The sequence below is a fragment of the Amblyomma americanum genome, chromosome 2, assembly GCF_052857255.1.
Source record: "Amblyomma americanum isolate KBUSLIRL-KWMA chromosome 2, ASM5285725v1, whole genome shotgun sequence".
In the NCBI taxonomy this organism is placed as follows: Eukaryota; Metazoa; Arthropoda; class Arachnida; order Ixodida; family Ixodidae; genus Amblyomma; species Amblyomma americanum.
Genome location: NC_135498.1, coordinates 161,166,097 through 161,238,185, shown reverse-complemented (window position 1 = coordinate 161,238,185; position 72,089 = coordinate 161,166,097). Strand labels below are relative to the sequence as shown.

The 72,089-nt window shown below is 46.3% G+C and overlaps 2 protein-coding genes across 2 annotated transcripts; one reads left to right on the top strand and one right to left on the bottom strand.

Annotated features, from left to right (window-relative positions):
• The first annotated feature begins 19,227 nt into the window (after positions 1-19,227).
• Positions 19,228-24,996, top strand: LOC144121934 (uncharacterized). Its single transcript, XM_077655385.1, has 2 exons — positions 19,228-19,358; positions 21,448-24,996. Exons 1-2 carry the CDS (start codon positions 19,298-19,300, stop codon positions 22,671-22,673), a joined length of 1,287 nt encoding a protein of 428 aa, XP_077511511.1. The 5' UTR covers positions 19,228-19,297; the 3' UTR covers positions 22,674-24,996.
• A 19,911-nt stretch (positions 24,997-44,907) lies between these two features.
• On the bottom strand, positions 44,908-52,706 carry LOC144120180 (uncharacterized). The gene is made up of 2 exons (XM_077652603.1): positions 52,474-52,706; positions 44,908-45,369 (listed from the first exon to the last, which is right to left on the bottom strand). The coding sequence occupies exons 1-2, from the start codon at positions 52,704-52,706 to the stop codon at positions 45,168-45,170; spliced, it is 435 nt and encodes a 144-aa protein (XP_077508729.1). The 3' UTR covers positions 44,908-45,167.
• Between the last annotated feature and the right edge of the window lie 19,383 nt (positions 52,707-72,089).

The window sequence follows — 72,089 nt, the reverse complement described above, 5'->3', positions numbered from 1 at the left end:
ATCAGTTTGAAGTGATTGGCGGTCGGTTTCATTAGTAATATTACGATATATTACACAATCATCCGCGAATAACCTAATTTGAGACGATACACACTTGGGTAGATCGTTAATAAAAATTAAAAAGAGCAGAGGGCCAAGTACACTTCCCTGGGGGACTCCAGATGTTACGGGGACAGAAGACGAGTTAAAGCCGTTGACAGAGGTGAATTGTTTTCTGTTATCGAGGAATTGTTTTATCCATGAAATAACGCTGGGATGGAGATTTAAGTTTGTCAATTTGGTTAGGAGCCTGTGATGGGGAACGCGATCAAAAGCTTTAGAATAGTCTAAAAATACTGCGTCAACCTGTAAGCCAGCGTCTACTGCGGAAAATATGTCGTTAGTAAATCCAGTGAGTTGTGTGTCGCATGAATAACCCCTGCGAAAACCGTGCTGGTATTTGAAAATGATATCGTGCTCCTCTAGATAATTAATTACTTGAGTATGAATTATGTGTTCCAGGAGATTACAGATGTTGCTGGTTAATGAGATAGGGCGATAGTTAAGTGGAATGGTGCGGTCTCCGGATTTGAAAATGGGTATTACTTTCGCTGTACGCCAGTCGTCAGGAATTGTACCAGATGATAATGATTGTGAAAAAAGTGATGTCAATACTTGATAGAGGTTTAGAGAGGCATTCTTTAGTATTTTGTTATTAAATCCAAGGTGATCAGAGCTAGTAGTAACTTTGAGGTTATTCAAAAGGGCTAGAATTCCTGATTCGTTAATGATAATTTCTGGCATGGAAGTGACGGAAGATGACTGTAACATGGGCGAGGAAGTGGTATCTTCATGGGTGAACACTGAGACGAATGCGTCGTTAAGAAGCTGTGCACACTCAGTTTCAGTTACAGGATCACCGTCAGGATTAGTTAGTACGATTTCGGGGTGGGAACTCGGATTGATGACGCGCCAAAATCTATGACAGTTATTGGTTAACATGGTGGACAGGTCGTGACTGAAGAAATGATGACGAGTTGTATTAAGCAGTGACTGATATTCATGATCGCAATGCCTGTACTTTGTCCATGATGATGGAAGACCTGTTTTGACTGCTTGGCGGTACAAGCGTTTTTTCTTATTATTAAGACGACGAAGGCGATTTGTGAACCATGGTGCATTTTTATGATATCTGATGGTGATGACCGGCACAAACTTGTCAACAAGATTAGTTAATGTGTCTTTAAGTGATTTCCAATTTGTTTCGACAGAGCGAGATGAACAGTGAGCTAGGAAGTCCTCCGAAAATGATTGCAGTGCAGAGTTAATCCCATCGAAATTAGCGCGGTTGTAGCAATGAATTCGCTTAGTGGATGTTTTCTTTCTACCAAATGGACGAGTGATGTACCCGGTGATGATTTCATGATCGGATAGGCCTTGTAAATGCAAGATATCGAAACAAACCTCAGGGTTATTTGTTAGGACGAGATCAAGAATATTTGCCGTTGTGGCGGAGCGGCGGGTAGGATCAGTGATAAGTTGAACAAGCGAAAAATCTAAGCAAGTATGAAGGAACATGTGGGCTTCCTGGTCACTGGGGTTAACCGTAAGATTAGGCCAATCAATGTTTGGGAAGTTGAAATCACCAAATACAAGGAAAATGGAGTTAGGAAAACGCACGCATAAGTCACTCAATATTCTATGAAATTCACCTGAAAATGTGGCAGTCATATCTGGCGGTCGGTAGAAGGCAGCAATAACAACATCAGCAATACCAATTTTGCATCGTATCCAAACACATTCAAGAAAAGTAGTGACAGTGATCGGGACAGCAGATATTTGTTTCTTTGTAGCAATAAGGACGCCACCCCCTTTTCTATTTTTTCTATCACAACGAAAAAAGCAAAATTCGGATTCACTGAGAAGAATGTTAGCATCCGGAATAGTATCGTCCAACCAAGTTTCAGTTAATATCAGAAGTGAAGCGCACGTTGAATCGACGAGGGAAGAAAGGGCAACAGATTTTGAAAGTACACTTCGGATATAAGCGAAAAGGAAACTACTGCTATTCTCTGAATTAAGACGAGTGTTCAACGAGCATGAAGACGCTGGAAAAGATGAGGTGGCCGTTGGAACCGGTCAGTCGGTCGTGGAAAGACTAACTGGCACCGCTCGGCCACTGGCGACATCCCACAGATACGTGTCCTTATTGATATGCAGTTTATCGAAAGCCAAACGCACGCGGTCGCCATCTTTTTTAAATCGTTTTCGAGAACTGCAGCAGCTGTCGACGTTTGTTACGGACAGCAAGCGAATAATCACGTCCGATGCTAAAATTTGTTTCCTTTAGCTTGCGGCCGTTACTTAGAATGGCTTCAATTTCTTTATCGTTGATAAACTTCGCTATAATTGGCCGTGCCTTCTCGGTCGAGAAACGGCCCACACGATGCGCCCTAGCAACGGAAGTAACAGTGACTCCAAGCTTATCGAGGCAGAAGTCGTTGACAAGTTGCTCTGACGTCTCCCAACTTTCAGACGAGTCACTATCGGCGATACCATAAAACAGAACATTTGAACGGCGCGACCGGTTTTCTAAGTCATCAATTTTATTGACGATGTTAGATAACCCACTTTCGTGATTTGCAGAAATACTAACAGATGAAGCCAATTCAAGTTTTGTTTCAAGTTCTTGAACACGTTTGGTTAGATTTTCAAGGTCTGTTTTCAGTGTCGCATGAATGTTTAGCACTTTTGTTACCGCTTCAATAAGAGTGGCGTTGCTCGCTTCAAGTCGTAATACGGTTTCTGCCACGGTGTCTAATTTCTCTTCCTGCGCCTTTGTCATGGGCCCTGGGTTTACTTCTACGTCCCCACTGAGAAGCAACAAGCGCAGAACACAAACAATAGCAGAGCAAGCACGCTTGAAAGGGCTGGGCGGCCACGACACTGCCAAAAGGCAAACATCATTGCATCGGTAACACCGAGTTTGGAGATAACTAACCTGTAGAAATACAGATGATGAGCGACGAGACATTGTGGCAGCGTCGTGGCCCAGAGCGTCGTCCAAGCGTGCGCGCTTTTCAAGGGGCGGAGTAGGTAGCATCGTCCCACGTTGCCCGACGAGCAAAGTGAACGTGTCCAGAAACGGTGGCGGTCGGAGCAGCAGACTCGAAGATAAGTCGCAGCAGATTGGCGGTTCATCCAGGCCACGGAATTTGCGCACGCACGGTTCTTCGTCACGGGTATCAGCTAGCTGTACTGCGGGCAGCGACAACAGCTGTCCCAGGAGTGGCAGCAGCAAAACCTGTAGAAATACAGATGATGAGCGACGAGACATTGTGGCAGCGTCGTGGCCCAGAGCGTCGTCCAAGCGTGCGCGCTTTTCAAGGGGCGGAGTAGGTACGGCCTTCTGATGAAGGCCGTTCCACGGCCGAAACGTCAAATTACATTGTTTCAAACATTGGTCTGTTTATTCACTACTACTGACCGTGCCAAGAAGTCTTTTTATATATATATATATATATATATATATATATATATATATATAGGAACTGTAGGGCTACCATTGTCCTCCATAAAGTCAGCAATAGAATTCTAATAAGGAAGGTTGTCAAGCAAGGAGACACGATCTCGCCAATGCTATTCACCGCCTGTGTACAGGAGATATTCCGAGGCCTGAATTGAGAAGAGTTGGAGATAAGAGTTAATGGAAAACACCTAAATAATCTGCGATTCGCTGACAACAATGTTTGGCTAAGTTATTCAGGAGATAAACTGCATATCCTGATAAATGAGTTAGACAAAGTAGTATGGTAGGTCTAAATATTAAAATGCAGAAAACCAAAGTAATGTTCAAGAGTCTAGCAAGGGAACAGCAGTTCACAATTGGCAACGAGGTGCTCGAACTGGTAAAGAATACTTAGGGCAGGTAGTGACACCGGATCCGGATCATGAGAACGAATTAATTAGAAGGATAAAAATGGGGTGCAGCGCATATGGCAGGTTCTCTCAAATCATGAATAGCAGGTTGCCAGTATCTCTCAAGAGAAACATGTACAACAGCTGTATCTTACTGGTACCTACGGAGCAGAAACGTGGAGGCTAACGAAAAGGGTTCCGCTTAAGGACAACGCAGCGAGCCATGAAAAGGAAAATGATATCTACAACGTTAAGAGAGCGGAAGCGGGCAGAGTGGGTGAAAGAACAAACGCGTGTTAATGACACCCTAGTCGAAATCATGAGGAAGAAATGGGCTTGGGCAGGGAATGTACTGCAAAGGCAAGATAGCCGCTGGTCCTTAAGGGTAATGGAGTGGATTCCAAGACAAGGCAAGCGTAGCAGGGGGCGGCAGAAGGTTAGGTGGGCGGATGAGATGCGGAAGTTTGCAGGCATAGGGTGGGCGCCGCTTGCAAAAGACAGGGTTAATTGTAGAAACATGGGAGAAGCCTTTGCCCTGCAGTGGGTGTAGTCAAGCTGCTGCTGATGATGATGCTGATGATGATTATACTCTTTTTGGTCCTACAGCGCTAGTTCTGTAGACCGGTTCTTTCGAAAACCGCACTGTGGTTTCGTTATAGTACCGTGTTTATTGCAAAAAGAGTGCAATCGGTTATGTACTTATTTTTAAGGCCTTTAGAGAATACAGGGAGGATTGATATGGGTCTATAGTTATTTACTTGGTGCCTGGCACCTTTTTTATAAACAGATATGACACGTGCTACTGGAATTTAAAACGCAAGTATTTCTGACACTATGCACAGATTATAAACAAGAGCAAGCACTGCGCCTAATTTATCCACGACGCATTTAACAGGTCTGATCTGTAGACCGTTTGCATCACAGGCGCGAGAATTTTTTAGACTGAAAAATATTGACTGTACCGCGTCTGTATCTGTGGGTACAAAGAAGATCTTGCCCACATCAAGTTGGCGCCAGTTTTGCATCCCAAATCAAGAGGATGGAATCGGGAGGTTTTTCCATGACCTTGCTTAGGAATCTAGCAGAAGTGCTCCTGGCAGAATTCCGGAAAGGAAAAATGAAGGACGACCGTTCACAGTATTATAAAAAGAATATTGTCGCAGTTACATAGGTACATTCCGTATCACATCGGCTAAAGAAGGCTGGAAACTGCGCTGGCATCCAAGTTTTTTTTTTTTCAGCACCAAACAAGCTGGGCGGCCTTTGCAGAAAAGTAAACCAAAACGAAAGGAAAAGACGTCATGAGTCGAAACGCATGAACCCCGCTTCGTTGACTGCAAGAATGCAGTCGTTTAAGAAATTCCGCTAAGCTGTGGCAGCACGTACATCGGTTGATCGGCGGCGTGAACACACAAATTCAATGAGGACTGGAACAAGTAGCAATTTGCCATTACACTGCTAGAGCTGCAGACCAAAGCTGCACGAAACGCGCGTTTTACGCAGCTATAAAGAGAAAGCAGCGAGAGAAATCTTCGAGGCATTCATCATCGACGAAAAGGGCGAGACTTGCGACAGCAGACCATTGATCGCCCTCCTCAAGAAGGAACTGTCATATCTCAAATCTTGTGTTTCCATTCCCAGATTTGTACATGTCCCGACTTTTTTGGTTTCCCTTTTAGTTTTACATCCTCCTTGATCACGTGGTGTTTTCATTACTCCTTCTTCCGACGGTATTTATTTCACGTGCAAATAAAATCGTTTTCAGTTGGTAGTGTCAGCGCTTGTGTTTGTCTTTCTTCTGTCGTCCATGTGTGTTTTTTTTTTGCCCGGCATATTTAGAATTCCCCTGCTTGGCCGCCGATTTTGATACAGAGCACAGAGCACCGCTAATGGTACCGACTGGAATTTTGTCTCTCTCGGAGCTCTTCAGGCGAATGAAGCCAGGACGATGAGTCACGTGACAAGAGGAAAAAAAACACACAGGGCAGTTAATACTACAACTGCTTACGTGCTTTGAAGGCGAAAACATTTTTTTAATTTACATTTTCTCCTTCCTTTCTAATCGAACACCTATTAATTAGCATACAGCCATCAGGTAACGCATACAGGAAGTTCATTTTTATTCTTCAAGAAGCAAGTTTTTGTGCCCTATGGGTTGCGTGCTCGCCGAGCAATCTGCAGGCTCTTGGCTGAATTCCCCACAACAAATGAAGAAATTTTTTCTTCAGCGATGACATCACTGGGCGTTTTCTGGACCACTTCTCTTAGACGCCGACAACGACGCTGGGTTTCTTTGCTTAAGGGCAGTAGAGTAATTTAGCCTTAAAAAGACTGCGTTATACCGTGCACATATGACGGTGTTTGACCGCTAACAAAAGAATCAGTAGAGAAAAAAAACGATGACGTATGCCTCTGCTAACCGATTACACCAGTAAACAAAATTAATAACTTAATACTTTAATACCTAACTCTGCATAGCATGTCAAAGCTAATCCCTCCACTCTGAGGCTTAAGTTCTACTCTACTGGAGCAAGCAATTTATCTTCATCACAGTCTTAATGAACATTTTTTTCAGGGCTTAGCATGTGCATCATATTTCTGCTGCATTTTAGTAAAATAGATAAAATAACCAACGTTTTATTATTAGTTGTCCGTGGAAACTGATTGCGTGCGCAAACTTACTGGCCGCAACACCGGGCTTCGCAGCGAATGAAATACTGCCGGAATATCAAGTGTTAATTAAGGCTTTGCCAAACGCATCACCACGCGATCAGTTGGTTGCGAAGTTTGCAGAGTTGGCGGCGTGCGAGGCGTCATCACACCGGTCTACGAGACAATTCATGTCCGTTGATCCTTTAATGAACTATTAACACGGTGCCCAACATGCATGTAGCCCTGCACTTTTCACGCTGAGTCAATTTTACAAGCATGTTTTAATCACATTTCTTGAACCATTTCGTCGTAATCTTCTTTTCAATATACAATATACTCGGACATTGAAGAGGCATTCCAGATACCTAGAGCCTCATTCCATACAATGCCGACTACGAGAGGCCCCAGGGATAAAGCTACCTCTGTTTATCAGTACCTGTAAAGCGGCATTACGGTTACGTGTTTAGGGTCGGCCATTTCGAAGTCATCCTTCCACACAATTGAAAGCAGCTTTGAGAATCTAGTGGCGAGATTAATAAACGCTGGGCTTCTGCTCTCCGTCTTGATGTCGGTGAGCGAGCAGCACCAGAAAAGATCAGACAGGTGCCCCTGAACCTGAACCAAAAGAAAGACTAAAGTATGCAGTTGCACCCTACGTCCGTGGAATGACACATCACTTGAGCAAAGTAGGATGTAGATACACCGTACAAGTTTTCTTTTCCGTTCCATGGAAGCCTAGCCAGATCTGAGCGTGGGCCCACAGGACAGCTGAGTCACACGCCAATGCGGAATGCAGTATCCCGCACGAGTTTACATAAGTAATATGCTCTATAGGTGTAGTTTACAGCATTCCGCTGTCCTGCGGAGGAACATACATAGGCGAGAGAGGTCAGACCCTTAAAAAGCGATTACGGGAGCATTTCCGTTCACTCTCAAGTCAGCCTTTTCAGGAACCTAGCTGAGAATTGTAATTCATGCCAATGATGGTATTGACAATGGTGGAGATAGTATTCTGGTGTCATCCAGGCACCGAGATAAAACAACCCGAGAGCTCGTGGGAGCGTTCCAGGTGATAAAAGCAAAACATTTATGCCTTAGCAGCACAACCTTGACCTTGCATGATAAGGAATTCACATTTATTGAGAGCTTTTGCAAACTCTCCACTGACCACCGCCAAAAACAGTGTTTCACCGTTTCCACGTGTTGTGTAACTCCTTGACATGCAGAACAGCGAGCGATGTTTAGTTAAAAGCAGTTTTTCACGAATAAATTTCAGTTGAAAGTGAAGCGCATTGTTGTTTGTCCTCTCCTTCCTTCTGTGTCGTTGCTGCACGTTGCTCGGTAGCAGTAAGTGCTGACTGATCCCTCACCACTTTGCTCGGGTGCGGCAGCGCCCTATCGACAAGAAGCGGCTCGAACTTTCTGTAATCTATTCCCTCGCCTGACCAATGGCGGCGCGCACCCAGTGGGAAGACCAAACTTTCCTACTGGGGACGCTGTGTCTGTGCGCGCGACTACCTTGGCGCGAAGTGGCGAACAGACACGGAGCGATCTCTAAATGAAATATGTTTATCGCCGTCGGTTAGCCCGTGCTGTCTTTACAGCGGTTCTAGTTTCGAAGAAGCGCGCCCGTACGACTCCCGGGTGAACATGACTCGTTCACGCACGCACCCACGAGGAATTGCGCGCCAGATTTCGGGAAGGCACCATCCTATTCCTCTGGTCGCGGGACTAACGCAGTGTGCGGTCAACAAATTGTTGTTTATTTCAATGGCCTCTCTCGAGTATCGGTGCCCTGTTTTTGCGAGACATTCTTTGTACCGTAGCATCTGTCTAGTAATGCTTTGCATGTGTTGCATTGTTTTGTAGATTTCTATTAAGTCTGCTCATGAGTGAGTACAATTTCCTCTGTATCGTCTCTTTGCTATGTACAGCTTTTGTTCGTGAACCTTTGACTCCGATCCATTCTCCGGCTTGCGGGCAGCGAAAGCTGGGCACGAAACGCCCACACGCTTTGTCACTTTGTTGATTACCGGCTAGTAAACACCAGTGGCATAATTTAAAAACTGGGCGAGTAGTGCATTGAAATGTTGCAGCTCTTTTCGAAGATAGCACAGCGTGGCGTGTACGTTGGGCTTTGTCGGCGGCGGCGTGCACGAACACATAGTTTTCTAACTCTCTTTCGTCGCTTATTTCAAAACGATTAAGAATCCATGTCCGATCCGTATGCCTGGACCTAGAGCATAATGATTTTCGCCAGTTACAAAATTTGTCATGGCGGCCGCACTTATGGTTTTGGTTAATAGTAATTAAAACAGTACCAGCCAACGTTACTAGTAACGTTGCCTGGTACTAAGACGGCCATTTTGAACAAGGCGTTATTTCAACCACCGTGGGCTGATCGAGTTCTCCGTGCTCTACATAAAAAAAAAAACTCGCTTTAAGACGGCCCGTGCTGCTCCTCGCGCGCGAGCTGTCCCCATTTTTGCTGCAGTACAATTCTCAGCACTACACAATAGAGCCGCGTCGTCGTCTGGAAAGAACGATTAGTTAAGGGCAGTACATAATCCTTCGATCGTTAACCACCTCCTTCCATGTGAATTTGGACTGGCTGGTCCAGAGCGGCTTTTGCTGTCTGGTGCCAATGAGTTTTTTGCGTCCGCCTGTCATGCGTGCACAGATGACAACTATGCGCGCCGTACCCAATCCAGGCGGGCTAGAAGCACTCAAATCACATTTCCATCTTTAAATGCGATATGTTGTTGGTACCCACGTCAGTAGGAAATATAATCTCGATTCTGGAAGCTGCCTTCTGTGAAATAGCAGAACGCAAAAATTCTGAAGACGTCACCGGACTACGCGGAGGCCTGCGACCTTCCCCTAAAAGTCACCCACTACATCGTCTATCAGTCGCACGTGCAGTTTTGGACGATAAACAACACGTAGCATACAAAACTACAATGGCTTTATTCTGCGTCAAGCGAATGCGTGCACTGCCTTCTTATGCGCCTAAACACATTAGTGTATCTTCCGTCTCTGAAGGGGCATCTGCAACATGCAGGGAATGGTGAGTTTCGGCGCCCGAGTTTTTCGACGACATGTGTCAGCCCGCCCACGTCTAGCCATGTGTGGCGTTTGGCTGTGTCCGGGAAAAGGGTATCCTGGTGTTGCAGAAGACACCGAGGGTTTGGACCCTTAAGGCACCTCAGCGAAGACAGCACGCTATTTTGCCCCTCCCCCTCCCCACATTTCGTAAACGCCAACTCAACGCTCATCTGACCGGAGGAAATCGGCAGTCGCGTTTTCCAAGCCTCTCCTCTGTCTGCCAAATTCCTGTACCCTTCTCGAAACTCTCCTATCTTCTCTCCCTTTCTAGTTTTTCCCTTCTTCCTGGCGGCTAGGATAAACCTTACGTCGAGAGCTATCTTGTGTTACGCCATATTTGGTTACAGTTGCGGTGCACAGCTGGCGTGAGCACTACTTGCTTAGAAGTTCCTGCATTGCTTATGGTAACCCCTTCTTCAACAAATGATTGTCCTCATAGAAAAGGGCGGACCTAAGCCACATCCCAGTTAAAAAAAAAAGTTTTCCCAGGGTACCATCTGGCACACAGTGATGTCGCAAACAAGCAAGCAAATTTAAATAAGTCATCGCTTCTTTCAGTCTCTGCGAAGGTGACGGAGCGAGCCATCGGCGACATACTGCTACAAATCGTGACAAAGCACAATATTCGAAGCTCTAAAATATAGCACCTTTCGAAACGTCACTGCCTGCGGGAGTGCTCATCGGTCCGTAAACAAAGAGAAAGGCGTAATTTCTGAACGATGTCTTAACCCCCTCCGAACAAAAAATATTGTTACAAAGACGAAGAAGAGGGCAGTGGCCCGGGACAGAGCGCATCATGTCGCCCGTTCCTTGGCTTGCCTCCTCGTATTGTTTGGTGTGAGGTGTGGGTTCCTCGTCGTCATCTTGGTCCCTGGAGCATCGCCGCCGTCTGCTCGCCTTCGTCGTCTGCCGAGGGGACCTGGACTCCGCCGCCCGGTTCAACCCCAGGTCGACCCGACCAGAACCGACCAGCCGCTTTCACCCGCCCCGTCCTCATCCCCGACCACAAGACACGAACACCAGGATCAGACACAGTATGATTCGTCGGCGACCCTAGCCAAGACGGCACCCCCGCCCAAGCTGCCCGGCGAGCCCTTAAACCTTGACCTTCGGCTGTGAGCGACTGACCGCTGGACCAGAAGCTCCGGGGACAACCGTTCATCAGATCATCTCGTTCATCTTGGCGGTGAGCTTTTCATCTTCTTCTATCCTTTCTGATCATGCTCATCGTCACCTCACCATTCAAAATGCAAGCAATCGATTGGGACGATCGCTCGGAGCACCCGCGTAATGTTACGAAGACGAAGAAGAGGGCGCTCGCGCTAGGCCCGCAGCCATTAAATCTTATTTTCATCTGCCATCATGTCGCCCTTTCATTGGTTTGCCACATCGTATCAATATTAGAGGGCATCAAAGACCGAAACGTCACTGAGGTCCACCGAATTTCAATCCAAAAAAGATAAGGAAAACACCTACACAGCACTTATTCATAATTTTCAGTTCCAGTCAACTCCCTAAATACACGGAAGTAGGATATATGAAAGTAACTGACGGACCATACATACCAACTCCTCGACGGTGCTTCAAGAGCTGGAAATTAGGCTATGGCTACCAGAGCTGTAGCGCCTCAAAGCGTGTGCGAAATGTTCATTGATGATTACCGACCCGATAACTGCAACTCTGCACCAAGGTGCGCCAACTGTGAAGAGGACCACCAGAACCAAGAGTACCAGAACTCACGTCCATCCTGGAAGAAAGGAAAGGAGATAACTCTTAAGTCTAAGGAAAACACGAAATTCCAAATCAGTGCGGAAACGACTGCCCTCAACATTCCAGTTCGCCGAAAAACAAATTTCGCTAATGTGGCGTTTAACCACACGGGCTTCCTGCACCTGCTCAGGTCACACACAGTGAGCCTGAACCAGGCCAATCCGCGCCCACGGCAGACGCAGCAAATGCTGTCCTGCCAGCTCTGAAACAGAGCCCGCCGGCCCTTGAGTCGGCAGCCCGCAAGACTTCTCCCTATCGAGAGAGGTCTAAATCAGCGGACCTCCAGTGCCTACAGCGAGGCAGTGGAAGTAATACCCAGTACGCCTGTCCTGCACGGGTTGCACAGCTTACTCGAGCGTAGAAAAAAACGAAGCGCCCAAGTACTAGGTCCCCTAAACCCCGCAACCTGTAGTGTTTCACACATTAGGTGCAATGCTCTGAAAGGTATGGTAGTAGTCCGCATGAAAAAAATAAAGAGAGGCTTATTACTTCGTGCCTTTGTGGCCGATTGGTCTATGGCACGAGAAAGCGGAAGCGCATCGTCAGCAATAAGGCGACATTTATTCAGGTTCGTGACAAAGGTATCATGTAATAGACATATATTCAAAGAATTCGTACATTTCTCTGACCACGAAGAACACACTACTTGCTTTTTTATCGCGGATGTAGGCAGAAAAAACCGGAGCGCTAGCTTTTACAGCGTTTAACCTGATGTGTGAAACAGAGTATAGTTTTCTAGGGTTGCAATTTCTGCTTAATATGAGCGAATGTGGGCTTCTTTTTTCACCTAGTCGGTTATAAATTTTTACAGTCGCTTATTGCGTTTTTAGGGCTTACTAGCACTTTTACTGCAAATAATGATATTTTAATGCCCGTCACGCGCGTTTGTCGTTAAATATACGCGATAGTAGCAGGAGTCACAAGGAACGAAACTGTACCTATCCAATCATCAATGCTTTGACGCCTGGCCAGCACTCGTGGTCGTCAATGTCGTAGTGTGTTGCCGGTGTTCTTTGTGCAAAATGGCGTCGAAGTGGTCGAAATATGCCAAACGATATTGTGAAGAGCGGGAAAAGCAAACGCAGCTCAAGGACTAGTTACGCCCAGTCACTGGAGATGAAAAAAAAGCAGCATGCAAGTATCGTAAGTGTGAAATCCGCACTCATCATGCCGACCTCGTTCAGCACATAGCAACAGAAAAACACGCGAACTCCCGGCCACTTTTCAGCGCACGCATGGCAACCATGGGCTTCACCAAATCTTCGCCACCAAAGACAACACCAGAACTGGAGCTAAAGCTGGCATGTTACTCAGCGTGTCATGCCACTATCAACTCTGTGGATCATCTACGGGAGGTGTTACAGTCGTCCACGGCGTGCGTGGTAAGGCTGCTCAGAACAAGCTGTGCAGCCCTATTAAAAAATGTTCTTGCCCGTTTCCTGCTTGAGGATCTCGTGAAGGATATAGGCGCCTCGCAGTACTCATTATTGATTGACGAAAGCAATGACATAGCAAATAAAAAGCAGGTCGCTGTCGTGGTTCGCTATTTCAGCACCTCACTAAAAGTGGTGTCCACATTCCCGAGACTGTTCACGCACGAGGGTTCAAGAGCCCAACAGATTGCACAAGGCCTCCTAGACTTCTTGACCAGTGTTGGTCTGGATTTCATAAGGTGTATCGGAATTGGAACCAACGGCTGCAATGTTATGGTTGGGAGGAACAATTCTGTGTACACACACTTGCGTCGGAAAAATCGGAACCTCATGCTCCTCAAGTGCGTGTGTCACTCGATTCAACTATGTGCTAGCACGGCAGTAGAAGTACTGCCCCGGAGCCTAGAATTCCTGGTTGGCCGTTCGTACAGTTGGCTTTCACACAGTTCACTGCGGCTTCAAGAGTATTGCAAAATTTTCAGACTGATGAACAATGGCAAAGAACCATTAAAATTTGTTCAGCTGTCAAGAACGCGGTGGCTGTCCATCTCCGGCTGCTGTGAACGTATACTGAAACAATGGGAAGAACTCAAGATTCACTTCACCATCTGCAATGACAAGTACCGTTGCTATGACGCTGAGATTTTGTCAGAAATGTATCAGGATCCTGTCGGCAAGCTGTACCTAGTGTTGCTCAACCCATTGCTGCAAGAATTTTCAAGAATCAATAAGCTGTTCCAACTTGGAACCGGAAATCACCTGAAATTGGTTGAATGCCTTCAGAACCTTCTCCAGTCATTAATTTGCAGAGTGTTCCACCCGTTGTACATCCCAGATGCAGGAGAAAGACTTTTGGAAGTCAACCTGAAGGACAGTGCGACCCACCTTCCACTTTCTGCTGTGGACTTTGGAGTGCTTTTCAACATCGAGGTGACAGCTTCCAAACTTAACGCTCAGCAAGAAAGAGATGTTAAATTGAGATGCCGGGATTTTATTTTAGAGGCTGCAAAGCAACTGCAGCTTAGGCTTCCTCCAAACATTCAGCATTGGAATTCCATGAAATCATTCTCGCCCGAGAACGTACTGAGCCAGGTAAAACTGCCCCCTCAGGATGTGCCTCTCCTTAAACTGTTCAAGGGAGATGTAGGACTCCTGGACACTCAGTATAGACGCTGTGCCTCCTTCCTTAGAAAAATGTAAGCAACAAAGACGGCGCTTCTTTCTGGGTAGAAGTGCTAGGTTTCAAGGATTGAAGCGGTGAAATTTGTTTCAAGGAAATAGCAGTGTTCGCTCTGTCGTTGTTGGCCATGCCCCTTAGCAACGCCGATGTCGTGCGCGTGTTCTCGCACATGACCCTGGTGAAGTCGCGCCACCGAAACAGAATGAAGAATCCTATGTTGAGCGGCATCCTGAACGTACGTTGTGGCCCAAAGTTTCGAGGTGTTTGCTGCCGGGACTTTCAACCGACATTAAAAATGTTACAGCTTTTCAACTCTAAAAACATGTATGGTTCCGATGTGGACTCGGAGGATTTTCCTGATGAGTCGAAAACATCCGACGATGACTGTGTGTAGTTGAGCCGTGGAATCAATCATACATTGGAGGAGTCAACAAGTAACTTCATTCGTGTATACTGGCGGAAGAGCAATGAACAGGTTGCAGGCTACCCTGGGGGCAATGTTCAAAAGTACATTAGTGCTTTCGCTCATTCTTGTGGATATCATCGCTATTCAAAATAAAGTGGTTTGTTCGCATTCCCTTCGTATTTCTGCGATTTTTTTATGGTATAACTAAACGATTTTCAAGAATGAGAAAATTTGTTCGACAATACCATTTGGTGGGCGAGTTTGTTATCGTCCGCTTTTTTGGGGCTTCTTAGCAAAAGTCGCGTCGCTTTTCTTTGGAGGGGGAGGGGGGGCTGTTTTGGTATGGTGGTTTACTTATTTGCTCGACAGCATCTGGCAACTCTGGTTTCTACTCACCCCACCCCAAAAATTCACCAAAAAGGGCGTTTCTTATACAGTGGAATTGCCCTGGCTTTTAAAAAACTACAATGACTAAATGAGAAGATCACAAACGCTATCATTTACACAGACTCCCTAAGCGTACTAAGAGCTCTTCACCCGAGAAATGCAATTGCATCGTTACATGCGGACATCATACACAGTGCGACAACAACCGCAGCTTAACGCCATATGGTAAAAAGCTGTCGGGTCAAGTAATGTCGGAATAAAATAAAGAGAAAGCAGACGTGAGCGCTGCTCGAGCTCATGAAAAGCATGTAAAGAATGTAAACATGCCCTTTAAATATTCCATGAAGCTAGTGCACAGTGCATTTCGCAAAGTCCGTGTTCGGAGAATGGAAATCATGAACACACCAAGATCATTCCAAGAAAGTGATTCTATACAGCCTTCGCTTGGGACAGACACACCTTGCAACTTCTTCCTGACAAAACATGATAAGCCTATATATGTGAACTGGGCAGAGAACTGGTGAACATAAACCAAATTTTCTGCTCATGCACGAAGCAAGGAAGTCCAAGAAAAAAGCATTTTTCACACTTTTATGATGAGGGCATTCCGTTACACCCTACGTCACTACAGGAAGAAAAAGCACTAGCAATTTTCACCGTTTTTAACGTTTTTAAAGCAAGCAAAGGCCCTGAACAAGTTGTAAGATCTTAAAATCAATTTAGTTACTTCCCGCAATGCAAACACGGAAATGTAGCGTTTGGCGCATGAAGGCCTCACCTGCCTATGTGCCATTAAATCCAACAGAACACAACACACAACTTCAGCGAGATCAGTTCACATACTCCCGCTTTCCTAGCATGAAATAAAGGCATGCGTATTCAAAGTATTTGAACACTGAGTGCGTTTTCGGCAAAACTCATCTGTGAATAAATGCCGCTTGTAAGAGACGACGCGTGGTCGTCTCTGTGATTGCCTCCTGGTATCAGAAGCCAACACAGAGCGAGACCATAGTGAAAACTGAACTTTTTTTTTCCAGATTAAGTAAAATCATACTTGCGGCACACTTGACGTGTGATTGCTTTCACAACAGGCGAGAACACACAAGCCCGCTACTGTATCCTTTCCGCGCTGGGATAATGGCTTCAACATCCGACCTATTTTTGCACATTCAAGCCTCCTTAGTCGTACTGTGTCACATTATATTTTATGGCACAAAAGCAGCTAAGGCTGTCATGCGCCAGATGCCAAACTCCTTAGTAGTTCACTGATTGCTCGTTAGCCTTCGTTTGAATAAGCTAACAGAAGACATTGTTTGAGAGGAACACAGACAAAACTTGCTTCCTTGGTTAATGAATGTATGAGCTTTTTAACGCCAATTCGCACTTGATAGACTCCATTTGTGCATACACTTGCTTTTGTATTTTTGGTGCTGTATTTAACTTGAATTTCACTATGTGCATTCAAGTTATTTGTGCGATTTTACTTATCTGCCACTTATCTTTCGCGTTTTTTTATGTAACCGCACTCTATAAAGATTGTAAAGTACAATGAGGGTATGTGAATAATAAAAAGAAAACATGCGCGATACAGCACGATTGTCAGGAAACCTGTGGAGAGGTACGGAATATGCTGGAGTAGAAACGTCCACCGGCTCGCAAATATCACAAAGCAGACATTTCCTGATCGTGCCGGTCGCCTCTGAAAAAGGAAATCATGATATTGAGGCTCAATTTCTTGACACGTAACAATAAAAAAATATTTTCATCAAATTCTGGGGCGGGTTTCACTTTCTGTTCACCAATCAAAGCAAATAGAGGGCTTCCATTTCTCGTAGCACTGCAGCATAGTTTCTTAATCGCTACACATGTGCTATTCCGATGGTGACGCGAGGTCACCTCGGGTGCAGCACTCATTCAAAAAGAATAGCTTTTCATTGCGGGTTCTCAAGTTGCAGCGATGGCAAATGATACAAAGATAATGCGCAGCTTTGTCGATAAACATGAGCGTAACTTCACTTGGAGCTAATTGGTCCATGTTAATTTTAGAACGGTGTTAGCTTGAAAAAAAACGAAAAATGTACGTCGCCTTCTAAATTACTTCTCTTTTTTGTTCGCTAACATTAATTTAGAATTCTTGACCTGAGGCGCATTTGACGCCGATAAGATTCATTGTGCTTAATTTCGGTCTCGGTTTATGAGGTTTGACGTCCCAAAGTCACTCAGGCTGTGAGGGACGTTGTAGGGAAGGGCTCTGGACATTTCGACCACCTGGGGTTCTTTTACGTGCACTGACATCGCACAGCACACGGGCCTCTAGAATTTCGCCTCCATCGAAATTCGACCGCCGCCGCTGGGATCGAACCCGCGCCTTTCGGGTCAATAGCCGAGCGCCATGACAACTGAGCCACCCCGGCGATCTGCGGTTAATTTGGAGAGAACACCAGTACGATAGGCTGCTTACACAGAATTTGAACATTTATTAAGCGCAGAGATATATTTTTACTGAAGAGGCACATGTGCTCAATTTTGAAAGCTTTTAAGTTCTATTTAGAAATGCCACCCTCTTGCACTAATGTATATTTGGCTCTCTTTTACATGCGCAAAGTCGCCGTAGTAACGATCTTCCATTAGTGTCATTATCCCCATTAGAGTCTATTTTAACGCAATAGCGTTGAGAAGCTCGTGTAGCCGAAAAATCGACGTCGCTGAAAAAGCCACAAAAAATCCTCAGAGCAGCCGCTTAGGAGACAGGTGGCCTGCGCACCGGTTTGTGAGCAAACTGCTCGCCATGGCAGGTGGCAGTCAAATTAGTTAATTTTCCCGAAAGCCTGCTCACAGAGAGCACCCTGGGTCGCACAAGTCTCGGCGGGGGCAACACCTGCCATTGTAGGTCAGTGGCGCGTCGCTTAACCGCCGCATCAATGAGCCAGGAGTGGTATGAGGACACCCAGGGATATATTAATATTAAGAAGAGAATTGCAGAAGAATGGTCAGTTGGGCGGGTTGGATGTAGTTCATTTTGGCGGTAAATTCAGCGCGAAGGGACGAAGGACAGGATACCTTAATAAAACGTAGTTGCGAGACAGCGCTTGTTTTGTCCCCTTTCTGTGTCCTTCATCCCTTCGCGCTGAATTTACCGCCAAAAATAAGAAGAGAATTACCAATTCTGCATATATGGGCATTAACCCATTCGCTATAGCACCGTAGAAAGGCGCAGCTCAAGTGTCTCCTCCTATTTCTCTTGCAGCCTTGTCTAACGATGTCCACAACGAAACCACAATCTATGACATTTTTCTAAAACGGGCCTGAAAGCCAATGGTGTGCATGGCGAGAAAGCCACGTACGGATAAACACCCCATGAGGCGCTGTTTTTTTTCCCTGTAATCACCTGCACAAAAACCATTTGAATCTTACTCCAGCTCGCCATGCCGACGAAAAAAGTTGTTTTCTGTCTTTTCTAGTAAAGCGAACGACTTGCTAATGTCATCGCACAAGCATTTCTTATGTATAATAATTCCGTGTTCGTTCTATCTGAATGTTATCTTTTTTGTAAACACCTGCACGCGGTGGTATTTAAGTACTTTTCTTTTTCAACCCCCCCCCCCCCCCCCCCCCCACTGCAATGCCAGACAAATGCGCTGTGGGTGTGATGATAAATAAATAAATATCCTTATATAATTTGGGTCACGCATATGCCAACACGAATAAGTCCTTTAGAGGTTTTTGGTTTAGTGCCACAAGTCTACATCCGCATTAATAATTGTGTTATATCGACCACAACACTCAACATCAATGTGTGCATTTTCTTAGTGTTTGCCGACAAAAACTGCTCCGAGAGCATTTTAAACGCGCAGTCACAATAGGAAGCAGTGCCAGACGGAAAAATAGCCAGGCTGAAAAACCTCGCGTTGCCCTGTATGAATGTCGCGCATCACGTCTTGACCTTTCGCGCCCAATTTTAAAACGTCCTTAAAGTCATGCGTCTCTGTGCTATCAGTCCGAAAAGATTATAATGTTTTCTCGCCGCCAGATATGGTCCTACGGCGCTGCATGTTTTCATTCTTCGCATAAAATTGTCAAGCAATTCTCTTTGTGAATGACATTTGAGACCAGACGTGTTTCTAGGGCAGTATTTTATTCCTCGTTTGTTCAGAAAGACGGTCGCACGTGTTCTCCTGCGTTACATGCTAGCAGTGGCGTACAGCCTGTTTGCTTTTGTAAGTTCAAACATTGAGGAAACACCATGAAAAATATAAGTTGGGCATGAAGCAAAAGTACAACATCTGACCGCGAGCGAAGCATTGTTCCGGTTCCGTAATGTCAGTGGGGAGTCACGCTGACAGGTATTGTTCGAAATTCATTGCTCTGAAAGGTCGTTAAGCTGAGGTGCTGGGATTTATAAAAGTAGAAGCCACCCATCTCTACTCCCAGCCTCACTTGATCTAAACGTGTAGCTGAGGGTTAGCCATGAGTTCTGTAAGGCTGCTAATGCTAATATCTGGCATTCTACAATGCGATGCCTCCCAAGGTAAAGTAAAGCTTTGTTTCCTTCCGACGTGCAAATAATTGAAAATATTTAGCAGAAGGCTTATTGAACAAGTGTTAGTGGTGACCTTGATAACAGAATTCTTCTGTCCAAGTTGCAGAAATGTGGCATCCGTGGAGAAGCCTTAGAGCTACTCAAATTATATCTAGGCAATCAAATGCAGTACGTCAATATCGGCGGCACTAGGTCTTCAGAACTAGCTGTCGTCAGAGGTGTGTCACAAGGCAGCACTCTTGAGCCAGTCTTACTTCCAATTTGTGTAAAAAAAATGAACCGGTTGACTGCGTAAAGGTGTCCGGCATGATGCTTTCAATTAATTTAACTTGCAATGAACACATGTTGCACATCTTGCATCTAAAGTATCATCAGCTGTTCGCAATATATCCAGAATATATAGGACACATACTACAAGTAAAAGTTAAACTTTTACTTTTAGTATGTGCCTTTATATTCTCGGATATATTGCGAACAGCTGATGATACTTTAGATGCTTTCAATTAATTTAAGTTGCAATGAACACATGGACTATCTTGCATCTAAAGTATCATCAGCTGTTCGCAATATATCCAGAATATATAGGACATATACTACAAGAAAAAGTTAAACTTCTACTGTATAATGCGTTAGTAGTTTCGCTTCTCCCCGATTATTCAGCAAATTAATTAACCACACGGGGCACAAACTTCCCCAAACTACATGTATTCCAAAAGAAGGCGCGTTATGCTTAGTTGAGAAAACTTAACCTCATCCCACTAGTCCTCTCTTTTTCAAATATATTCGGGTGTTTCGTTGTCTAAAACAGGTTGTTATTTTTACAGTATAGAACGTTTTTGAAAACAAGCACCAACGTCACGATCGCTGCTTCAAAACTACAAGAAGCCTATGAGTCCCACTGCATGATTTAGAGAAGAATAGTATATCCCTGCACCTCTGTCGCACTGCAATAAACAGTCTTGACCACTTATTAGGTTGAAGACTGACAGTTTTAGCCCATTCAGACGATCAAGTTACAGTATTAGTCGTTTCTGCAGCGATAGTCTATTGCTGTGCTGAATGGTATATTTTCTTGCTGTTTATGGTTAGCGGATATAAAGTAAGTTGTTCTTCTTTTCACCTGCAAAATGGTTATATTCGTTTTTTGCTTTGTATAGTGCATTTCCATGCATAGATCTATTTGGAGACACTGCTGCCGCCCTTTTCAGTCTGTTTCTCTAGCTTTTATCCCAAGTTCTTTGCAAAAGCACAATAAAGTGAAAGAGAAAACGCAAGTTCTCGGATTCCGAAATTGTATACCGTATGGTTAAAAAGGTTGAGGCAGAGAATGCGCCCTTGACATCTAGGCGACTGTATACTAAGAAGAACGAAAGTATAGTAGCCGCATGTCTGCTCTATACACATGGTATCTTTCTGGCGTTTAGCTCTTGCATGGGAATAAGACCGGTTTCAGTGTGACAGTCGCACTCAGTGAGGACACTGCTCCAGTCCAAACAGCGAATGTTTGTTCTCTCGCAGAGGGGACTGCCGCTCGAGTGGAAACACAGAAGCAAGAGAAAGTAACCAATTACTTTGTGTTAACAAATTTTGTTAACAGCTTTCGCGATCTCGAATTAACGTTGTCAGCGTACCAGACCCTTGTCTGGCGCATGCACTAGTGCTGCAGCATTACAGTCACCAAGCCTGTCTTATTGTTATTTGTTTCTGTACTCTCGGTAGTTGCGCACTGGTAGAGTAAGAGCTCTGTATAGCCAAGCGCGCATACTGACTCATGCATGGTGCCGACGAATTTCATAGATGACACTCCTTTTCCTTTCATACAACAATAATACCATAAACATGTTTTGGCTTAAGCGGGAGTATGCCAAAGCTAGAAGCCTTATCAGAGTTCGGCGGTGCGGTGAATAGAATGAGTGCAATAAGAAATTCGTTACTTGAAGTAATTTGGGAGCAATTTTAAATAATTTGCATATCAGTGTTTCAAGATAAACATCTTATTTCGGGATAAACCTCAACCTCGTTTTTGTTGTGTCGAAGCTGCGCATACCAATATTTCTCTTCTTTTATTTTCTTTCAGGCATGAAAAAAGCTGGCGTCTACGTAACGGTGTCTTCCTACAGTGGCTTAGTCAGCTACGGATACTTTGAGATGAACTGGTTCGGCATTCAGGAAGAGCACATCGGAAAAACGTTCGCAGCGCTGTCGAGAAGAAACCCTCCCTTGACCTTTTCTGACATTTTGTCCCTGCAGCCCGTTACTCGTTCTACCGACAGGTTCTCAACAAATGTTGCGGCACCGAGCTATAACTTGAGCATTCTGATGAAAGGCGAATGCCTTGGCTACTGGGCCCTCATTCTGGGAGAGGATAGGGCTGCAAGCAAAGTGAATGTGCTCTATTCGTCGTGCTTCACGCCCAGGCCTCGCTGGATGCGAAAGTACCGCTGTACATTATCTGAGCTCACTCTGAAAAACATGCTTATTCCCGGAACACACAATTCTGGAATGTACTACTCTGGCTACCTGCATCCGCACGAGTTGTACACTTATAATCAATATCAAAGCATTAGTCATCAGCTCGCTTATGGAATACGCTGCCTCGATCTGAGAGTACAATATTACTATGGCGAGTTCTACGTCACACATGAGAAGCAACGAGGGCCGGCAAAGATACGGGAAATTCTTACTGAAGTGGTGCAATTTGTCCGGGAGACAAAAGAACTTGTATTGCTTGATTTTCATCGATTTACCAAAGGATTTGAGCAAGAGTATTATAATGTCCCTGCAAGGCATGAGCAGCTGGTTGCGCTCATTGTTGCATTGCTAGGTGATCTACTCCTTCATCGGAATACTTGGTGGAAGCACATAGATGATATTTTTCGTGAATGCGACCAAAATAATGTTGAAGTCGGCTGTGTTATGGTGTTTTACAATGCAGATTACACTGGCCCCCATAATGAATATCTGGGAACTCCTATTGGCCAAAAGTGGCCGAACGCACAGAGCAATGAAGCTCTATTGAAATACCTGGGAAAAGAAGCATGCCGTTACGAAAGCTGGCGGCTCACATCTATAATGGCAGAGCTCACTCCTTCTTTTCCTAGTCTCATTGCAGGCACTCGTCAGGCCTCACAGTGGATCAATCACATAATCACGGAATACTTCAGAGTAGCGTACAACAGTTGTCGGGCAATCATTTCTACTGATTACTTTCTTGGCAATGGGATCATTGATGTAGCTATCCAGGCTAATCTCGTAATTGGCCAGCGCCAGTTATTCGAGCCTTGCAACGATATCGAGAAGTAGTAATCAACTATTGTTTTACAGTGATTATGCACTGATTGTATGAATCTAGGTGGTTGGTTAGTTGGCTAGCTTTTTGGGAAAAGGAAATGGAGCAGTATCTGTCTCACATCTCAGTGGACACGTGAACCGCGCCGTAAGGTAAGAGATAAAAGAGGAAGTGAAAGAAGAAAGGAAGAAAGAGGCGCCGCAGTAGAGGGCGCCGGAACAATTTCGTCCATCTGGGGACCTTTTCTGCGCATTGACATCGCAAAGCACACGGGCGCCTTAGCGTTTCGCCTCCATCGAAACGCGGCCGCCGCCAAGTTTGTTTGTCAGCAGACAGATTCAGCGGGAGTGAATTCAACGCAATAGTTTCATTTCGTTCGGCTGAGCAAACCACTTTTGAGTATCCTGTATTTAGGTCGCCCATGTGGACACAAAAGGTACGGCCATGTAAAACAGCTGCATTCCATTTACACTTTGCTTTCTGTGACTGATATGCGCGCCACTTGCATGGAACGTAGCTGTGCGTTTTTTCTTTCATTTGATACCTTGTTGAGGACGTCCAGAGGATGCTTCATGGCGCGCCGGCACAGCCGTGGGTCGGACACGCGAGATGCCCCGCGGAATCGCGCCGCTCGTCGATAACTTGCGGTGCCTCACACCTGCACGGCGCGGCATTATCAAAACGTAGATACTGCGCCATTTACTTTCCCCAAAAAACAATAGTCGCTCTGATTTTCTCTCTCTCTCTCTCTCCTTGCCTCCGAGCTTTCCCTTCGAATTCTTGTTTGCTTGTCAAGAATAAATTTAGTCTTCTCGTAATCTCCATGCGGTCACCACGTCTTTTTATGGTCCAGCGAGAGCGAGGGCTATAAAACTGGTGACCCGGAAACATCGAGCAGCTATGCCCGACCACGAACAGAAGACCACACCGAGCTAGCCTTCCGTCAGAACCGCAGAGCTAAAGGTTCGGAATTTCTGGCGGAAGAACCCACAAGTGTGTTTCAACCAGGTCGAGGCTCGCTTCTAGCTCCATAGCATCACATCGCAGTCTACAAAATATCCGCACGTGGTCGCCGCGCTGCCTCCTGAGATCACCGAAGCCATAGACGACATACTATCGTCAACATTGCCTGAGAACCCATACGACATGCTGAACAGCATCGTTCTGCAGCGTCTCGAAACCCCTGAACAAAGCAGGCTCCAGCAGCTTCTTTCCAAGGAAGAACTTGGAGACCAACGTCCCACACAACTACTGCACTGCATGCGAGGTGAAAATTTATATCCTGGCATTCTTTCGAAACCAAGTATTTGGCCACCCATATTGTCGTCACGGAAGCAGTGTTTGATAGCCAAGACGATAATGTATACTGGGGATACATGCCGAGGTCAAGGAAATCACGTTTGTCTTTCTATTCGCAACACTCAAAGCTAATAAAGCGAGGTCTGGTGGCGTTTTGCTTGAAGTCAGCCTTCTCTAAGTCTTGTGAGCACATGACAGCTGTTTTTGCCACGCAGGTTAAGAATCAGGGCAAATCCGACTACCCGAAGGCTCTGGTGCAGGCTGTAGCATAAAGGCTTTTGAAGAAGACCAAGTGCCCTCATTTTGATCCATGCGAGCCGAACACCAATCCTAGAAGAACAAAAAGTATAAGTTTATGCCCTACCAACAAAAAGTGGCACATAATCAGAAGAAAACTGCCTCGAAGTATGGCGTACAGCTGGTGTTCTGTGTGCCGTGCAAGCTGTCACAGCTATGCGTACTTGTAGAAGAGCCACGTCGCCGTGCTGATTCCCAAAAGAAGCACCAACATGTGTATGTTACCTGCCGCACAGGTGTGGCCTACCAAATACAACTCAGCTGCGGTAGAGTCTATCGGCCAGTCTGGCCGGTGTAATAGTGAACGCCTCAGGGAGCACGCACGTACTTTGGGAATAGGCAGTGGTTCGAACCTAGCACTCCATTGCAAGAAATTTACAGGCTGCTCCCTGCACTGCACAAAACTGCTATCGAAGGAAGCGGCAAAAAACAGCTCGAACGAGATAGCGGAAGCCTCGCTCATTCACGGCTTGGGTAAAAAGTGCATCAGCGATACCTCAGTGACATTGCTACACAGAGAGTTGCCGTTTATGTACAAATAAGGTTAGTGGTTCGGCCACGCTCCTTGGTGTCCTGTCTAGTGGTATGCAAACGTGGCATCAATCATTTGATTATATGTTGGTTGTCAATAGTTTTTTTAATGTTATCTCTGGCGATTACGCTGCGCTAGTCGCTGTATGAGACTCCGGAGGCAGTCTGGTCACCGGAGAAAATGTTCAGAATAAACAGTTCCGAGCAGCATTTGTCCTGTCCAGTTCTCTTGTCTTTCCGAGTGATTTCAAAATTTAAAATTATGTTTGCTTTGACCTGCATGATTTTCGAAAGCGCATGTATTTTCGCACCATGTACCCAAATTTTTTCGGTTCAGAGCATCGAGGATAATCGCGTTTACGAAATTCTAAAAAGAGATATGGCTATTACTAACGACCGCCTACAAACCTCTATTTGCAGCCAGTTGCCTAGCTGTGGTAGTTAAAAAGTTAATGAAGAAAAATTAGTTAATCACCTTACTCAATACAAATCACCAGCTTTTCGGTGTCCGCCAAGACTGGTAATACCATGTCGCAAAAGCCATATTTTTACCCCGGATAGACTATTTATAAAAATTACTTATTCTTATATCAAACACCTGGTGTAAGGCTTTCCTTTCCTAACCTTGGCTGTTTGCTATGGGACCTAGCGTTAATCGCACTGGGTTCCGAATCCAAATGTCCTAATAAGGGAGCAGTTAATCATTGGCATCCACACAAGCACAGCAACACGGCTACAAAAGAAAAGGTTCACAGGTTCCCCAGAAACTTCGTAGTTAAAGATAAATTCGTCCTGGACCAGAGTGAGAACCCTGGACCACCACTACACCGGAGAGAGAAAGAGAGAAAAGAACTTTATTTTCCACCGATATAGAAGGCACCCCAACGTTCACAGCTTAGTTACACACACCCGGGAGGGAGTAGAGGCTCCGCGCCTAGAGAGGTCTGAAGGAAGGAGACCTAGCCAGAATAATGCAGGCTTTCATCACCAGCCAAATCTACTATGCAATCCCCTACCTGGGCCTAAACGCGAGGGAAAAAGAAAAGATCAAAACATCCGTAATAAAAAGGAGTATCACGAACGCACTCAGTCTCCCCCGATCAACCTCGACGACCAGATTACTGGCCATGGGCGTGCACAACACAGTAGACGAGTTGGCAGAAGCCACACGAACCACACAGATAGAGCGGCTGAGTCTGTCTGACACCGGGAAAGCAATACTGACATGGGTGGAGCTTCAACACGACAGGGGCTCCACCCCTAGGGTTAGTGTCGGCAAGGGGTACAGACACAACCTCTACATCCCGCCGATGTGAAAAAACATGAACCCAATTCACCACAAGGAAAGAAGGCAAAACAGCCAAGGCCATAGCTAAATATATGGACTCGAAACCACCGGAAACAGTGGAATAAACGAACGCAGCCACCGGAAAATCTGGGGCCGCGGTCGCCGCGGTCGCCAGCACCATAATTAGCGACAGCAAGACGGCCATCTGGAACCTCGCCAACAAAGGGTGGCGGCAGTAACGAAGAAAACTCGAATCCAGGGAGATTTCGCGCAAGATCAAAATTATTCGGACCCCTGACCGCGAATTGGCACCGAGGAATGAAGCCGCAAACGCGCTCGCTCGAGACGCCTCCTACCGGGCGAACGCAGAGCGGCTTGACGACCCGGTACCCAAGGAGCGACTGAACACCTTCAGAGATATTTGCGACTACTACGATCTCAGTATACAATCCTATGCCACACCGCACAAACAAGTGGACAACGAACAAGCCAGGAGCCTGAGAAGACTCCGGGCGGGCAACTATCCAAACCCACACTGGCTATACCTCCTTAGCATAGGCGGCAGACAACACGAAAGATATAACCAATTCGCCCAGAGAGGGACACTAAACAACATAATCTGGCAATGCCCCTACTCACCTGGGGCTACCGTAAACATTCGTAATGAGGAAGCTTGGGAGTCTGTCCTTCCAACCTCGAAACTCGAAGACCAACTCGAAGCCATCCGCCTGGCGACCGAGGCCTCGAAGAACCAAGCGGTTCGTCACTTCACCAGAGCAGTCACTCTACCGAGTGAGCTAACTGGGACGGCTAGCATATCGTAGGGCGAGAGCGAATTGATCGTTAACCCGAAGTGGAACAGTGTTGGGCAAATGTCTAGGGGACACCCGTCAAGGTGGAGTAGATTTGTGATGAGGCTGTAATTAATCATTGGTATCCAACAAAGCGGATCCATAAAAGGAAAGCTATATATCCTCCACAGGAACTTGGTACTCGAAGCCTCGTATCACTCCGTTAACTACGAAGCTTCTGTTGAAACTGTAAAGCTTTGTAGCCGTATGGCTGCACTTGGCTGTACTCCACTGAATCATCATCATCATCATCATCAGCCCTACTACACCCACTGCAGGGCAAAGGCCTCTCCCATGTCTCTCCAATTAACCCTATCCTTTGCCAGCTGCATCCACCCTTTGCCTGCAAACTTCTTAATCTCATCCGCCCACCTAACCTTCTGCCGCCCCCTGCTACGCTTACTTTCTCTTGGAACCCACTCCGTTACCCTTAAAGACCAGCGGTTATCTTGCCTTCGCATTACATGCCCTGCCCAAGCCCATTTCTTTCTCTTGATTTCGACTAGGATGTCATTAACCCGTGTTTGTTCCCTCACCCACTCTGCCCGCTTCCGATCTCTTAACGTTACACCTATCATTTTTCTTTCCATGGCTCGCTGCGTTGTCCTTAACTTAAGCTGAACTCTTTTCGTTAGCCTCCACGTTTCTGCCCCGTAGGTGAGTACCGGTAAGATTATGCTGTTGTACTCTTTCCTCTTGAGGGAAATTGGTAAACTGCCACTCATGATCTGCGAGAATTCGCCATATGCGCTCCACCCCATTCTTATCCTTCTAGTTATCTCCCTCTCATGATCCGGATCAGCTGTCACTACCTGCCCTAAGTAGACGTATTCCGGCACAATTTCTAGGCTCTCGCTGCCAATTGTGAACTGTTGTTCCCTTGCTAGGCTGTTGAACATTACCTTGGTTTTCTGCATGTTAATTTTTAGACCCATCGATCTGCTCTGCCTGTCTAACTCGTTGATCATGATTTGCAGTTCACCTCCTGAGTGACTCAGCAAGGCAATGTCATCAGCAAATCTCAGATTATTTAGGTATTCTCCATTTATTCTTATTCCCAACTGTTCCCAATTCAGGCCTCGAAATACCTCCTGCAAACATGCGGTGAACAGCATTGGCGAGATCGTGTCTCCTTGCCTGACGCCCTTCCTTATTGGAATTTTATTGCTGACTTTATGGAGGACTATAGTAGCTGCGCAGTTGCTATATATATATATCTTCCAGTATTTTGACATAAGGCTCTTCTACCCCCTGATTACGCAATGCCTGTATGACTGCTGAGGTTTCCACTGAGTCGAATGCTTTCTCGTAATCAATGAAAGCTATATATAGAGGTTGGTTATATTCTGCGCATTTCTCTATCACCTGATTGATGGTGTGAATATGATCTATTGTAGAATATCCTTTACGAAATCCTGCCTGATCATTTGGTTGATTAAAGTCTAACGTTGCCCTGACTCTATTAGCGATTACCTTAGTAAATACTTTGTAGGCAACGGATAGTAAGCTGATCGGCCTGTAATTTTTCAAGTCCTTGGCGTCTCCCTTCTTATGAATTAAGATAATGTTTGCATTCTTCCAAGCTTCTGGTACAGTCGAGGTCATAAGGCATTGCGTATACAGGGTGGCTAGTTTTTCTAGCACGATGTCCCCTCCATCCTTCAACAGATCTGCTGTTACCTGTTCCTCCCCAGCTGCTTTTCCCCTTTTCATTGCTTCTAAGGCTTTCTTTACTTCATCTTTCGTTACTGGCGGAATGACGCATTGCTGTGCACTGCTGTCTTTCTCATTAGCGTTCTGATTACATTGGCTACTGCACCCTTCCACTGAATAATTACTTCCTATTACAACTCTACTCGGCCTTGGAGATTTTCCTAAACATTTGACCAAATGCCATGAGTTCGAATCTTGGTTTATTCGTGTGTTTCTATTCCTCCTGCCTTGTTATAAGAGCCACCGGTCCTATCAGAAAATATGCCACGTAACGGCTTATCACGGTGGTTAGTACCCGAAAAGGACGAACGGTTTTGGCAATCCATTTTGTTCGAAACGGAAAAACTTCATACCCCTTTTCAAAAATCAAGGTTTTAATCAATGACATCATAGAAAAATTATTACACGTTCGTTTCTTTTTTTAAATTGCTTGTGTTATTTCAGCTAAGAGCTCTTCAAATCAGCTAGTGTATGTGCGTATCCAGCGGCGGTACCCTGCGCACCCATTTGAGCCAACTCAAGAGTAAATTTTTCGAAACAGTCTTGCTGAGCTGCTCTTCGCAGCCAGTCCATCGTCCATTCGGAGCGCAGTTTCTTCTGCGGTGGCTCGACGTCAGTCAGAATCGATGGCGGCAGGACTGACAGATGGCGCCACATGCGCGAGACGCCGGAACGCGCACGGGTCTAGATGGCTGACGCCGATACGGAGAAGTCGTGTGTACCGGTGGCTACGATGTAAACTCCAATAAACCCAGTTAGTTTAAGCCCGACTTGTCCTTTCTGCTCGGACACGACATGGTGGCAGCGGTGATGGTGCACGACTCCAAGTTGGTGAAGAACGGTGCGTAATACTGCAAAGAAGTGGTGTAAAGAAACTGCGTCGCAGCGGTCGCTGCGAAGCTAACCCTAAAGGCGCGCTCACACTAGCGGGAAAACGCGGAACGCCGAACGTTTTCCGCGCGCCGCTTCCCACACAAGCCGGTTTTTCTCCCGCAGACAGCCTGCTGTGCCGTCCCGCAGAGCGATGGGTCCGGTAGCTATTTTTCCCTTGCCGCTGTCGAGAACAGCCAACGGGCGCCGACCGTGAACCGTGACGTCGGTCCCAGTTTAGTGACCCCGCCGGCGGAGGCTGCGCGCGTCCGGCCGGCCGTCCGGCCACTCGGCGGTTGCTTTGCCAGCATGAAGATGCGACTTGAGACGGTGCAGAAGCGACGGTGCCGAAGCAGCGAACAGACAAGTATAAATACGTTTACCGTAGCCAACATCTCATCGTTCGAACCAGCCATCCTCGTGACAAAAAGGGCGACGGGAGGAGAGCTAACAGACGATAAAGACGACGACGCGAGAAGAGAGCGCACTTTCCAGTCATCTCTGGTGTCACGTGACTCCCCTTCTCTTTCTGCTCGTTCGGGTCCTCCCTCAACGCCTCCTCTCTCTACATTCCAAGACAACCGCAGCGAGAAAACGCGCGCAGTGTGAAGGGCGGTTCACATGCAAGCGAATTTGCGAACAGAGCGAACAGCGGCGTTGCGCTGCGAAGCGGTTCGCGAGCTTTCGTTTCACATGCATCGCCGCACCGCGTTTCCCACCGCTGCGAAAACCAATGTTGCTGGCAAAATATATGCGCCTGCAACCGGTTTTGGTGGCTTGCAAACACAAAAAATGCGTAATATAAAAGCATTGTTTTGTCATTTCTTTTCATAGTTTATTTCAATAAATATATTTATTGCGTTTTAAGCATTAAACAGCGATTTATGCAATTTCTTTCGTAAACAAAAGTTCTTACGTGCGGCGTACAAACTCGCATGGCAACGCCTGGCCGTCATTGGTTGAGATGCGGTGCTGCCGCGCCGCCGCCGCGAAAATTTCCAACTTGCCCGAACCTCGCCGCTCCAGCCGCCGGGGCTTCCTCCGCCGTTTGAGAGAGGGTGTATGCGCCGCGGCGGCGGAGTTCGCGAGTGGTTCGCTTGCATGTGAAACAGACTTGAGCGTCATTCCGAGGAGGTGCGACGCAGCGTCGACGTTGACGCTGTGCCGCTGCGGGAAGTTTCCCGCTAGTGTGAGCGCGCCTTAACGTGATGACGTTGACGGGAACGCTATGGCAACGCCGGGTCCTGCACATTCAACGATAGCCGTACCAGCGTCGGTGTCCCAGCAGCTTGCACTACTGAATCCGTTTGTGGTCGACCTACCAGGAAAACTTTATTTCCGACGACCTGAGGACTGGAAGTGTCGGTTCACAAGATAGGAGCGGTACCGCATCATCTCGGGTTTAAAGAATCAGGGTACCGAAACAAAGGTGAACACGCTAATTTACGCCATGGGTCGAGAAGCAGAAGACGTCTTGGCTTCACTGAGACTTACGGACACTCGGAAGCAAGACTACCACGCCGTCGCCAGCGCGTTCACGAAACACTTTTTGCCTAGCACGAATGTGATATATGAAAGGGCCAAGTTCAACAAACGAAAGCAGAAAGCTCACGGAACCGTCGACACATTTGTCACGGATTTGTACAAGCTAGCCGAATCATGTGAGTACGGCAGCTTGAAGGAAGAGCTCATTCGCGATCGTCTGGTGGTAGAACTGATCGACATAAACCTCAGCGATAAGTTGCAACTGAGTACACAACTGACCCTGGAGACGGCGATATTGACAGCGCGCAACTCTGCGACGGCCAAACTTCACCGGAAAGAATTGCGACCGCAAAGTCAGTTAGATATGAATGAATGATTGAATTAATTAAAAAAATAATTAATTAATAATGTTTATTTCAGGCAGACAAGGCACAAAAAAGAACACGTGTGTCTCAGAGGATGACAAAAAGGCCCGGATGCCTGACGAGTGTCAGTCTCTCAATGGACACACCTCAGCATAGGGTGAGAAAAAACAATTCGTTAAATTCACTGAAGAGCAAAAAACAAGGGTAAAAATATTACGAGCATTGACACAGAGCGTCACTGGAGGGTGAAAAAATATAATGCAGGCATTCAAAGCATCCGAGCGTGATTTAAGAAGTCAAATTTCTCCTAAAGTGACAAGTATGCATTGAACTTTTTTCTGAAGACTGCTAACGAAGATGATTGATTTACTAACGTCGTAATGGTAGGGTGGCAACTTAAAAAATCTGGTATAACAAATTATTCCTGTTGCATGCCATAATTAGTGCGTATTTGAGCGTTGTTGTAAGTTGTGTACATTGTGTTATATTAATGTTCGTTCGGGAGGTATTTTCGAAGAAATCCTCTTCCATTAAGCTTGATTGCGTGGCATATTGTAATTGCTGTTTCCTGTTAATGAGGTTTCCGACTATTTATATATTGTTCTTCTTGAAGAGCGGAGCGCGATGACTCGTTAAGAGTATGTTTTCAATAATGCGCAATATGAGTTTCTCTAAAACAAATAACTGATCTATATTGTTTTTTGTCGTTGTTCCCCAAACGGATAAGCAGTATTGAAGGCGTGAATGCACTAGACTATAATATAGCGGTTTTTTTAAACTGTGGAGGTAATAGATACCTTAGTTTCTTTATATTACCGGTGGATCTCGCAATCCTGGTTTTAATGTTGTCGATATGATTTGACCAGTTCAAAAGTTCTTCAAACACAACTTCAAGAAAGCTATGAAATGAGCAACGCTGGATGGCTTCATCATTGTACTTTAAATTTATTGTGTCATCGATATGCCTACCACGAGGTCGAAAATAATATATTTCGTTTTCTTAGTGTTTAATTCTAATTTGTTTATTCTTAGCCACTCATAAACTTTCGCGGCCGCAGAAGAAGTTCGCAGTTCGGAATACCGAGTAAAACCTAAGAGACGCCCGCTACGAGGCAGTCCAAATCAACGAGACGTAACCAGCATTTGTAAGTAGTGTGGCTCAGGTACGCGTCCATACTACCACGCGAACTGTCCAGCTGCTGATAAAACGTGCCGGAAGGGGGGGGGGGGGCAAAAAGGGACATTTTGCATCTGTGTGTTAGTTCACGAAGACTACTGGTGCGAAGAAGATCCACCAAGCCACTGTGATGACCCCCATAATGCGCAGGTCCACACGGGACGGAGAGGCAAAGAGACACCGTATGGCTCAGTTTAAACAAACAGGTATATTCAATAATTACACATGATTAAGGTTATACATCAGAGGCTGGGGCGTCCGAGCTTACGTGCCGACGACTTCATGGGGGCGATGGAGTGGCTCCGGAGTTGGGCTCGAGCGGTTGCTGGCGGAAGCTGCACGCCGTCGGGCTTCGGCGCTGAAGGCCCTCTTGGCGAACGATGTCGTCCTCAGCTCAGACTCCACTGCATCCGTTTACATGTGCTTTTAAGCACTTGATTAACAAAGGACTAAGGGCGGTCATTTCCAGTGGCCCGCCCAAAGCATCAATTCTCCAATCCAAAATAACATGCGAGATGGGGACCACCCCTTGGGTTGGGCTTAGCCTCGAACCCAGAGTCTGTTAACAATACAAACTAAATAAACAACAAAAACGCCACCACTCTCTCTCAAGTGAGAGTATACACAGGCTCTCTCTTCGGAGCTAATTCACTAGCGCCTGTCTTTCCACATTCTTGGCGAGTACTGCCTGTCCGCCATGACAGGTGTCCGTCACGGCCCTTCTGGGAATGCGCTTTTGTTCACGAGGCACGGCGGGAAGCTGTGGGTGCCTTCCCGGCGATAGCCCACGTCGAAAGGGGAAGGAGGGAAAGAATGTTGTCTTCGCGGTAGCGCATAGCGTCGGCTGTGGTACGGCGCGCTCTGGCCCGCTGACAGCTCCCTTGTCCTGGAATGTGCCCGGAAATTGGGGAGGATAAAGCCTGTTTCCCCGGGGCGGCGGCGGGTCCGGTTGTTCTGGTCGTCACTCAAAGAGCATGGCTGGGTAATTGATGATGCCGCTGTCACGGGTCTCCGTCTACGCCGCGCCGTCGAACGTGGATCCTCGTAGCACACACGGAATGTCACACTCGCTCACCCTCCAGAAGAATGTTCTCCGAACATTTGAGTCCACGCAGCTCCCCTTGTCTTTCTGAATCGCCTCGCACAGTGCGTCCGACAAAACACTTTTCGCTGCACTCAACACCACTGCACAACACCATATGCCTCCGCTGTCAATACTGGCGTCTCCAGGGGCAGCACTGATCTTCTTTTACAGATAAACATGAAACTCAGCACCCAAGCCTCTCCTTTCTAGTCCAAACTGGACGAAATAAATTTACCACAGTTACAAAGGAGCTCCCACTTCTAGCACGATGACGGCACAGACAAAAATATAGATAACGAAAGGAAGTAGGGCAGGTTCTGCATGCGCTCCGCATGCTCTCCTGTGAAGGTGTTACTTAATGACAGAAAGGTTTAACTACCAACTCCGATAACTTAACACATAAGCACATAGCAATGTTATGAGCTGCGGCATTACACAATTCTAACCAGTTCACAACTCCGCTCTGTTTACGCCATTAGTCCGACTTAGCTTTCCGATTTCGCAGCGGATATCGGCCTTCATGAGTCATACTAAGTAAGTCTGTGCCCCTTTGTCTGCTTTGGGACTCGCGAGGGCTCGTGGCAGGAGCCTCTCCTGGCGTTATCTGCGCGGCAACCTCGCGCGCTTCTTCTTCTAGCAATGCATGAAGTAAATCCGGTGGCATTCCGGCCGTCACCTCGGGCGCCTGCCGAACAAATGCAGGAGAGGGCGTTTCTTGCGAACTATCTGCGCGCTCCGCTTCACTTCTGTCCCCATCAAAATCCGCGCTTTCCCTTTCCTCATTTCGTGAATACTGAACCGGTGCCGACTTGAGGCGATTTGCGTGTATCCTTATCAAACGCCGGTTCACGTCTCGGACTCTGAAGTTTACCGGAGAAAGCTTCTCGACAACCTCGCACGGTCCTCTCCACTTCGTCTGGAACTTACGAGCTAGCCCAATCTGCCTTTGGCAGTTTTCAATGTACACGCTGTCCCCCACATCAAACGGCGCGTCTCTAGCACTGCGATCGTGCACCTCCTTCCTGCGCTTCGCCGCTTTCTTTAAGGACTCCTTTGCGATGTCCCTCGCCACTTGCAAGCGCGATTCTAGCTCAACCTTATAGTCGTCCAGTGAAGCGTATGGGACACGACGGGGGCCCTCTGGCACTTCACTAGGCTGGTCCGGGTCTCGGCCGTAGAGAAGAAAGAATGGCGATTCGCCCGTGCTCTCGTGTGCTGCGGAATTGTAGGCAAACATTGCATACGGGAGCCACAAGTCCCAGTCCCGCTGGTCGCGCGAAACAAAATGCGACAGGAACCCGGCCACGGTTTGGTTCAGTCGCTCCACCGCGCCGTTGCAAGCCGGATGGTACGGTGTTGTCTGCTTCTTAGCGATCTTAAGCAGCTCGCAAACTCTCCTCATTAGCTGCGACACGAAGTTCGTTCCCCGATCTGTCAAGAGTTGCCTCGGGGGTCCATGTCGGAGCACGATCTGTTCGACAAATGCTCTTGCAACCGTGTCTGCCTTCTGATCTGGGAGTGCTACCGCTTCCGCGTATTTTGAAAGGTGATCGACAAATACTAAAATGTACTTGTTTCCGGAAGTGGTCGTGGGCAATGGGCCCATTATGTCCATACCTGTCCGCTCGAAGGGAGCCGAAACCTCAGAGAACGGCTGAATTGGAGCTGGTCTTCGTCCCTTGGGTGTTTTTCTTTCGAGACAGGAATGACACTTCGCACAGTAGTCTCTAACATCCTGTCGCATGCCACTCCAAAAGTACAAACGCTCCACACGCCTGCGTGTCTTTGCTACGCCAAAATGACCGGCGCATGGCGCATCGTGAAACTCGCGAAGAACCCTTTCTGTCCACGACCGAGGTATGACGACTCTCTCCCAAGCGGTTTTCTCTGGTCTCCCTTTCCTGGTTGGCCTCGTGCGCCGACACAGGGTGCCGTCTTTGTCAATGAAATAACCTAGCTGTTCGGGGTGAGACGGTGCGCCCTCTAAGCTTTCGATTATTCGCTTCAGGTCAGGATCTTTGCACTGCTCTGTGCGTAATTCAGCGGGGTCGACTACGGGGACAAACTCATCTATAGCTGCCACGGCAGCTGTGCGGCTGAGTGCATCAGCATTCAGATGTGTCTTTCCTGACTTGTGCTCAACTTCAAAGCAGTATTCCTGCAGGTCTAGATTCCATCTAGCGAGTCGCGAGCTAGGGTCCCTGACACTCATCACCCATTTCAGAGGATGGCAGTCTGTGACTAGCTTGAATTTGCGGCCGTAAAGGTAGGATCTGAAGTGCTTTACTGCCCAGACAACGGCGAGGCACTCCCTTTCCGTAGCTCCGTACTTTTGCTCTGTGGGGCTCAGCTGTCGGCTAGCAAAAGCAACGGGATGTTCTTTGCCCTCGATAACCTGAGATAGCACGGCACCAACTGCGAACTTTGACGCATCTGTGGCCATAACGAAGGGCAAATTAAAATCCGGGTGGCGCAACAGCGGTGCACTCATTAGCTTCCTTTTCAGGGCCCCAAAAGAATTCTCCGCGTTTTCGTCCCAGCGAAAGGCGACATTTTTGACTGTTAAGGCGGTGAGCGGCTTAGCGAGCTTGGCGAACTCCTCTATGTGCCTTCGGTAGTAACCGATCAGGCCGAGAAACTGCCGGACCTGGCGGACGCTAGTCGGGGATGGAAAATCCGAGACACACCTTAGTTTCTCAGGGCCCGGTCGCACGCCGTCAGCTGAAACAACGTGCCCGAGGTACTTCACCTCGTTTTTGAGGAATTGGCACTTAGAGGGCTTCAGCTTGAGACCCGCTCCTCTTAGTCGCACCAAAACCTGCTCAATATCGCGCAAATGGTTCTCAAAACTGTCACTGTATATGATAATGTAATCCATATACACAAAGCACAGCCTCCCCAGAAGACCTGCCAGGATAACATCAGCGGTTCTCTGCCAGACAGCAGGGCTGTTGGCCAGACCCATCGGCATTCTTTTCCATTCATAGTGCCCTGAGGGCGTGTTGAATGCCGTTTTCTCGGCATCTGCCGGATCCATTGCTATCTGCCAGAATCCCGCCGCCATGTCCACTACCGTGAAGTACCTGGCAGAGCCCAGCTGAGAAAGCGTCTCCTGTATATTGGGTATGGGGTATGGATCGATGCGAGTTACGGCATTTAGTTTGCGGTAGTCCACTACCAATCGATACGAGCCATCTGGCTTTTCCACCAATAGTGCTGGTGCTCCCCAGGGTGACTTTGAGTGTTCGACAATGCCGCGATCAATCAGGTCCTGCACCTCCCGCTCCATCTCCTCACGTTGGGAGTAAGGAATCCTGTACGCACGCTGGTAAACGGGCGATGAAGTGCCGGTTTCTATCCTGTGCTTTATTACGCCACAGCAGCCCAAATCCAGGTTGGACGCGGCGAATACCTCCGAGTAGTCGTTCAGCAAACCAGCCAGAGCCTCCCTCTCCCTGGATTTTACGTGAGAAAGATCGAACGACACCCTTGGAGCAGCCGAAGGACTAGCATGCTCTACGGTTGCGAGTACCGTATCGGTGGGCTCACGTTGCTCTATCGCAGAGGTGAAGAAAGCCAATGTTTTGTTCTTGGGAAGGCTCAGTGGCTGCTGGCTACAGTTAACCACCCGTAGGGGCACTCTGTGGGCGTCATTAACTGTCACGAGGCACGCGGCTGCCTTCAGGCCATTGCTGAGAGAGTCGACCGGCTCAAGCACTCCCACGGCGCCGCTCTCTACATCTGAAGGCACAAATGCGTACAAAATGTGCTCCGACCAAGGAAGGACGACCGCCTCCTCGACCAGCCGGACGGCAACCCGCGAATATACCTTCTCCAATGATCCCACTGTTTCACGGGTGTCAATATCGGTAATGCGAATCTCAGCCCCTCTCCTGTTCAAAAACGGAACTTTTGAGCCGCCCGCATTAACCTCTTCCTCAGAGAATGAGACTACTACCTTCCCTTTTCTCAAAAAATCCTGCCCTAATATACCTGACACTCCGTTTGGCAGAGACACCGTGTCCGGGCATACGTAGCAGGGGTGCTCCAATGCAATTCCGCCGAGAGAGAAGTGTAACCGGTAGAGTCCACTTATGCCAAGAGGATCCCCCGTTATGCCTACAAATTTGGTTGCCATACCACCAGACGCTTCCAACACCTCGCGGTCCCCCTTCCTTCGAAGCGTGTTAAAACTGCTCTCCTTAAGCAATGTCACCTTTGACCCCGTATCTATCAACAATTCCATACAACAACCATTTAACTTGCAACGCACAACAGGGCATGCCTCGTCGGCCACACAAACTACCACCACCTCATCATCTACTGCTCCCTCCCCACGCTCCTCAGGCTGGGGAGGACTAACTAGTTTTTTGTCCCGGTATCTGGAGCCCCGCTGTAGGCTTGCTTAGGGCGTGTCTCGCCTGCTTCTCTTTGTGGCTCCCCACGGCGCACGTTTTGGCAGAACCTGGCGATGTGTCCGCGACCCTGGCAAGCGAAGCATACGATTTCTTCAAAATCTCGCATACCACGCCTGTAGCTTTGTGGCGGTCTCCGGTTTCCAGCGAATGGGCGCTGTTGAGCGCGCGCTTCAACCTGGCGTTCTACCTGCTGAGTTAGCAGCTGTTCCAAGCGATCTAACCGCTCTGTCAAGAGAGCAACCTCAGGGTTGAGCACCGCTCTCTCTATGACGCGTACTCTCGCTGCGGCTGTCGTTAACGCCTCATTTCGTTCCTCATCCAATGCGGCCTCCACGGCTTGGTCGAAATTGCTCGGCTTGCGCGAGAGCACGAACCGGCGCACGGGGTCTTGCAGACCAGCCACGAACAAAGCGGTCATTTCCTCTTTAAGTATATCCTCCGCGTATTTCTTCCTTAGCTGGTCTCCTTCCTCCTCCCTGCCTAACGTATCGCGTGCTAGGCGCTGAAGCCGCGACGCAAATGTTCGCACGTCCTCCCCTACCATCTGTCCGGCGTCACGGAACCTCTGTACCCGCACGTGACGTGGTTCAGTGTCGAAATGCTCAAACGCGAGCTTCTTAAATTCCGCAAATGATTTTGTGGATTTTACTTTTTCGTCTCGCCAGGCAAAATCATGAGCAGCTCCTGCCATCTTACACCTCGCCATTCCCAGCATTTGAGCATCGGACCATCCCCCCATTTTCCCAATCTCTTCTAGCATGGAAAAGAAATCGCAGATTGGAACCCCTGTCTTATCTCCCGTAAACGGCGGAATGACGCTTCCTAATGCCAGCATGCTTGCTCCGAGCGACGGCTGTGGAGTGGGAGCTCCCTCAGATACAGTCATTTTTTTTTCAAGCCCTCCAGTGCCTCAAGCCTCTCAAATGGGGGTAAAAGTCCCACAATCAGTCCCGTGATTCCCTTTTGATTACAATTTTGAAGTCATGAATGTCACAGCATTCAGAGGACATTTGCTTTTGAGACCCCACTTCTGACACCAGTGTGATGACCCCCATAATGCGCAGGTCCACACGGGACGGAGAGGCAAAGAGACACCGTATGGCTCAGTTTAAACAAACAGGTATATTCAATAATTACACATGATTAAGGTTATACATCAGAGGCTGGGGCGTCCGAGCTTACGTGCCGACGACTTCATGGGGGCGATGGAGTGGCTCCGGAGTTGGGCTCGAGCGGTTGCTGGCGGAAGCTGCACGCCGTCGGGCTTCGGCGCTGAAGGCCCTCTTGGCGAACGATGTCGTCCTCAGCTCAGACTCCACTGCATCCGTTTACATGTGCTTTTAAGCACTTGATTAACAAAGGACTAAGGGCGGTCATTTCCAGTGGCCCGCCCAAAGCATCAATTCTCCAATCCAAAATAACATGCGAGATGGGGACCACCCCTTGGGTTGGGCTTAGCCTCGAACCCAGAGTCTGTTAACAATACAAACTAAATAAACAACAAAAACGCCACCACTCTCTCTCAAGTGAGAGTATACACAGGCTCTCTCTTCGGAGCTAATTCACTAGCGCCTGTCTTTCCACATTCTTGGCGAGTACTGCCTGTCCGCCATGACAGGTGTCCGTCACGGCCCTTCTGGGAATGCGCTTTTGTTCACGAGGCACGGCGGGAAGCTGTGGGTGCCTTCCCGGCGATAGCCCACGTCGAAAGGGGAAGGAGGGAAAGAATGTTGTCTTCGCGGTAGCGCATAGCGTCGGCTGTGGTACGGCGCGCTCTGGCCCGCTGACAGCTCCCTTGTCCTGGAATGTGCCCGGAAATTGGGGAGGATAAAGCCTGTTTCCCCGGGGCGGCGGCGGGTCCGGTTGTTCTGGTCGTCACTCAAAGAGCATGGCTGGGTAATTGATGATGCCGCTGTCACGGGTCTCCGTCTACGCCGCGCCGTCGAACGTGGATCCTCGTAGCACACACGGAATGTCACACCACCCTCGAATAGGTACACTTGGGAGAAGTCACACACAGAGCCGGTTCCGAGCCAAGGATCATCACAGCGACAGTGAGCGGCCAACCTGTACTTTTCAAAGTGGATACAGGGGCCGACGTGACGGCTATTCCTCTTAATGCCTATAAGAAAGCGCATATGGTATCTCTGCAGCGACCAACCAAAAAACTTTTGGGACCTGGCCGAGTCAAAATTTCCACTGCAGGACAACTTGAGGCAACCATAGAGTGGAATAGACAGTCCACCCAAAAACAAGTGTTTGTGATAGACAACTTACACTGGGGACTTCTGGGGAGACCGGCAATCGAGTCCCTGAATGTTCTGCAAAAGCTTCCTGAAGTCACAGAGCCAAAAGACAGTAAGCCAGAAGACTTCCTGACTAAGTATGCAAAGCAAACCTCAGGCCTAGGACTTATCCGTACTGAGTACAAGATAACGCTGCAGCCTGGTGCAAAGCCTTACGCCATAACCTACCCGAGGAGAGTACCGCTCCCAATGCTGCCAAGTGTTAAACGAGAACTGGAACACATGGAGACCATCGGAGCGATTGAAAAGAGACCAAGGCACTGAATGGTGTGCACCGATGGTAGTAGCAAGAAAGAAGGGTGGACAGCAGATTATCTGTGTCCACTACAGTGGTCTCAACAGCTGCATCCTCGGGGAAAGAGTTTTGATGCCTACCGTCGACGAGTGCCTGAAAAAACTTGCTGGAGCCAAGTGGTTCATTCGCCGAGCACACTAACCGTGCACGTTAAAGATCCTCAGGTGGTAGAATTATTCCGGAGCCCTCCACTACGTCACCTCTTTCCTCCTTTCTTTCACTCCCTCCTTTATCCCTTCCCTTGCGGCGCGGTTCAGGTGTCCGCCGATATGAGACAGATACCGCGCCATTTCCTTTCCCCCAAAACCAATTATTATTATTATTATTATTATTATTATTATTATTATTATTATTATTATTATTATTATTATTATTACGAAGTGGTTCAGCAGGCTAGATGCAAAAGCAGGCTACTGGCAAGCTCCACTAGCACACGACTCGCAGAAGTGCACTACCTTCCTAACGCCATTCAGAAGACAAATTTCTGCGATTGCCTTTCGGCATATCGACGGCACCTGAATTATTTCAGAGAGAGATAGATGCTCAGAGGGCTAGAGGGTCAAACCTGTCTTCAGGATGATAGAACCATGTTTGGAAGAACGCAGGAACTGCACGACAAGCACTTACAGAAAGTATTCCAACGGCTTCAAGATGCTGGTATAACTCTGAACAAAGAGAAGCGCGAGTTCAGCAAAGAAACAATCAAGTTATTAGGACACGCCGTCACGGCTGATGGCATACGTGCTGGTCCTGAAAAAGTCAGAGCTCTTACTGAATTTCCACCACCCACTGATGTTATAGCAGTGAGGTCATATCTTGGAATGGTCAAACACCTTGTCAAGTTTCTTGCAAAGCTACCACAGCTGGCGAAACCGCTTCGGGATCTGCTTCAACATGACGTCTACTGGTATTGGGACAAGGCATATCAAGACAGCTTTGATGCTATTGAAACACCCCTTACGACAACACCAATACTGGCACACTACGATCCCCACAGCCCGCTTACGGCGTCAGCTGACGCTTCTTCTTACGGCCTAGGGGCGTTCCTCCTACAAGAGATGTCGGGACGACGCCTACCTTTCGCATATGCCTCCCGGTCCCTCTCCGAAACCGAACAGCGCTATGCGTAGACTGAAAAAGAGGCCCTGGCAACCACGTGGGCCTGTGAGAATTTCCGTCCATATCTCCTTGGATTACAATTTCATGTAGAAACGGACCATAAGCCCTTGGTGCCATTACTGTCGTCGAAACGATTAGATGAACTCTCTCCACGCTTGCAGCGCCTGCGAATGAGACTACTGGAGTATGACTACACAATCTCCCACACACCAGGCAAGAAGATCCACACAGCTGATGTCTTGTCACGCAGACCAATAGCAGAGAGGGTCGCCAACCATCCAAGAAGTCTCTATGCAGCAGTACTAGAGTATGAATTACTCACGATATAACTACTTCCGGCATCCGCCGACATGCTTGAAAGGATCAAGGCAGCGCAGGACCAGGACCCCACGATAGCTGAAGTCAAAAGCTACTGTTCGACGTCCTGGCCTAAAGTAGTGTCACTGCCATATCCAATACAGCAGTACGTCACTGTTTCTCACGATCTTGCATGTGTGCAGGACGTTCTTCTCAAGAGAAACTACATAGTTATGCAACCGAGTTTGCATAGTGAAGTGTTTGAACTCCTGTACAACTGGCCACCAATGCATAGGCATATGTCGTGCTTGTGTGTGCTTGTGTGAACTTGTGTGTGTGTGCTAGTATGTTGTGCTCGCAGCGCCTGCAAATTAGACATTCAAAACTATTTCTCCCGTTGCCCAGTGTGCCAAGAGTATCGAAAAATTGGTGTCGAACCATTACTCGACACTCCACTGCCCAATTATCGATGGGAGGTGGTTGGAATAGATCTTCGCAATGTAAACGGGGAGAACTACCTTGTAGTGACGGACTGCTTCTCAAGGTTCTTTGAGTTGAAAAAAGCTGAAAAGGACAACATCACGAAAGCAATTGAATAGACCTTTGTTAGATTTGGGGCATCTGCCGTCATCCGTTCAGATAATGGGCCCCAATTTACCTACGCTGAATTCAAGTTATTTACTTGAGAATGGGGAATACAGCACATCAAAAGCAGCCCGTACTATCCCCAAACCAACGGAGAGGCATAGAAAACTGTACTAACTGCAAAACGGCTGCTCAGGATAATCGCCAAACATTAACAAAGCGCTGTTAGCTGACCGTGACACGCAAGCTCGCGAAAGTTACTCTCCGGCTGAGCTACTCATGGAGCGCCGAGTGAGAACCGACGTGCCAACTGTGTCAACGGAGTTCCGACAGCGTTGGAACACTCGCCCTAACCACAACAGAAACCAGGTGTACAGGGCAAAACAACACATTGATTACGACCGCTGACAGAGTCTGTGAAAGAGAACGACTGCTGCCGAGCACAGCAGTTCGCATCCTCTACGGCGCGGACGCAAAAGGGGTAGTGATTGCCCCGGCTCCCTCTCCGCGTTCTTATGTGGTACAAACCACAAGCAGGATAACTCGTCGCACCAGCAGTCACCTCCAGCCTCTGCAACCAGGGATGGTCACGACAAGAAGTGGACGCGTCGTGAAGCCCCCGAATCGCCTGGACCTGTAGCCCAACAACTCTCGTAAAGAACGGAGGGTGTGGTGAGCGGCAGGACTGATAGATGGCGCCACATGCGTGAGCAGCCGGAACGCGCAAGGGACTTCACTTCACTTCACTTTATTACCTTAAAGACCCCACTTTGGGGGTGTTACATAAGGGGTGGGAGTACAAATATGGGTTGAATATGGTTGCTTACATGATATTTATGAAATGCATATTTAAATTGTTCACAAAACTTGATTGGCAGGTGATGGCATCAACGTCGTGGGGAAGGCCATTCCAGTCTTTAGCAGTGCGAAGAAAAAAGGATGCGGAAAAAGTGACGGTGCGGGAGCGTTGGCATGACACTTGCAGTGGATGGCCGGTGCGATGGCCAACGCCGATGCGCAGAAGACGTGTGTCCCTGTGGCTGCGATTTAAAGTTCAATAAACCCGGTTTGTTTAAGCCCGCCTTGTACTTACTGCTCGGACACAATAAGCAGCAAGGCAGCTTCAGGAGCCGTGCACGGTAATAGTTCGTCCGACATTAACGCACCAGTGGGTATACGCCAACGTAAGGTGTCCGGTTTACGCGGCTGTACACACGCACCAATCGAGTGCAGATGTGGACGCACTAGCAACCACGGCAGAGGGACGGCGGAAAGTGCTATCGCATGTTGTTTTTTTCTTCAGATGCGACAAAGGTTCTGAACAACTGGCGCCCACACGGCCGACGCATGCTGGCGGATCACAACGACACGTCTCCCAATAATTCGTGTTGATGCCGTGTGACAGGATCGCCAGCCCAAAGAAAAGACTGTTTTGGCGGACTAGTTTACCGTCTGTTCCCACACCGTGAGTCGGCCTTTACTGCAAACGCATGCGGAACAAGGAGCACAAGTCCGCGACAGTATATTTCTCACGACATAACGCATCATTGTATACCCCTGACAAAGGCAAAGCACATATGTCACCTATCCATCCACGGCAACAGTATTAAAGCAAATGTAAAAATTCAAGAACTACAACGCGCACCAGCTGGCGCTCATTATATGCATTACGGTGGTTATATACGCCAATAATTTTTGGCTTCCGCAATGACAGAAAGGCACACGTCGATGTTGTTTCATTTGTTCTCTATGCATATTTCTCGTCAATTGAGATGGTTTGCCCAACTGCCGCACTTATGACGTAAGTTCAGCATATTCTTTTTTCACCGTAGAAAATTCTACCACACAGCCCTCTGCCGGTCAGTAGCACGTACCCATTTGTGCCTCGTTATTTTTCGTTTATTGTTTTAGAGACGCTTCATGAAGACACCACCGCCGGTCATTAAGGTTATCACAAACCACACGAAATAGTCAGAAGCTGCAACTTCTCGCCTGCCCCCTCCACCGGCGTTTCCACACACGCCGAGTGCCTCCTGTATGCACCGCAAGCTTCTCACATCCGTTCGGCCTTGCTCGTTCTAGTCTTCTCCTATCCTAACTGGACCTTTTGCCGCAGTCCTCATGAACTTATATGGCCCCTAGCCATCAACGACAGGAGGCAACCGCTGCAAACTGATGAAGCATAATACTACGCACTGAAATTTCGCACATGGTTTTTATTATAATGAGCGTTGATTCCGACTTCTTCTGATGTGCTGTTTATGAAAATTGTCTTTAATTACAAGTGACACAGAAACGTTTCAGAGCAGCCTGGAGTGCAAGATATCACAGAGTCCATATGAGAATGACGTCTAAGTTGATTGCCAGGAGCAGTTAAATTTTTAGCAACTTTAGGCTATAACTTTAGACGATAACACGCCACCAGTGCGATAATGAGAAATTCCGATGCGCTAATTTTCACGAAACATGCGGTGCGAAGTGCCGGCTCCGAAGACACCGCCTTTCCATAGCGGTAGTTAGGTAGTATCTCAGAACGGTGTTTCAATCCTGCTGTTGCGTGACGCGGCTCGACGCCCCTTCCTCGGGAGAAGAGCCACAGCGGGACCCGCCAGCAACTTCTTGGCTTCTTCTTCCGCTGGGATCCAGTCGCTGTCGGGAGTGTCAGTCTCTGTTCCTTGCTCGGACTTGTCCTCGGTGGCGGCGTTCGTTGTAATGTTTGCCTCGTCATTTCTACGAACGAAGGGAAACGCTCTGTCACCCTGCCCCGCGGCTGATATGCGACGACGATAACGCTCTTGCATACAGCACCCCCAAACAGCACCCCCGCCGAGACCAGCTCAATGAAACGACCGCCCAGACCATATAAGGGACATATGCCGGAGCGCCCACCCAACGATTGACATCGCAACCCCAGGTTGTTTGTCCCCGGTGTCCTGGAGCGTTGAAAAATTAACTCCGTTACGAATACCTTCGTGTTCAACGGCCGAGAACGTAATGGAAAAGAACTTATTGGTTACTTTACTCACTACTTTGTTAAAGTTCCTGTCACTGCCCCGGAGATAATCCCTCGAAGAAACAGTATACCGAGCAGCATTGGGGATAGTATTTTCCTTCAGCCAACAGATTACTCTGAGCTTTTTGTTATAGTGATGGCTTTGCCGAACAGCAAGGCTTTAGACGCAAAAGACCGTCAAATAAAGCCAATAAAGTGCGTCTTAAGTTTAATTGCACCTATACTTGTTCATGTATTCAAATCAGTGATCGAATCGGGAATTTTCCAGGATGCAATGAAGATTCCTAAGATGTCAGCAATTTTTAATGCAGGAAACCACTACTTGCTTGCAAATTACCGACCAATATCCGTCCTCCCAGTTTTCAGCAAAGCACTAAAAAAATATGTTTCTTAAAGTAACAAAGCTTTTTAAATATATATGTTATCATCATCAACATCATCATCATCATCATCATCAGCCTTACTACACCCACTGCAGGGCACAGGCCTCTCCCATGTCTCTCCAATTAACCCTATCCTTTGCCAGCTGCATCCACCCTTTGCCTGCAAACTTCTTAATCTCATCCGCCCACCTAACCTTGTGCCGTCCCCTGCTACGCTTACTTTCTCTTGGAACCCACTCCGTTACCCTTAAAGACCAGCGATTATCTTGCCTTCGCATTACATGCCCTGCCCAAGCCCATTTCTTTCTCTTGATTTCGACCAGGATTTCATTAACCCGTGTTTGTTCCCTCACCCACTCTGCCCGCTTCCGATCTCTTAACGTTACACCTATCATTTTTCTTTCCATGGCTCGCGGCGTTGTCCTTAACTTAAGCTGAACTCTTTTCGTTAGCCTCCACGTTTCTGCCCCGTAGGTGAGTACCGGTAAGATTATGCTGTTGTACACTTTCCTCTTGAGGGAAATTGGTAAACTGCCACTCATGATCTGCGAGAATTTGCCATATGCGCTCCACCCCATTCTTATCCTTCTAGTTATCTCCCTCTCATGATCCGGATCAGCTGTCACTACCTGCCCTAAGTAGACGTATTCCGGCACAATTTCTAGGCTCTCGCTGCCAATTGTGAACTGTTGTTCCCTTGCTAGGCTGTTGAACATTACCTTGGTTTTCTGCATGTTAATTTTTAGACCCATCGATCTGCTCTGCCTGTCTAACTCGTTGATCATGATTTCCAGTTCACCTCCTGAGTGACTCAGCAAGGCAATGTCATCAGCAAATCGCAGATTATTTAGGTATTCTCCATTTAATCTTATTCCCAACTGTTCCCAATTCAGGCCTCGAAAAACCTCCTGCAAACATGCGGTGAACAGCATTGGCGAGATCGTGTCTCCTTGCCTGACGCCCTTCCTTATTGGAATTTTATTGCTGACTTTATGGAGGACTATAGTAGCTGTGCAGTTGCTATATATATCTTCCAGTATTTTGACATAAGGCTCTTCTACCCCCTGATTACGCAATGCCTGTATGACTGCTGAGGTTTCCACTGAGTCGAATGCTTTCTCGTAATCAATGAAAGCTATATAGAGAGGTTGGTTATATTCTGCGCATTTCTCTATCACCTGATTGATCGTGTGAATATGATCTATTGTGGAATATCCTTTACGAAAGCCTGCCTGATCTTTTGGTTGATTAAAGTCTAACGTTGCCCTGACTCTATTAGCGATTACCTTAGTAAATACTTTGTAGGCAACGGATAGTAAGCTGATCGGCCTGTAATTTTTCAAGTCCTTGGCGTCTCCCTTCTTATGAATTAAGATAATGTTTGCATTCTTCCAAGCTTCTGGTACAGTCGAGGTCATAAGGCATTGCGTATACAGGGTGGCTAGTTTTTCTAGCCCGATGTCCCCTCCATCCTTCAACAGATCTGCTGTTACCTGATCCTCCCCAGCTGTTTTTCCCCTTTTCATTGCTTCTAAGGCTTTCTTTACTTCATCTTTCGTTACTGGCGGGGTGACGCATTGCTGTGCACTGCTGTCTTTCTCATTAGCGCTCTGATTACATTGGCTACTGTACAGGTCTGTGTAGAACTCTTCGGCTACGTTAACTATCTTATCCATATTGCTAATGACATTGCCCAGCTTGTCTCTTAATGCATACATCTGGTTTTTACCTATGCCTATGCCTATGCACTGCAGCGATGGCGTAGAGGTAGAACATCCGCCTCGCGTGCAAGAGGACCGGGGTTCAAATCCTGGTGCCGCGCAATTCTCCACCGGGTTTAAAAAAGAAAAAAATCCGCGTGTCGATGGAATTGCACTACCAGGCCTGGAGTGCGGCCTGATCTCGGTGACCAAAACCGACAACGCACTCCCTCACCAGAGCAGGATTTGGCCACCCTGGTGTAGTACTTGGCCACAACCTTCTATGATCAAACCAATTAACCCTCGGCCCTCAGTCCCCAGCGGCTGCAGAGCAACTGACCACGGCGGCGGTCAGACCTGTGACGCAGCGGAGGGTGCTAAGAATCTCTGGCTCCGGACAGGCCGCCATTGGAATCTGAACCTGGCAACGTTTAACGCTAGAACTTTAGCTAGTGAGGCTAGCCTAGCAATGCTGTTTGAGGAAATAGCGGGAATTAAATGGGATGTGATAGGGCTTAGCGAAGTTAGGAGGACAGGTGAGGCGTATACAGTACTAAAGGACGGACACATACTGTGCTATCGCGGGTTAGAGGATAGACGAGAACTAGGTGTGGGTTTCCTCATTAATAAGGATATAGCTGGCAACGTAGTGGAGCTCTACAGTATTAACGAGAGGGTAGCAGCTATAGTAATTAGGCTGAATAGGAGGTACAAGCTGAAAGTGGTGCAGGCCTACGCACCCACATCCAGCCATGATGACCAGACCATTGAAAGCTTCTATGAGGACGTAGAACCAGCAATGAATAAAGTAAAATCGCAGTACACTGTCCTGATTGGCGACATCAATGCGAAGGTGGGGAAGAAGCAGGCTGACGACCACGCGGTAGGTGACTATGGGATAGGCTCTAGAAATAGCAGGGGATGGTTATTAGTCGAATTCGCGGATAGAAATAATTTACGGATCATGAATACCTTCTTCCGCAAACGAGAAAACAGGAAGTGGACCTGGAAGAGCCCCAATGGTGAGATTAAAAATGAAATCGACTTCATACTATGCGCTAAACCTGGCATCATTCAGGATGTGGCCGTCCTCGGAAGGGTGCGTTGCAGCGACCATAGAATGGTAAGGTCTAGAATTAGCTTAGACTTGAAGAGGGAACGGGAGAAGCTAGCGAAGAAGAAGCCATTAACGAGTTAGCCGTAAGAGGGAAAGCACAGGAGTTTAGGATAGCGCTGCAAAACAGATATTCGGCCTTAACTGAGGAAGATGATCTTGATGTTCATTCAATGCACGATAACCTGACATCAATAATTACGGAGTGCGCAGTAGAAGTAGGCGGTAGGACAGTTCGAAAAGATACCGGGAAGCTATCTCAGGTGACGAAAGATCTGATTAAGAAGCTCCAAAACATGAAGGCATCTAACACTACCGATAGAATAGAGCTAACGGAGCTATCAAAGTTAATAAATAAGCGCAAGGTAGCCGACATAAGGAAGTTTAATATGGAGAGAATCGAGCATGCTATAAAGAACGGAGGTAGCCTAAAAACAGTGAAGAGGAAATTAGGCATATATGTTAAAACTACTGCAAAGTTTGAGTTTGTGCAGGGTAAGTCTACGGAAACGGCGCTGTTAACAATAAAGGAACGAATTCTGCAAAATGCTGACAAAAACATGTCCACAGTAGCTCTTTTCGCGGACTTCAGTAAAGCATTTGAATGCCTCGACCACCAAATTCTAATCAAAAAGCCTCAGTTATATGGGATTTATGAGCGATGCTCAGACTTGCTAAAGCCCTGCCTTAAATATAGTGCGCAGTTCGTACACCTAAATAAACATAACTCATCACTTTTCAAAGTTAAATATGGTGTTTAGGCTTTTTATGCTTGTCTTTTAAGCTTTTTTAGTTAAATATGGTTTTCTAGGGCAGCATACTAGGTCAGCTCATATGTAATGTATTCATCAATGATACCGCAACTGTATATAGAGAATACAATTGATTTAGTACTGAAATGCAATGAGGATCAGCAAAAGTTGTCTAAGGCGGTCAAAACTAAATTGAATTAAAATTAATGCTGCGAATACAAAAGCAATAATTTGTTTGTGCTAGGAATAAGGAAGTTCCAGCTAACCCGTATTTTGAGTTTGATTACCAGGAAATAGAAGTCGTTCACGTCCATTAATTTCTTGGTGTATACTTTTCATTGAATTTAAGTTGGGGCACTAATATTAGTTATCCATGCAAGAGACTATCTTCTATTACGGAAATTTTGCCGCGCTCTCGCAGCATACTTCCCAGGAAGACAAAACTTAGATCTATCAAGCATTGTTTAATTTCAATTTATTTTATTGTACATTACTTTGACATACAACCACAAAAGAAAATATAAACATAATAAATCCTTTTAAGTTGTTTGAAATAATTCCTGCAAAACACGTTTATGCATTCCCCTTACTAAATTTTTTTTTATTTTTCGTACCCTGCAGTTACTAACCACAAAGCCTCACTGGCTGGTTTACAGCATCAAAGAACTAATATATCCACCAGAAATCTGGAAGTATGGGAAATTCCTAATTTCCATACGTTTTACAAAAGCCAGTCTTTGGCTCACAATCTTCCAGTATCACTTAAAAAATTCACATATATAGTAGGCTTGCATCGAAGAGAGCTCAGGTCTTTGTAGAACTGTAGAAAGCATTATGTTGTCTTGCGTGTGTCCACTGTTTAGTATGTCATAAGTAGCTTTCTATGCAATTATTTTTTATAATGTCCAATGATAATCAGGCCTTTGTTTTCTGAGCTCAAATAAGAACTCTGTTATATTGCGTGTTTACTGTTTTAGGGCGTAATTAATACATTTCTGATGCAGCTATTTTTTTTGTACTGCCCAATATTTATATCAGGTTTTCAATTGTTTCTCAACTAATTATTTGATGATTATTGGTGCTATAGCTGTGCCCTCTAATTTACTGCTACTGTAGACCAGATAATTCTCTACCATGCTCACTGATGATGTCTCTCACTATTCCCTGATTAGAATAGTCTGCAACAAACTTCCGTTTACATCATGCTCTTCATCCGTGATCCCGCCTTCTTCTTCCGACCGTCTTTTCATGCTCCCCCTTCTTGATACGCACGCAAGCCATTACGCAATTCATGGCAATATCGTTGAGCATACGAATCACCTTCTTCCGATAGTGTCGATGGCTACGCACTTGTTTCATTACGAATATACGCGGTTTGAGCAACGCATATTGGCGGCTTTTGCGGACCGTATCCTGCATGTGTTAGCCCGAATCTTTACAGCGTAAAGATGGGTTGAGCAGAAGGGACATTCACATTGCGCTTGTCCCGTTGTCTTTCATGTGAATGTCCCTTTCGCGCAGCTTATCTTTACGCTACAATCTACCAACTTGCCAAACAAAATTATCTTACTGAAGCTTTAGAGAGCTGCCGCTGGGTACGGTTGCACGCAGTTCTTCAAATGAGTTCTCGGGAGCGTTGAACCGTAATGGGCCTCGAGCTTTCTCTCTAAAAGGTCGGCGTCGAATGGGGAGGAGATTCGGTGTGGCCAATCTCTTTGTGGAAGCAGGCAGGAAAGCGAGGCCGAATGCCATCTAAGTGAGCTCAATTGTGTGGTGCATCGCAGGAACGCTGGGCTCAGAAATGAGTCGAAGTTGTCGTAGGTTCTTGGTGTTATGGGCTAGAATCCGAAAGATAGCGAAGGTTTTCAAGTACGCGACAAAAACTGTTGTACCCATGTCCTGCCGTTTACAAAACACGTCAGAAGCTATTGGCTTGCAATGGAGCGCACGGCCCTTTCAAAAGAACGTCTCTTCTTTCAAATAGGTAACCCGAAAATACGTCATTTTTCTTTTTCCCTTTGCACACCTCCGTCCTACATGTGCGCACGTTGTGTTACGTCGTGAACAATAATTAGAGTTTGGACGTTAAATAAACACACAGACTTCGTTTCCTTACATTCCATCTTACAGCGAAATGATGCCTGCAATTTCTTGTGAATACGGGATTGAGACATGCTGTGCGAGCAACAGAACAGACTAGCTTTAATAACTGCGTCACTTTAGGTACAAAATGAACTCAAATTTTCGTCGGCACAAGGAAACAACGTTGAAGGACGGGCGCTTTTCAACGTTAACCTTTTTCAAATTACGATCAACTGCCATAATGTTTATGTGCGGGCGGACAATGTTAGGAAATGGCTGCACATCAATCGTGCACTATTGATGGGTAGCCATCACCTAACATTGTCCGCCCGCACATAAACATCATGGCAGTTGGTCGTAATTCGAAAAAGCTCGACGTTGGAAAGCGTCTGTCCTTTAACGTTGTTTCCTTGTGCCGACGAATATTTTAGTTCATTTTGCACCTAGAGTGACGCATTTTTTATTGCTAATCTGTTCTGTTGCTCGAAAAATAGAGTGATTGAGTCGCATGATGGGCGAGAAGCAGAGATGCCATTCTGAATGTGCGGGGTTTAACGTTCTAAGGCTACACTTTGGCTATGTTGAGGGACACCGGTTTGGAGGATTTCAGATTAACGTCAACACTCGGGGCGCTATTATCGCACAGCACAAATTCTGGCATCGAGCTGTGATTTGCTAATATATTTAGAGTAAATGGGCCGCTGGACGGTTGAGCACCCCGCTGTTCCCAGAATAAGTCCTGATTCGGTAAGGAAACGAATCCCAGGTGTCTGTCCCCTTTTATGCTTACGCTTGTCTCCAAGGTGCGGCGTTGCCACGCGTCAGGCGCTCGTCTCGGCCCCTGTACTGGGCGATCACGAGGTATGCGACGCCTGCCAGTGCTGCGAGTGCCAGGGTTGCAGCCACTACTGATGTGCAGTGACTGCCGGTCTCCGACCCAACGCCCGTAGCGGTCGTCACTCTGGACTCCTGCAGATTCGTTGACTGCTGCCATGTCAGCACCGCTTTTTCAGGTTCAGTCATCTTCCTCTTCTTTCACTAGCACGACCTCTACTAACGCGCACCGTCAGTGCCACTGTGCAAACTCTGCAGAAGCATATTTGCTGTACTACGTTTAAGTCGCCAAATGTTAAGCACAAATAGGTGAAAATGAAATCATTTCATTCCTACTTCATCAACAATACAGCTTCTGCTTTCTTTTTTTGCTTCCATGTTCGATTTCAGAGTGAAGGTTTCAGTAAATGGCTGCTTCTCGACGCCGATGGATGGACGGCACACAGTAGTGGCATGAAAACTGGCGGCAACACTCAAGCGCCGCCTTAAGGGTATGACGTGATAGCGTGAATGGGTTAATGCTCACATAATCAGAATTGCTGTGTTGTATCCATTGGTTTTGGTTTCGAATTGATGGATTGGCTACTTGCTTGTTTGTGCTTATGTGTGCCTGTTGATCGGCTGCTTGTGTCACGTGCTTGTTGTCTATAAATACTTGTGCGTATCCAATAAATTGCGCCTTTGTTCCCAGTTTGTGTTGAGTCTTTTCTTTGCACGGCCCTCGTCTGATACTACATTGGCGACGAGGATGGGATATCAAATGCAGTTTGTGTGTTGTGTTTTGTTGGGCTTAATGGCGGATAAGCATCTAAGGATATCATGCGCCAAACTCAAGGTGTAGGAAAATTTCTTTTTGCTGGATTTTACAAATGTGAAAACCCATCCATGGTGTAGATGGCCTAAAACTTTAGTTCGTGTTTTTTAGTAATGCGAAAGTAAAGAAACTTTAAAATGGCTATTAGTGAAAGCTTTAAAGATAGTCGGGTAACCTTAGCAACCATCCTTGCCCCGGCAAGAATCTCGAGGCTCCGAACCCATCAACGTAAAAAGAAAAAAACCTCAGCCCTCTTTTCAGGAATGAGAAAGTGGTTGATGTGTACCACCATATGTAGGAAAGTGCAGGGTCGGATTTTAGAGTTTTTAAAGGAGACCTGCTTCCCTTATAAAGCTAAAAACATTTGGGATATCAATAAATGCATCTTAGCCTAAAATGAATACCGGGCGAAGGGGAATGTGTTCTTTGTAGAGTCGAGTAAAATACTTTTCCCTTAGTGGATCAAGTTCTGTGCATGAGAATAGAATGTGGTGTACTGTAATTCCATCTCCGCACTTTTTGCAAATAGGGTTGTCTTCTTTTGTGAGCAAGCAGTTGTGGGTAAGGTGTGCATGTCCAATACGAAGACCGCATAAAATTACTCCCACGAAACGTTCCTGGTGCCTACAGGTTTTCCATTCGCCCAATACAGGCTTTACCAAATGCATTTTGTTATTTACTCCTCTGTCCCAGCTTTCTTGGCATTTAGCCTTGAGATTACTGTGTAATAATTTTATGCAGTCTCTATGGGGCAAGCTGACTTTCTCGATTGCACGACTGCCAGCCAGTGCAGCGCATTTGTCGGCTCTTTCATTACGATGTATTCCAACATGGCTCCGTACCCTGCAGACCTTTATTATATGTCCCTGTGTTCTGACTTTTCCTGTGTTGTGTAATATACTTCCTGTGAATGGTTCGACTGCGTTTATGCATTGTAATGCCGTGAGCACGCTAAGTGAACCTGTGTAGAATATGCTGTTTTGAATGTTATTCTTTATTATACTTCCTACAGCTACAGAGACAGCATAACATTCCGCTGTACAAGGGCCAAGCACTCGCGTTCCGTGATGGAGTAATTGCGCTCTGATGTAGAGAGGAGGCGGCTGGCGTAGGCAATGACACTGTCAGACCTTTACTGCCACTGAGAAAGGACAGCACCGATTCCGTGACCGCTGGCGTCAGTACGGAGTTCAGTGGGAGTGGCTACATACAAGTGCGCCAAGACGGGCGAGGTAGTGAACTTCGAAATTAGAGCGGCAAAGGCGTTTTCTTGTATGCGCTCCCAGATGAAAGACATGTCATTTTTGAACAGCTCACTGACGGGGTGGGCGATGTCAGCAAAGCCGGGAACGAATCGGCGGAAGTAGGAGCACAACCCCATGAAGCTCCGTACTTCGTTGCAGGAACGCGGATCCGGGACATCCTTAAAGGCGCGGATCTTAGATGGATCAGGGTGAACACCCCTGGCATCGACGACATTGCCCAAGATTGTGATCTGACGACGTGCGAAACGGCATTTGGAGGAGTTTAGCTGCAGGCCGGTATGACGGAACACGGAAATAATATTGGAAAGGTCACCGAGGTGAGAGTAAAAGCTGGGGGAGAAGACAATGACGTCGTCTAGATAGCAGAGGCACGTGGACCATTTGAATCCGTGCAGAATGGCGTCCATCATACGCTCGAAGGTGGACGACACGTTGCATAAGTCAAAAGGCTTAACTATGAACTGATACAGCCCATCAGGCGTCACAAACGCGGTCTTCTGTGTTCTCTTGTGTTCTGTTTTATGGCACATAGGCGGCTAAGGCCATCATGCGCCAAACGCAAGGTATAGAAAATTGTCTTGAGCCGGATTTTATATGACAGAAATGAAACGGTGGTGGAAAAGACATAATATGTTATTGCATACCATCTAGTGAAGGTAAAAAGCAGAATTTTTTTTTTGAAATGGCTAAGGTAAACGCTTTAAAGAAGGTCAGGTAACCTCAGCGGCCATCCTTTGCAGAGGAAGGATGTCGAGGCTCCCAACCAATGAAATATACACATTAGCCTTCTTCTCAGGATTGAGAAAGTGACCGAGGTGTATCAAAGAAAAGTGAGGCATTCACAGTTCATTAAGACAATCAACTTCTCGCAAAAATTTAAAAACATAAAAAATGCAACAATTGCATTATCACTCAAGTGTAGTGCTGGGTGAAAGGGAATGCATTGATTATAAAATTCACTAAAATACTTCTTCCTTAGTTTTTCTAGGTTTAAACATGCAAATAAGATATAGTTTAGTGTGAGCTCATCTCCGCATTTTTCATAAACAGGTTTCGCTTCTTTTGTAAGTAAGTAGTTGTACGTCAGGTGTGTGAGTCCTATGCGAAGGAAACATAAGATTACTTAATAATAATAATTGGTTTTTGGTGGAAAGGAAATGGCGCAGTATCTGTCTCACATATCGTTGGACACCTGAACCGCGCCATAAGGGAAGGGATAAAGGAGGGAGTGAAAGAAGAGAGGAACAAATAGGTCCGTAGTGGAGGGCTCCGGAATAATTTCGACCACATGGGGATCTTTAACGTGCACTGACATCGCACAGCACACGGGCGCCTTAGCGTTTTTCCTCCATAAAAACGCAGCCGCCGCGGTCGGGTTCGAACCCGGGAACTCCGGATCAGTAGTCGAGCGCCCTAACCACTGAGCCATTACATCAGTGAAACGTTCCTGGTGTCTGCATTACTTCAAATCCCACAAGGTGGGCATTATGAAGTGTAGTTTGTTGTTCAGTTCATTATCCTACTCTTTCTGCCATTTGTTCTTTAATTGGTTATGTATCAACTTCATGCAGTCTTTAAAAGGTATGTTCACATTTTTGATTTCACCATTTTGAGCTCTTACTGCTGCTGAATCTGCTCTCTCATTACCCTTTATGCCGACGGGGCTCGGGATCAAGCAGAACCTTATCATATGTCCTTGTGTTGTGAATTTTTCTGTGTTGTGTATGACGTGGCCTGTTAAGTGTTCAACTGCATTTCTTGACTGCAGCGCTGTGATTAGGCTGACGGAATCGGTGTATATTATACTGTTTTCGATGCTCTCGTGTACTATTTTGTCCACAGTCATACACACTGCATAACATTCGGCAAGAAAGATTGATACATAACTTGGCAATCTTACTCTTTTTTCCCATTTCTTCTATACTACGGCACTTCCAACGTGTATCGCTGTTCTAGAGCCATCTGTGTAAAACTCCAAGTAGCTTGAATATTTCTCTTTCAAAGCCAAGTATTTTTGTAGTAGGTGTTCACGTGATGTTTGTTTTTTACGAAACCGTGTTAGCGCGAAGTCGCAAGCAGCGGGAAGGCAGTACCATGGGGGCAACGAATCGTGCCTCGGGGCAATTTTAGGTAGAGCATCTAGTATTCCCAGTTCATGACATGCATCTTAAAAGCGTAATAAAAAAGGTTTGATCGATTGTAGTTTATTATTGAACAATCTTCTAGATGTGCACTTGGTAACTATGGGGTAACAAAGGTGTCTTGGTAAGGATCTTATTTTGCAGTACACATGCACAGGTAAGTATTGCTCTTCTGTTTGCAAGAGATGGTTCATTTGTTTCTACATACAGACTGTTTATGGGGGATGTTCTGTATGCACCAGTTGATAGAAGAAGACCCAGGTTATGTACGGGATCCAGTTTTTTGAGGTAGGATGGCCTTTCAGACCCATACACAATGCATCCATTGTACTAAGTGGACCATACTATGGAGCGGTAGATCTGTAAAAGGCATAACCTGTCGGACCCCCAGTGTTTCCGTGAGAGCACCTTCAGTATATTTAGAGATCGAAAAGCTTTCTTTTTAAGGATGTTTATGTGAGGTAAGAATGTGAGCTTTCTATCAAAAGTTATGCCTAGGAATTTATGCTCTTGTTTTACTTGTAAAACAATTTCATTCAAGCGCAGGCCGGGATCAGTCTGTACGCCCCTTTTGAGTAAGAGAAGGGGGCAACTGTTTTTTGTGGAGAGAACTTAAATACATTTTGGTCCGCCCAAGTCGCTAATTCGTTCAGTGTAAGCTGTATCTGTCTTTCTCATGTTGGTAAGCTAGAAGATGTGCATGAAATTTGAAGGTCGTCAACATATACGGAATACATGATGGACTTTGGAATTATTTCTAATATTGAGTTCATTTTTACAATAAAGAGTGTGGAATTTAGAACAAACCCCTGTGGTGCGCCATTTTTTTGGTAGAATTTTTTTCTAAAGCGTGCAACCTAGACGCACACGAAAGGAACGGTCAGAAAGAAAGTCTTTTAAACAGTTCAGCATCCTGCCACGGATACCTAGACCCGCGAGGTCACGAAGAATCCCAAACCTCCAGGTGGTATCATAAGCTTTTGCCGAGTCAAAATATACTGCCAGACAGTGCTCTTTGTATATGAATGCTTCACGGACTGTGTTTTCAACACGGACGAGATCGTCATTTGTACAGCATGCTTTTTAAATCCACATTGGTGGATATCAAGAAGTTTTCGCGATTCAAGGATGAACATTAACCTAATATTTTGCACGCTTTCAAAACTTTCAGCAAAGCAAATCGTAAGTGCTATTGGCCTGTAACTACCAGACGAAGTTGGCCGTTTTCCAGATTTCAGGAATGTCACAACCACGGCCTCGTTCCACGCATATGGCATTTTTTCAGACTGCCATATTTTATTGCAGAATTTCACAAGAGCTTCTACAGCATCCTCGGATAGGAGAGCAAGCATTTCATACTGGATTTCGTCTGGGCCTGGTGCTGTCTGTTTGCCGGGCAAAAGTACTGCACGGATTTCTTGTGTAGTTAATTTATTGTAATGTCCATTTGCACTGCCGCTTGTCGGCAGTCGTTTGCATGGCAGTTCCAGCGGATAAGGATCGCCACGATGATTTTGGGGGCGGGAATGTATAGAGACCTTAGGTCCCTCCTTGCTGAGGGCCTGTTATTAAGGTTTTTTCGTTTTTGCGATCAAGAGAGTTCCGCCTCCGCAGCGGCGGAGGTGAGCTCTGAGTTGTGTTCTTCGCCTCACTGGAGGCGTTGGAGTTCCGCGGAGAGCCCACGGCCAGGGAGGTTGTGGGCTTCTCCCGAACGGGGGAAGCCTTGCGGACTGCCGGCTTGGTGGCCGGCGGGCCCTTTTTCAGAGGTGGCATAGCAGCTTTCGCTGCATCTGCCAGGGGCGCGGATGGCCCTGCCTCAGCTTCACTGGGTGTTAGCTGGGCAGGTGCCGAAGGCCGCTGTGGTGTGCCGCCCCCATGCACCACATCAGCAGCAAAGTGTGTAGGTGCAGTAAAATAGAATGTGCCCTTAGTCATTGCGAACGCTGTCTTGCCTCTTTAAATGTTATATTTTCTTTGCTCTTTATAGTATTTATTTCCTTTTCTTTTTTCCACGCAGGGCTCGACCTTGATTAAGCGGCGTGGTCGCCTTCGCAGTTTGCGCAGCGCGGCGCAGCATCGCAGTCGTTTGATTCATGATCATTGGAGGCACATTTGGCGCATGTATTCGGTCGTTCCAGCGACGGTGCCGGCGCCACGCGGCCTCCTCCTGAAGCGGCGAGCCGGTGATCACTCTGCGCGGCACGTGCAATTTCTGTGGTTTGCAGCGTAAGATACGCGTCAAAAATGAGCATATTCTGTTACTCTACGATGTGCGAACATTTCAAACAGCACACATGTTGTTTCTACACACACATAAAAAGTTCAAAAAGCGGTGATTAAGTGCATTCTGCAGGTTGGTAATGAGTTTCAGCCCAATGACCCGTCTCAGCGGCGTACTCTGTTGACGCCACTACATCCTGTCGTAATGTATTCCTATTCGGTGCCTTGTTCATCGAACCAACGTAGCGTATTACAGCTGCATAAAAGCAGTGCAGTGCTTATGCACCGAGCTGATAAGAAGTATGTTGGTTATGTTTTAAGGCGGACGTTTTCAGAAAACAGATTTTTCATCAAGCTTCAGTCCATTCTGGTCAAGATCAAACACGGCTTTCTGGCCACAACGTGATTGCTAAATAGCGATATGAATGGCAAGAACTTCACAATATACCATCATTCCTCGAATATGATGCGCAATGCGAATGAATAACCACATACGCTTCTCGGAAACTGTCCTCTGCTCACTAGATCACAGCGTTTTCTCTCGCTAGTCGAAAACACATTTTTAGCGTAAATTTCAACTGTATTACTCGAATGGCCCCTAGGCTGCCGCTTCAAACAACAGTTACATGGCCTTTTCTATTGCCGCATATATGTGACAAACGTATGCTGCAGATGGACTGTAGTAGGACACAATTAAGTCTGCAGTAAAGCTCCACTCACATTACGGAGCACCGAACAGAATTTCATCGGGAGAAAATGTAGATCACTGGAAAAACAATTCAGTTTACGTAAAGAAGCAGCCAATCACGAGTCGAATGTGTAGGCTCAAGGATTTTGATCTTTCTGTCTTGTTTGATGCAGCCCAACATTAAAAGGTTGATTCTGATCTCTGCCGTAATTAGTAAGTGCAGTTATATTACGCCGCGGACCGTGGCCAGTGTTAACAAATGCTGATTTTATTTTGAATTGGGTCCTTATAAGATCAGTGCGAAATCAATACACGTACCGTATTTATGCGGGTAAGGGCCGCACTCGTGTAGGCACCAGATATAGCGTCACACTGTCAGGGTTATTAAAGTAGTTTCTTTCCGCTGTCAGGTAAGTGCTGAGAAAACAAGAAAGTGAACACGAAAAAGATCATCGCACTTTACTAAGCTGAGCTCGCAAGTTTCAACGGAGTTTTTGCGGCACTTACCAACTAGCGATTCCATGCTCATATCGATAAAAATTTATTTCCAGCCTGTAATGCAGCCAAACTTCAGCAGAGGATTTTATTAATAACAAAGAATAATTTACTGCTGCTTAACTAGACTCTAAAAATCACAGCAAAAGTTGACGCAACGTTAAGAAGCCGTTTTGCTTCTATAGAGACGCACGCCATGGCAGCGGCGCCTTCACCGCCTCGTCCGCCATGTCCTACAGCCGTCGCGCGCCACCTATAGAAGCTGGAATGACAGAATCGCTGTCGCGGCAGCTTTGGGAGCCGTGGCCAAACCTCTGGCATTTGAAGCAGCGGCGAGGGTTATGTATATACGGACGGACGGCGATTTTTGCATATCCTACCTCGATTGACTCGGGCAGGGTGCCGGAGGCGAAGGTGAAAACCAGGTGTTTTGTCGGAATTTCGTTGTCTTCTTTACGGATATTGATTCTGTTTACATTAGTCACATTCTGATCTAGCAATCCTTTGAGAATTTCTTCTACGGTTAGTTGCAGAAAGTCATCGTCAGAAATGACACCGCGTACTGTGTTTAGAGATCTATGTGGGGTCACGGAGACAGGGATGTCACCAAAAGTTTCGATGCTTGCCAGCTTTGAGATCTGAATGATATCGATCAGTTCGAGCAAAAAGGGCAGCGATACCTAGTTTTCGCACTTTATATTTAGGGCCCACGGAATTTCTGAGAACTTTTGATGCTAGAAACGGGGATATTAGCCTGGCATGCTTCTCTTTTTGTTCGCTATGAACGATGTGATACTTTGGGAACGTAGTTTTCTTTTTGTTTAAAACTGAGAGGGGACGTCGGTCCGCCCTCTTTTCAGAGGGCGATCATTTGAAAGGAGAGAAGCAGCCATAAAAAAAAGTGTGTTCTTCGGCCATGGTGCCAGCCACCCACCATGGAGCCCAACAACGGGATGGGACCGGAACTAGAAAGTAAGTCCTGCCTCCACCGGCTGTACACCACTGCTATAACCAAATATGTGCAACTCAGGGTAGTTACGCCCCAAAAGGTTAACCCTAGCTGCCTATGAAAACTGTAAGAAAAAAACGAGAAGAGAGGAGGAGACAGGAGAGTGGTGAGAAAGAAAATAGGAAAGTAAAAGATGGAGAGGAAGACAGAAAAAGGCGACTGCCGATTTCCCCCGGTCGGGTCAGGCCGGAGGTGCCTTGTACAGGAAGCTGGTGCCAAAGTGGTGTGTTGCCTCCGCCGAGGGGTCTTAAAGGTTCAAACGGTCGGCATCGGCTCAACCACCAGGACCCCCTTTTCCCCGGACACGGCGACACCACGCACGGCGAGGCGCTGGTGCTCGGGTCTGTGGTGATGCACTGTTCACCATCATCCCCCTGCGGGAATGTCCCTGCAGACACTTTTCCGCACTTTTCCACTTTACACTTTTTCGTGACGTTAAATTTGTGGTATACATGGGCACAAAGTTTCACTTCTGAGGGATACTGAGGATAACTAGACTCTACAGCATTTTCCTCCTATGCTAAGTTTTGTGTGGCAGCAAAAATTACGTATAACTACTGAGAAAATGTGTTCTGTACAATAGAACATTTTGTTTTCCTGCTAATTGTGTTGTTATGTGTTTCTTTCGCTCATGTAGGTTGTAAATTTTATAAGAACTAGTTTTAGGGGCTGCTTTTCTGTGCTGCTGCTTCAGTAACAGATATTAGTTAATTCTTTTGACCCTTCAAGTAAGATGGCCTTATAAAACATTTCGCAGTGACCTTCTTCAGGCGTGCTGCTACACAAGGAAAATCTCCTGGATGCTCGACAGCCGCAAGACTGTTTCAATCTGACAGGCTGCACACACTGTACCGAGCACTTGGGATTTGCAGAGATAGAAGCGACTTAAAATGTGCACTCTGAAGCAGTGTTCACATGACGAGACTGGTACTTCTACTGAGCGGCAGAAGGCTATAAAATTTGGAGTTGGACAATAAAGGCCTGCCTTTACACTACTCTGTACCAACAAGAGCCACTAAAAATAATATTTCATGTTAATAGTACTGGAAAATTATAGGGATATTGATGTAATTGTGCCCGACGATCTCTAGAGCAAGCCAGAACTGTTAAGTGTTGCAGTCTCTAGCATGCATGCGACTTTGAAAGGCAACTTCGGACACTGGTGAAGAAGCACAACAGTGATGGGCTGCTGTGAAATTTAGTGTTGTATTTTAGTGCACTCTTTTGAGAGCTGTTGGCTTTGTGTTAGTCTACTATCGTACTGTTGGAAAATCCTGATCCAGTTAAGCTTTCTGAAGATTTAGATATGCATGTCAGGTCGATGCTGTTTATAGTGGTCCTGAAGGAGCATGCTTGTCCAACTGCATTGAAAGAAGCACTTGCTTCACACACGCGCGTTTAAGTACGGAACTGTTTTATTTGACGCCTTTCAAAAGAGCTCGCTTTCAGACGGCTAGAAGGACCAGGTGCTGGACCGCTGTCGTGTGTACCTTATAGCATGTATCAAACCACTGCTCAAAAGGCTGTCTGACAACCTAGAGTTCAAACGGTTGAAACCCCGATGCATTTTTACACGCCGTTTTGCACATTTCACACAGTCATTTCCATTGTTGCAGCACCGAGTATCACATCAATCCTTGAAAGAGAGTACGGAACTTTGGAGTTGATGCTGCCGTCTTATTTATTTATTTATTTACAGAATACCTGCGTCGCCTAGAAGGCATTATCGCAGGGGAGACAGTTTGAAAGCAACGTGTTCATTTTCACAGAAAAAGCAACAAGAACACTAAATCTTTCGCAATTTGTGACAGTGTGAATGAATTCTGACGAGTGGTCACAAAACTCACTAGCAATGTAGCTGAACCTCTCTTTCCTAAATTGTCAGTAGTTGCCTTAGCACTTCTGTGCTTGACAGTGTCAAACGCTGCTATAGAGATAATTTTCAGTCTGGCCACAGTAAGTAAAACAGACCACCGCAGTAAACTAAGTATGCGCACTTTGGAAATGATGCTCTATGAACGATGTCGCTTAAAGAAGTATAGGTGCTGCAACAATTTTGAACCAAGAAACACGTTTCTTGGAGACGTTTTACTGTGCTGTCATATACGAGTAGTGATGTGAATGAATGAAGGGCATAAACTGGTGTGCAGTAATACTGAAATATGTTCCTTGAGTCACCGTGTGTCTAGGTGGGTAAGATTTTATAGCCTAGTCAGCTCGCTTTTTTACAAATGTGATATGCTTCGCTTTCTGCTGTGTGACTTGGTCTGGTCAAACATGTATTTTTAGTCACGCGTTTACTGTTTTCTGCTCGAATTTTTAGTTATAATCGAAAAAACTTCCGATCAATTTTCGATGGCTCATGTTGGCTACATTTTGGCTATTAACTGTCTCGGCCCGGTTGTATAATTGGGTATTTTTTGCGCTACAATTTTTCTATACTTTGGCTACGGCACTTTGAGCCATCGGGCAACACTGCGTTGGTTCCATCAGCCGCCATACATCAGCGTTGTCAGTGCCTCTGGTTCATTTTGTGGGTGTTTCGAACACTCAATCGCAAGCACCTTCTGTTGTGCGGTGAGTGTAAATGAAAATATACTCTTTTCTGTCTACCTAAAGTAGGTATCCAACAACGCACGCTTATACGAAATGAACTAAGCCGGTAATTATGGAAATGTGAGCTGCGGGTCACGTGCTGCTTCTGAAACCATGCGTGGCGCGAAATGAAACATACAGCAGGCACTACGAAGGCTCCCAGGTCTTCTCCGAGCATCTCTTTACACGTTTGTGAAAGTAAACAGGATCACCGTGGTGAGGGTATCCAAGATGATTACACGTGCTTCCCTACATGCGCATCGTAAGCCGTCGGTGGCGAGTCTTGGTAAGCCGGATATGGTTTTCCGTAGGAAGACATTTGTTTTTCAGGCACGTTGCAGTAGAAGGCTCCTCGATTGAAAGCATCAGTAGATGGGAGCCTTCTTTTTAGTTTTCATTTCGCCTAACAGCAAACAGATGCGCCCGCCACAGCCACAATGGAGTTAACCCACAACTCAGTGCTCAGCAGCCGAACGATATGGCCAGAGCAACCGCAGCGCGTGAAACTTCTTGCCTGCCTGGAGTGAACTTAAAATTGATTTTTAAGTGATGCAAGAGGTCGCGACGGCTCGGTGGTTGTGGTGCTCGGCTACTAAACCGAAAGACACGGGTTTGATCTTGGCCGCGGCAGTCGCATTTCGATGGAGGCGAAATGATAGAGGGGTGTTTCCACAAGAGGTCCAACTGCCCAAGTAAGTATTTCAAAGTTTTGATATTTTTAATTATTTTATGTATGGTGCACATATTATTCAGTAGGCCAAGAGAGAATTTTGTTTTGTAAAAACGCTAATAATTCAGGATAAAATAATTGTAAACGATGTTGTAGCAGAGGGAGTGTTTTCACACACAGCTCAATTTCTCAAATTTGCAATGACATCGGAGTCAAGATAAAAAAGCCGTAATGGGTGTATTTTGCATGCCACAAGTAAAGGTGAGAAGGACAACGTCAGACTTTTATTTCCACCATTCTCAAGAAGTTTTCGCTTGCTAAAAAATTTCAGAAATGATAAAACTCTCAAGTGAGGCTATTTTCAAGAAAAGTTTTCTCCGCAAATAAAAAGCACATATCCTTCAAATTTGCACGATATATAGCATCAAAGCGCTAAAAAATATGTACTGACTTTCATTGTTATATATTAAAAGTAATACCAACAATGATTGCCCTAAATCTAGCATTCTTGAATATAGTAGTGTTTTTAAAAACAAAAAGAAAAAACCCATCCTCGTCTTTTCTTAATACTCCTGAAACAAGTCTCCAGAAGAAGCAGAAAAAAAAATACGGAAGAACATATTGCATTATTTTGTTCCCGAGAACGATATCAAAGCTCAAACTTGTACTTCTTAAGTATCGGCAGGAGCGCCTAAATGAAGCAGCGGAGGCAGCAAAGACACCCTCCGCTGCTCTAAATTTTGCACAGATCTCAAGACAGGGACCCTTCCCTTCAAAGAGAGCATACCTAATTACTATTTACGGAAGAACCCTGATTTGTGACGTAAGCAGGATTCGGTGGCGCTGCTATCACCAGGTGCGGGTAAAAACTAGGATTGTGACTCATAGGAATGCATGTAAAGAAAAGAATAATTTTCTTACTGCACATTTAATCTACGAAGCCATATGTGTCAAGGCCCTCGGTTGGTCGTTCCACTCCAGGCATACCGTGGCTAACTTTCTTTCCTAATTCATGCTTGCTTTCAAAATATTTTTAGGTGCTGTTCATTTATTTTGATTGGTTATGCTGGTTATATGCTGGATTGGTTATAGCTATTTTGTAGTTGGTATCACCTCAACTTGTGACAATTTTGCATATTATAGAACTCCAGAGTAGACGAGGTTCTCCTTCATTAATAAAAGACGATAAGAGCCTATAGTACAGAATGTGAAGTTGTAAAACATCTTTGGCAAACACGTATTGTGATGTTGTAAAAAAAACATTGGCTTTGAAATAACGCTGTGCACTTGCACGTTCCTTGCTAGCATGTAGTTGGCTATCTGCATGAAAAACAACCTCATGGGACCACTGTGCAGTCAGAAAATTACATAGGGAGCTTTTGTTTGCATACATTCCTATGGGCTGCACTCTCAGTTGTTACCCGCGCTGCTTCCACCCCAAATTTAGGGCGCTCCTGTTATCAAAAAAGAAGCTACAAATTTGTGCTTTAGTAGCATTGTTGGCAACAAAATAATGCAAAATGTTCTTTAGTATTCTTTTTCGCCTCCTTCAAGATACTTTTTTTCTAAAGTTTAGAAAGAAATTGGGATGGGGTTTTTTTTCCTTTCATTTTTGGAAAACACTCTATGTTCAAAAGTGCCAGATTTAGGCCAGAACTTTTTGTAATTCTCCATTTTACAAAACAACGAAAGCCGGTAATTTCTTTTAGCATCTCTATGCTTATCCATTGTACAAATTTGAAGGAGATGTCTTTTATACCTGCGGAGAAAAAACATTGTTGAAAAAAGCCTCATTTGAGACTTCTGGCGATTTTGAAATTTTTTCCAGCAAACAACAACTTCCTCACAATGGCGGAAATAAGCTTGGCATATTAATTGTCACCTGTACTTTTAGTTTGCAGAATATATTGATCATGGATTTTATATCTTGATTGTTACGTCATTGTAAATTTACAAAATTGCGCTTTGCTTGAAAACTCTGCCTCTGCTACGACATCGTTCATAATTTTTTCACTTGAAATATTAGCATTTTCACAAAACGAAATGCACTCCTGGCCTACTGAGTAGTGTGTGCATAATATATAAAACAATCTAGAAAATTAAAAATATTTCGCCAGTTTGATCTCTCATGGACTCACCCAGAGGCCCTTGTATTGTGAAATGCCAGTGCACTTTAAAGAGCCCCAGGTGGCCGAATTATCCGGTCTTCCACCACAACGCCCCTCATATCCCGAGTCGCATTGGACGTTAAACACTATAACCCATTTTTAAGTAATGGAAGAACAGCTGCACGCATATGTGTTTGTATTAAGTACTTCCTGTTCTGATTTATTCATTTAGAGCATACTGCAGGCACAGTGAAGGGCCCCGGCAGGATGTGCATCATAAGAACAATGACAAAACAAAAAGTACAAAGCAAGATCTGAACAAAAATAGGAATTCAATGAACAGCCTGTTCTAAGGCATCAGTGTCAAAGAATGATTGTAATGGTAGCTGATTCTATTTGGTTAAAATTTCAAGATGTTTGTTCTGGCAAAGTAAGATGTTATTCATTCAGTGTGCGTGTACCTTTTTCACCTGAATAGTATCGATTTAAGATACAAATTGGGAACCATTGACTATTCGTTGTTTTAGTAGAAAGAGAAATTTTAACCTTTGTATTCTGCACCAAGCTTCAAGGAACTCTATATTGTGTTGAAGCATTAGGATAGAAGGTGAGTCAGTGGTTCGATATTTAGAAATATAAACCAAACAGCTTTGCGCTGAATTCTTTCTAGCACATTAATATTAGTCACAGTGTGAGCTAGGATCCCAAACAGTGCTGTATACTCAAATTTTATCTAGTCATGGTGTTATGTGCTAAATGTTTTACATTAGTAGTAGCTTGCTTTAACTTATGTCTAAGCAAACGGATTACAAAAGGAAGAATGTAATGTAATTGTAATTGGTTTTGGGGGGAAAGGAAATGGCGCAGTATCTGTCTCATATATCGTTGGACACCTGAACCGCGCCGCAAGGGAAGGGATAAAGGAGGGAGTGAAAGAAGAAAGGAAGGAAGAGGTGCCGCAGTGGAGGGCTCCGGAATAATTTCGACCACCTGGGGATCTTTAACGTGCGCTGACATCTCACAGCACACGGGCGCCTTAGCGTTTTTCCTCCATAAAAACGCAGCCGCCGCGGTCGGGTTCGAACCCGGGAGCTCCGGATCAGTAGTCGAGCGCCCTAACCACTGAGCCACCGCGGCGGGGCCAAAAGGAAGAAGAGCATTCGGTATAAGTGCGTTTATTTTAGGTAAGGTTATTCGTTGGTGTTAGTATAAGCGTATTGTTTGACTTCTGAAGTGTGCCGGGTGGGAAGAATATTTGAAAAGGAATGACTTTCTTTTCTTATTGATCACATAAATACTGCCTTGTCAGCATTTAGTTTCATCTGCCATTCAACACGCCATACACTAATAGTATGTTGGGTAGGCCTACCGATTTTTACCGTGTTCATTTCTCTCAATAACTTTTTCTGCTTTGTCATATGCTCATGGATAATTTATTTCAATCAGAATGTGCATTGTGCATCATAGGGCATGGTCATACTAGCCAACTAAAGGATTTGGGGTGTGAAAATAAAAATTTATTATTATTATTATTATTTTTATATTATTATTATTATTATTATTATTATTATTATTATTATTATTATTATTAATATTATTATTATTATTATTATTATTATTATTATTATTATAAAATGAGCGCGTTTCCTATTGTTAGACAGTGCAGCTGGGTGTTAATAATCTATAACATTTCTCGGTTCATTTAGGACGCGAATGTCCGTGTCCCTGGCATGGCTGCTCTCGAAATCAGCCTATAAAATACTTAGGCAAAACCAGATGCTATAGTGTCGTGGCGAGGGGCTGTTCTTCGACTTGCATTTCCTAAATTTTTATTTTCCAGCTTCGGTTTTGCTGACTATTATGCTGATTGCCCTCTCCTGTGACATAATTTTCCCGGTGATTTATGATCATTCTATTAAATGGTAGAGGCACCAGAATATTTGTAGTGTTTTCGTTTTCGAACAGTACTAGGGGTGCAATATGTGTGCTTTCCTGAATTTAGTAGACAGACATTATTGAATAGAATAATATCTTCTATAACATGGCATGTAGTTTGGTTTCTTTACTTCCCCAAAAAGAGGAGTGTGCATTAAAATTCCCGACTAAGAGATATGGCTCTGGTAGCTGTTCTAGAAGTGTTTCCATGTCCTGAAGTGTAATTGTTTGGTGGGACTCAAGATATATGAAACATATTGTGATAGTTTTAAAATAAATAGCAGTGACTGCAACAGCTTCAAATTAGGTTTTCAACTTGATTTCACAGGTTGCAAAACCAGACCGGATGATAATCGCAACATCTCCAGAGGGCCTACTCGTTTGCTTCCGGCCGCACGAAAAAGTTTGTATTTTTTAAAAATGTTTAGAACATAAATTAGTTTCCTGTGCGCATAAAGCCACAGGGGAAAGAGGGTTTAGAAGATCTGTCACATCACTGTAGTTTTTTAAAAGTCCTTGGCAGATACAACTAATTACGAATGCCATGTTGGATAAGTTTTAAGGAGGGAGTCAAGAACTTGTACAAGATTTTAAGGGTCCTGTAATGGGGGCGCTATCTTTTCTTTTATGCTCAAGAGGGGCGTGCCGCCGCTGTAGCGGGGCGAGTTTAGAGTTCTGTCCACTGCCTCACTAGGGGTCCTGGACAGCCGCAGAGAATCCGCCTGTGTGCGGTTTAGAGGCCTCTCCCGACTGGGGGAAGCCTTGCGGGCGGCCGGCTGAAATGCCAGCGGACCCTTTTCAAGATCAACTTACATGGAGTGCTGGGCTCGAAAACCGACGAGGACAACATGTTATGATAAGTGTATTCATGGTCGGTGCTTATTATCGATGACAATAATGGCCCAAAGATGCACTCAGGTTGGCGTGTGGGATGTGTGGTTCTGTTTTTTGTTTGATAAATACAAGGAGACCGGGAAGTGTGAAATATGGGGCAAAATAAAGCTGTATGGCCGCATGATCGTCTGTTCATTTTGTGTACGTGAATAAGTTAGGTATGAACGAGGACGAGAAAAACGATTAGGCGCACACTACCAACCATCTTGCTCGTCCTCGCTGTTTCGTAGCCTTGCTATAAGTTGTTGCAATAGAGCACACGTCCATGCTTTGCTGTGTGAACACAAGTTATATATAGCGCACGTCCGTGTGAAGCCAAGCTGTAGATTCCCCATTGTTCCCCATTTCATTCCCTGCCCGATATCAAAAACTCGCTGGCAGAATTGGCATGACAGTGTGTTATCATTCTAAATGGCGAATGCGAAGTCGAGTACGCGTGTGTCCAAGGCGCTGTACCTACTCATGCTTGCGTTCATGGAGCAGCACCCGGCGCTAGCTCACGCTGCCTCACCCCTTTCCGGGGGCTACACGGTGGCACGCAGTCGCGAACTGTGCCAGAAACTTGCCAACCTCCTCAACGCCGTGGTCCCAGTTGCCAAAACTGTGCCCCTCTGGCGCCACACGTGGCAGGTGTGGTGTACCCGGTGTGAGAAGGAGGAGGCGCAGTTTCTCCAGCTGGTAAGTGAATTTTTAGTCATTTGATATGTACACTTAACAACTTGTGTACATTGTTGACCTCATTGTGGTCTTTCTTTTAGTTAAAAAGGGATGTGAATGCTGAGGCAACAAATGCAACCTCGAGTTATGTACCTTTATTATCTTGCCCTCTTGGTACTGCTGTTTTTCTTCTTGTGTCTCAGTACCTAGTAACCGTGCATTTTGCGCCATTACATGGTCTGCTGAAACTGTCCGCTAAGCAGTGGTGTCTTGTGGAATGAATTCACATAGATGGTACCCCTCCGGATTCAGAGAAGACGCAGGAGGAGCTGGAGGATGAGGCTTTTCCTGGCTTGTGACACAGCCTGTGAGTTGATGTTCCAATACCAGGCTCCACATGATTCATTTCGCAAGCTACTTAACATTAATACCATTTGCAGAAGCGTACTATCAGTATCATTTTGCAATACCCACAGAAGTGTCCTTCATATGCGCCACTGGTACCTTGTGAAAGCTTTTTTTCCGCTTACAACAGAAACTGCGGTGTCTGCGATGGTTACGCAAACGTGCACATTGGAACAATGCTGTTTTTGTCATACAGCTGATTATGAATGCTTTTATGTACTGCTCCCCAGTATGCATGTCAACAGCCCTCTGAGATATTGCACCAAACACTCAGGTTATTGAACATCGTGCTCCACTATATGGCAAGTGTACAATCAGTCACTTTCTCCTTTTGACACCTACACAGGAGAAGCCAGCGGTGGTGCCGGGCCGTCCCACTCAGCAGCGCAGGAGCACATGGACAGAGGAGGTGCGCCAGCTGCTGGCGGAGACCCGGCGGACCAACGACCTGCTGGAAGATCGAAATGCGCAGGATGCAGCATTTCCCACACGCCTCCTGGAGGTATGTGCAGACAGCACCCACCACATTTCGTGGAGGAGAAGCAGCTGCATGCAACATGTATCTACATTCACAGTTCGAAACCTCCGCCTGACCTCTATATGACAGCGTGTTGAGGGACATAGTCCTTATTTCAGTAGGTCATCTTTAATTTGAAACAAGCCATCCATGTCCGTTAAGTGTACAAATGAAGCTCCTTTTATGTGCAGCACCACAGCGAGGCTGCAGGACAACTCCGCAGCCTCACGGCGGCAGTGAGGAACCTCACTGCTGCCATGAGAGAAACTGGACCAGGGATGACGCAGGCAGCAGAGGCAAAAAGGGCCGTGTTGGAATTCAGGTAGCAGCATCCCACCGCTGCCACCAGTTGTTGGGATTCAGGTAGCGTGACTGGGCCGGAGAAGAGACGAGGACGATTGGAGGAAGAAAACTAGGAAAACTTTATACAAAGACTATTTACTTAATTTACAAGTAGGGCAATTGAGAGTGCTTCTTAGTAAAGAGAGCTTCTTAGCAGTCAGGAGTCTGGTATCTCTCAAGAGGAGGGCTCTCTTCTGGTACCAAACCAGATGCTTCTTAAATACTATTAGTATTCCCCAGATCCCTAGCTGGGGAATATAGTTCGAAGAATGATGTCCAATAACGCAATGGCACTGATGGTAACACCCACGGCAGGGCGGTCCTGATGTTCCCTCGCAGCTCGGTCGAGGGAAAGGGAACAGGACCCGGTCACGTTGCCGTCCACGCGGCCTCCAGGTGGGCGCGCACGTGTGTCCGGACCGCGCCCATGTTGACCCGAAAGGCGCATGCATGACACAGGAATGCAGGCTGTCTCCCAGCAAGGGTTGAAAGTTCTTGTACTGATGACCGGAACGCGGAACCTCTGTCGAAGGCGCGGCACTGGGGCAATTGTTCAACCCCAGCGTGATCGAAGGGCACCACACTGATACCGCACTTCGTCGTCTGATGACCGGAACGAATATGTGGGACGTGATGGTCGTCGCTGCTTCCGGCATTCCTGTTCAAACACGTGGGGACGCTATTATCGTCGCTGCTTCCGGCATTCCAGCCACGTCTCCCATAGAGGGCTCACACACCCTCCCGGTGGTCCTCAGGTAATCCTCCCCATGCCCAACTTCGCCGAACTCCACAGCAAGAAGGAAGCGCGAGCACAACA

Coding starts and splice junctions, on each gene's coding strand:
- LOC144121934 (XM_077655385.1), top strand. CDS start 19,298: ATGAGTTCTGTAAGGCTGCTAATGCTAATATCTGGCATTCTACAATGC. Junction 19,359..21,447: donor ACAATGCGATGCCTCCCAAG/GTAAAGTAAAGC, acceptor ATTTTCTTTCAG/GCATGAAAAAAGCTGGCGTC.
- LOC144120180 (XM_077652603.1), bottom strand. CDS start 52,706: ATGACTGAACCTGAAAAAGCGGTGCTGACATGGCAGCAGTCAACGAAT. Junction 45,370..52,473: donor GCCGCACCTTGGAGACAAGC/GTAAGCATAAAA, acceptor CTTCGTTCGTAG/AAATGACGAGGCAAACATTA.